The 56,105-nt window shown below is 45.6% G+C and overlaps 3 protein-coding genes and 1 long non-coding RNA gene across 4 annotated transcripts in view; 2 read left to right on the forward strand and 2 right to left on the reverse strand.

The window, feature by feature from the left end:
• Positions 1-1,098, forward strand: part of LOC118077424 (keratin, type II cuticular Hb5-like) — a 19,023-nt gene extending 17,925 nt beyond the window's left edge. The window contains exon 9 of the mRNA XM_035101045.3: positions 1-1,098. This exon is cut by the window's left edge and continues 505 nt beyond it. The gene's annotated coding sequence lies outside the window, so the exon portion shown is untranslated.
• A 4,721-nt stretch (positions 1,099-5,819) lies between these two features.
• Positions 5,820-15,999, forward strand: LOC118081546 (keratin, type II cuticular Hb5-like). The gene is made up of 9 exons (XM_035108040.3): positions 5,820-6,281; positions 8,084-8,292; positions 9,396-9,456; positions 9,610-9,705; positions 10,685-10,849; positions 11,534-11,659; positions 12,428-12,648; positions 14,030-14,061; positions 15,510-15,999. Exons 1-9 carry the CDS (start codon positions 5,820-5,822, stop codon positions 15,800-15,802), a joined length of 1,665 nt encoding a protein of 554 aa, XP_034963931.3. The 3' UTR covers positions 15,803-15,999.
• Positions 16,000-21,685: 5,686 nt separating this feature from the next.
• On the reverse strand, positions 21,686-44,184 carry LOC118077412 (keratin, type II cytoskeletal cochleal). Its single transcript, XM_035101036.3, has 9 exons — positions 43,634-44,184; positions 41,969-42,177; positions 33,100-33,160; positions 30,820-30,915; positions 28,600-28,764; positions 27,701-27,826; positions 25,045-25,265; positions 24,094-24,128; positions 21,686-22,858 (listed from the first exon to the last, which is right to left on the reverse strand). The coding sequence occupies exons 1-9, from the start codon at positions 44,039-44,041 to the stop codon at positions 22,668-22,670; spliced, it is 1,512 nt and encodes a 503-aa protein (XP_034956927.3). The 5' UTR covers positions 44,042-44,184; the 3' UTR covers positions 21,686-22,667.
• Positions 44,185-49,631: 5,447 nt separating this feature from the next.
• On the reverse strand, positions 49,632-50,964 carry LOC148686710 (uncharacterized). Its single transcript, XR_015947928.1, has 3 exons — positions 50,828-50,964; positions 50,613-50,738; positions 49,632-50,038 (listed from the first exon to the last, which is right to left on the reverse strand). It is a non-coding gene; the product is annotated as an uncharacterized LOC148686710 (long non-coding RNA).
• Positions 50,965-56,105: the final 5,141 nt, after the last annotated feature.

Raw genomic sequence — 56,105 nt, forward strand, 5'->3', positions numbered from 1 at the left:
GGAGCCCCCATGAGCTTTCCTCCAGCTCCAGTTAAACCCCTTGATCACCTAAAACACTGATTTTAAGAGGATGTTGTCATTTCAGGGTAACTGATTACGAAAGCAAGTTCCAATGGCTACAGTGAAAGGGAAGGTTTATTTCATTTGGTAATGCTGTGTATTCTGATGATTAAAAAAAATAAGTACATAGCTTCCTGCTGAAAATGTTGTGTTAAAAGTCTATTTCTTACCTGCAAATACCCAGACTTTTGTGCCCTTTCTTGCTTCTCTCCTTCGGTTTTGTCCTGGGAAATTGCTTGTTTAGACAAACTTTGGGTGCTTCCAGACAGGGACTTAATACTGTAAATGATCATATATATGTATCTCAAATGGGTCATAGGTTAGCTTTTTTAAAAAAACTTGCTGTATTTTCCCTGGAAGGGAGGTGGGGATATGGACTGATATTTTGATTCCAGCAATGCCTTGTTGATGCTACAAAACATTTTATGGCCCTTCCTTATTGCTTGTCCAGCAGTAGTTAAATACATACTGCACCTGCAGTTTGATGCCATGGTTAATAGCCAGAGACATCTATCTTCTAGGAATTTCTCTCGGGCTGCACTTCCTCTACACACTTACCTTGGCAGGGACTGGGAGTAAGCCTCAAATAATTCAGTGGGGCTTGATTCTGAGTAGACATGCACAGAATTGCATTGCCAGCCCTTTTTAAATGCCTGATCTAGGCACTGGATTGCACAAAGCTGTGTGTCCACGCAAGCCAAGAATGTGTAACCAAAACCGGTTTGCAAAAGAAGACAAAGTGCTTTCTGTGAATGATAGAGGTGAAGGTATTCAGACAGCCTAAATAAAGATGAATACACCAGTCTTTGGTGAATGAGAAAGGGGTTGCTTTTCAGCTGCTTGTGTATCTGCCAAATTATATCTCAGTGACGGAGCTTTAGCACTGCATGACTGCTAGCAGAGAATAGCCAACAAGAAAGTGGAAGCTGTTTCAGGCTGGGGCATGCCTTTTACCCTCTGGTGGGTTGCTTTTTAAAAAATGTGAACCTCTGCTTTTGTGTGTGTGTGCATGTGAACTTCTGTTTTAAATAAATCAATTCAGCTAAGCAATGACTCCAGTCTGACTAGCTTTAACCATGCAGCAGAGAATGAATGCTATGGTTGAGCTACATTATGGGTAGCATTTTTCAGTTTTAAGACTGTTTGATAATCTACGGGCAGCTGGTTCCCATATGCACTTTTGTTATTTGATTGAATGATTATTTGCAAAAAGCATCATCTTAATGACATTGCTTTCTAGTGGACTTTGTTTATGGCTCCACTGCCAAGCATCATGCTGGGTAATTCCAAGATGCACACATGCATATATTATCCAAGCTTGTGATGACCCTGGTCTACTCTCTCCATGTCCATTCCAATGTGGTGTTCCTCATTCATTGATTGGGTTCATCCCTCCCTCACTTGTGTCCTCTGTTTGCGCCATCCACCCCACCACTCCCTGGTGATGGAAACAGCTTGGCACTGATACTGAGAAGGGTGTGTTTTTATCTCTGAACTGCAGGGTCATCAAGATGGGAAGGCTTTACAACCATTCAAATGCTATCCTATACATAGCTTCAGGGCCACCCAGGAGGTAACGAGAGGTGACCACCTCAGGTGGCCAGATCCATAGGTCCTGATGTAGATCTGCATTCCCCTCTTGTTCCTGATGTAGATCTTCACTTACCCTTTCTTCTTTGGGGGAGGTGGGGGGGTGTCATTTTGTACCAAAATGTTTTGGGCCAGCCCTGCATAGCTAAAACTTATCCCACAGCCTACAGCCATGTACATAATGTAAAATATTAGGTTGGTATACTCAGCAAGTGGACAACATTGCATCATGTCATTCCAACTAGGGTAGCTTCAGTTACCACCTCTTCAGATGGCCCATCCCCACAGTGGAATCACTACTACTTTGAAACCAACCCCCAAACATGACCCAGTTTCAAATGACTTGTGTTGCATGTGTAACAACAGCAGAGCTAATCAAACTTCCTCTCCATCTTCCTGGGACAATCCTGAACAACCTTGGGACCATGGGGATGGATTGGGGAGGAGAAGATTAGTTTTTTTCCCCTCTCCCTGCCATGGTCCTGATAAAAATCACTTTTCAGAAGCTCTTCTCTGTAATTCAAGGGAAGCTCCTATTGGTCTCAAAGGACTAGGAAATGTCCCTTGGAATGCAAACTGTACCCTTGGATTGGCTATTCTTGTCAGAATTGTAGAAGAAAGAAAGTTAACTCTTCCCCTTCTCCATCCCCACCAACCATAGCCTGCTCAGACTTTCCCGAGGTTGCTTGCTGTTTACGTAACAAAAAGTGAACTCCTTATTTGCATTCACACACTGAATGTCATGTCTTGTTTGGCTGGCCCCTTGACCCTTCGTTGCTACTGCTTGTGTCCTCATTAGGCTAGATTGTAAGGAGATGCAATTGCACAGGCAAACACAAGGGTGAATTCATGCAATCTCACATGCATGTCCTAAGCGCTAGGTCCAGCTTTTTACATGAGTAATAGCAATCTGGAGTGAAGATAGAGCAAAGGTAGCAGATGGGTATGGCTGCTGGTGCCATCTATGCCTGGAGTAGCTAATATGATGTCCTTCGGTATGTGTGACTCCTGTCAGCCCCAGGCAGCCTGGCCATTGGTCAAGGATGATGGGAGCTGCAGACTGGCAACCTCTGAAGTGCTCCATGTGCACTACATTAGGCCATGTCCCATGTAGTGGGACCCAGGTGGCGCTGTGGATAAACCACTGAGCCTAGGGCTTGCTGATGAGAAGGTCGGCGGTTCGAATCCCTGTGACGGGGTGAGCTCCCATTGCTTGGTCCCAGCTCCTGCCAACCTAGCAGTTCGAAAGCACGTCAAAATGCAAGTAGATAAATAGGTACCGCTCCAGCGGGAAGGTAAACGGCGTTTCCATGTGCTGCTCTGGTTTGCCAGAAGCGGCTTTGTCATGCTGGCCACATGACCTGGAAGCTATACGCTGGCTCCCTCGGCCAATAATGCGAGATGAGCGCGCAACCCCAGAGTCGGTCACGACTGGACCTAATGGTCAGGGGTCCCTTTACCTTTTAATGTGATGCCAGCAGCAGCCATATGTACCATATATTTGGGGGAAATTGCAAGTGAAACAGCTGGAAAGAATCCCAACCAGCCTGGCCAAGGTTCAAATAATTATTCTTCAGAAACATCTTGAGGACCAGATATTCCCATCCCTGAGCCAAAGAGGTGGGGTGGGGAGCTTGTATACTCCTCCCTAGTAACCATTGCATTTTTCGAGTAAAAAGGTAAAGGGGCCCCTGACCATCAGGTCCAGTCGTGTCCGACTCTGGGGTTGCGGTGCTCATCTCGCTCTATAGGCTGAGGGAGCCGGCATTTGTCCGCAGACAGCTTCCAGGTCATGTGGAAACGCCGTTTACCTTCCCGCCAGAGCGGTCCCTATTTATCTACTTGCACTTTGATGTGCTTTCGAACTGCTAGGTGGACAGGAGCTGGGACCGAGCAACGGGAGCTCACCCCGTTGCCGGGATTCGAACCGCCAACCTTCTGATCAGCAAGCCCTAGACTCTGTGGTTTAACCCACAGTGCCACCTGGGTCCCTATTTTTCAAGTACACGCACACACACACAAAAATCTAACAGAAACCCAATTCTGATTGTGTGGGCACCTTTGGGCTGCCCTGAGAAGTAAATCATAGGCTATATAGATTTTTATGGTGAACGTGTCATATCACAATTGCACTTCAATGGGAGAAGTTAATGTCTTGAAATTGTGCAAGTATCCTTGCAAAACATTAAGTAGGGCAGTATCATTTGCAACATCTACACCTCTAGCCATCATTAGCAACTTGCTTGCTAGCCCAGCAGTACTAAATATCCGTGATGTATGAAGCATTCAGAGAAGCGCAGCTTCACAATACTGTCCTCCAAGATCGAGAAAAAACAATGGAAACTAAGAGGGTTTGCTCAAGATCACATGCATTAATAGTTAGGAGAGAGGTGCTACTATTATGCTTACGACTACATTAAAAATATAGGCACACAAGACCCCTATAAATTTTGCTGATGTTTAGGGATGGGAGACAGATTTGATTTTGTTTGCATTTTGATGAAAGACTACCCTATTCATGCTTCTCAAACCAATACACGAACCGAAACACAGATACCCATCGAAATACACACTTCTCTGAGTTTTACAATGCAGTTCTCCAATGAAACAATGTGCATATATGTTAAGGAAAAGTGCATGCAAACATTTATGTAATTAGTGAAAATAGCATACAAAAATGCATTGCATTAGGGAAATTGCTTGCAAAAATACGTGGATTCGGAGAAATGTGCTCGAAAGTGATGCAAATTTTTCACGAGGATTAAAATAAATCAATCCAAAGATTACTGTGGAAACAGAGAGAAGCAGAGAGCATTTAAGATTGGAAAAGGGAGAAACAGACATAAAGAGAAATTGACAAATCCATCTGTCCCTAATAATGTTTCTTCCTTTGCCTTGAAATCCCTGCAAAGCTTTCATGTGCTTGAGTTTTGCTTTAGCTGAAATTCAACGGCAATATTATTGAATCATTTTAAAGCTTTTTTGGAATTTCCCGTGGATGCCTTACTTTCTCAAATTGCCCATTACATGAAATTCACAGGCATCTTTAGCCCCTTGACCAATGATAGCCATAGATGCAGTCCACGCACAGAGCAAAGAATGGGAATGTTGCACTAACCCTACCCCTGATGCCACATAGCTGGCTAAGCCTCAGTACCTGGCCTCTGTGCACTATGCATGTACAATTACTCATGTAGAGGGGATTCACACTATCAGTAGGGCTATGCAAATAGGGGGTTCCGACCACAGAAACGTGTGAAGGAGGCTTCTCTTCACAACTAATCTAGAGATCTCTGAGACAGTTCTACCCCACATCACCCTTTAGCCTGGGAAGGAGTAACTCCAAGAACTGGGCTTGGAGCCCACATGCTAGAGACCTATACCCCTTTCTGAAAGGGGAGTCCCCCTCACAGCTTTCAGGGAGACTGTGTGAAACCCATGCCTGCCATTGGATTCCCAATTCTGTTTCCACTTCACAAAGACTCTGCTTCTTCAGCAGCTTGGAGAGATTTTGCAAAAGGTCCCATTATGTTGCGCAGCAATGACTTTGCTACATCAAAGCCACCTTTCATCTCCAGGCAGCACATCTGATAATTAAGCCTCTCAACATTTTTGGGTGTGTGTGTGTGTGGAGATCATAGAATCTTAGAGTTGGAAGGGACCCAAGGGTCATCTAGTCCAACCCCCTCATTATCTTTGCTAAGAGGTCTATAAACTGAGATGCAGAGGTCACACAGCCAACTGCCGACAAAACCAGGAAGGGGTGTCAACTTCAAAGCCCAAGTTCTTGATATCTGTGTCATAATTACAAGTCTAGTTTCCTCCATGTATAAAAAGGGGAAGGTGGAATCAGCCCTTTAATACAGCATTGTAGGTGCTGTAAAAAAAAAGGGCCTTTGTGAAATCCCTGAAACTCTTTTTCATCTACCAGGTGATCAGCCATCAAACAGTGTGGATGAGCACATGGGGAGTTGCTTCCCTAAATGTCCCAAGCTAATAAATGTCAGAGAAGTTGCTTTCTCTTCCATTTCAATGCTGCCCAAACCCAGCTGTCCCAAACAGATATAAAGGGAGAGTTTCCCCGCAGTTAACCACACTACCTCTGCCTCTTTTGCTCTGCTGTTTCGCTTCCCCCTTTCCTCTTCCAACTTCTGCTCTCCTGCGAAACCATGTCTTGCCACTCAAACTCTGCATGTGGCCCCAGGAATTTCAGCTCTTCCTCAGCTGTCCTGCATCCTGCAGGCCATGCTTCCCGGGTGAGCACTTCCTGCTCTGCTAAGGTCACTGAGATCAGCTATGGAGGAGAGGGTCACTTTAGTAGCAGGAGCCTGGGTGGCGCTGGTTCATGTGGCCCCAGGATTGCTGCCAACAGTTGCCTGCCTCCGCGGTGTGGATATAGCTGTCATGGTGTGGGCACTGGATATGGCTATTGTGGCACTGGATACGGCTATGGTTTCAGGCGCTCTGGAGTCTGCCCACCCTGTTCACCTGGCATCACCCCTGTCACTTGCAACGAGACGCTGCTTCAACCTCTCAACCTGGGGATCGATGCCACAGCCCAAGCAGCGAAATGCCAAGAGAAGAATGAACTCCAGTTCCTCAACAGCAAGTTTGCCTGTTTCATTGACAAGGTGAGTCATGGAAGGGCTACAGTTCAGTGGTAGAGCATCTGCTTTGCATGCAGAAGGTCTGTCCTAACTTAAATCCCTGGCATATCCACATGGGACAGGAATGCCCATTGCCTTGGAGAGAGACACTGCAATACTGAACTAGCTGTACCCATGGTCTGGCTCTGCATAAGGCGGGTATGTTCCAAAGAGTTTGGCAGGGAATGTATGCAGAATGCTTACAGCTGAGATTGGAAGGTCAAGCACCACTCTTTGGATATATTTCAGAAGAAGCCAAAGTCACATCATAGATGATCTGAATCTAAGCTGGCATGTTACATGTGGCTGGGTAGAGGAGGCAGGTGGCATCTCATCAGCTTCCTCTGTGTATTGTGAAGACAGTGCCACAAAATCCATTGTTGGAGATGGATCAATATGTCTTTTCCAAAGGAGGAGAGAAAATAGAGTGCTGTTGCACTCATGCAGGTTTCCCAGAAACATCCACTGGGGAAAAAAGATGCTGGACCAAATATCATCCAACATGGCACTTCTGACATTCTTCTGCCTACAGTAGGGCTGGAGAGCCTGATGTCCTCCAGATGTTGGACTACAGTTCCCATCATCCCTGACTATTGAGCAGGCTGGCTGGAGCTGATAGGAGCTGGAGTACAACAACATCTGGAGGGCTACAGGCTCCCCATTCCTGATACAGTACAGAGGATAAAGGTAAAGGGTAAAGGGGCCCCTGACCATCAGGTCCAGTCATGTTCAACTCTGGGGTTGCGGCGCTCATCTCGCTCTATAGGCCGAGGGAGCCAGCGTTTGTCCGCTGACAGCTTCCCGGTCATGTGGCCAGCATGACAAAGCTGCTACTGGTAAACCAGAGCAGCGCACGGAAACGCCTTTTACCTTCCCACCGGAGCTGTCCCTATTTATCTACTATTTGATGTGCTTTCGAACTGCTAGGTGGGCAGGAGCTGGGACCAAGCAACGGGAGCTCACCCCATTGCAGGGATTCAAACTGCCGACCTTCTGATAAGCAAGCCCTAGGCTCTGTGGTTTAACCCACAGCGCCACCTGGGTCCCATACAGAGGATAAAAGGTAAAGGTAAAGGGACCCCTGACCATTAGGTCCAGTCGTGACCGACTCTGGGGTTGCGCGCTCATCTCGCATTATTGGCCGAGGGAGCCAGCGTATAGCTTCCAGGTCATGTGGCCAGCATGACAAAGCTGCTTCTGGCAAACCAGAGCAGCACATGGAAACGCCGTTTACCTTCCCGCTGTATTTACCTTCCCGCTGTATTTATCTACTTGCATTTTTGACGTGCTTTCGAACTGCTATAATGGTAGCTAAATTAATCCTAATAGATTAGACAGGCCTTTGATCTGACCCATGTTGCTCTTCAATAATTGGCTCTTCAAGAAGCTGCGCACAGTCTTCTTCTCTATGGGAAGACCCATTGTATTGCTACTAAAATGATAGTCATTGTTTCTCAGTTTGCATCTATACCTAAAACTCAGCAAATGCACATTTTATGCAAATGGGTGTCCCTTATTTAGTGGCGCATTTCTTCTTGTTTGGCAACGAGCATGTAGTCATTCTGCACTAGTAGGGCTTTTCTTATGCTTTCAATGGTGTCTGCAATTGAATGTGTGCAATTTTACAGTTCTGCAAAACCCACCGAGCTTAGCGGGACTCAGGCATGCACCTGGACCCCTGGAATGGCCCTCTCTTTGCCTTTCATACTGGAATCAGTTCTTATTCAACTCTGTAATTAAACACTCCTGTCCTGGTGGGGGGGATTATTGTTTCCTTTGATTGACAGGTCCGATTCTTGGAGCAGCAGAATCTGATGCTGAAGACCAAATGGGACTTCTTGCAAGAGAGGAAGTGCTGCAAAAGTAACATGGAGCCCATGTTTAATGAGTACATTGCCAACCTGAAGAAAGAGCTGGAGTGCTTGGAATGTGAGAGGGCACAGCTGCAGGCAGAAATGAAAAACTGGAGCAACACCCTGGAGTGCAACAGGAAAAAGTGAGTGAGATCCGTCACCCCAGCCTGCTAGCAGAGGGACATGCTGAAATGCAGAGCCCAAACCAGACCTGCACAGTTCAAATGCAGTCATAAGCTATCTATGGTGGCCCACCAGCAGATCAGTAAATGGTGGCTACATCAGGTCGTGCCTCTTCTGGCCTTGTGTGAAATCTTCTGTGACAGCTCCATATCTGGAGTCCTGTTCATTACAGAAGACATGGAGGGGATGGAAGGCAGAATGGGCAAGAGAAGCCACAACTCTGCCTCATGTTCTGGGACAGAGATAGGGCTCTCCAGATGTTGTTGGAATCCAACTCCCACCTATCCCAGTCAGGGATGATGGGAGCTGTAGCCCATCAGCATCTGCAGGGCGTTACATTGACTAACCTTATAGGCAGGCTGTCTTTTTTTGTGATTTGTGAAGCCTAGAGTTCACTCAGCATTAAGCAAAGTCAGTCTTCCAAGGTCATCCCAACATGAACGAGCAGAATAATTGTGGATGAAATACGCACAAGTACCTGATAAGCACCACCTAAAATAAAGTCCTCTACAGTGGAACCTCGGGTTGCGGACGTAATCTGTGATGGAGGCATGTCTGCAACCCGCAGCATTCGTAACCTGTAGCGCCGCATCTGCTAACGTGCATGACGTGGTTTGGGGCTTCTGTGCATGTGCAAAGCACGATTTACTGCTTCTGCACATGCGTGAGCGGCGAAACCCAGAAGTAACCCTTTCCGCTACTTCTGGGTTTCCTATGGTCCACAACCTGAAAACGCGTAACCTGAAATGTTTGTAACCCGAGCTACCACTGTAATTACTTCGCTCTTTGCCTAGGTTTCCCCTTTACTTTTAAGATCTTGCTTCATATGCTCAAATCCCCTGGATTTTTGTTATTATTATTATTTTTGCATGCATCTACTTGTCTTCATGCTGCTATTTTATTGGTTTTCGGTTTTATTTTTGTTTAAATGACATTGCTTGTTTTATTTTATACCGTAAATGGTTTAGAGGTTTTTAAAATATCAAGCAGTCTATAAATGGTTTTATAATAAATAAAATAAAAATTCAGATGTGAGGCCAAACTGTTTCACTTACCTCATCAGGTTCGAAGAGGAGTGTCACCGCCGCACATGTGCTGAAAATGAGTATGTGACTATTAAAAAGGCAAGTGGCAAGTCTTCCAAAATACAGTATGGCATTTGTTTCTAGACCTGAGTGGGTTTTAGCACTCTTCTTGTCCTAGTACCTTGAATGGTAATTGTTAAGAGTCATGGCTTCTTATCAATATTTCCCCATTTCATTCTCATGTTCCTGTAGGAGGTGGATTGTGTTTTCATGGACAAGTCAGAAAAGGAGACGAAAGTGGACGCCTTGATGAAAGACATCTCCTTTTTCAGAGCTACCTTTGAGGAGGTAAGGCACTCTCCCATTCCCTACAGAGATGGAAAACCCATGGGGTTTTTGGACCACAGCTCCTATCCCTTGTGACAGGTTGTAGCCCAAAAGGCAAACACAAAGAAAATATTTTCGAATTGGGGGGAGAGCTGAGAAAGAAAACCATGTTAGAACTAGATCAGACAGAGATATTCTTGACCTCCCAGGCAGAAAGCAGAAGCTTTGGTGTGAGCCTCCATGTAGCTGAGAGAACATTTGGATTCTTTTTGATGCCAAGACCATCAACTGCCATCACTGCCCATGGTATTCAACCAGCTCACAACACAGCAGTCAGCTGAAGGCAAATCAAACATTTCTTCAGCTGTGCGGAGGCCCCAACTATTCAGATACAGCAGTGGATGATAACAGCATGGTGGGCGTGGATGACTTAGGCCAGGGTCACCGGTAGAGGTTCATGGGATAACTTCATGTACATCATCTTGGGTGGAATAAAATGTGATTGATTAGAGGAGACGATGAGGTAAAGAGGAGCAGGAGCAGAAGCAGAAGGGGGCATTCTAGACTGGGTTGAGCTCATGACATTAAGGGCATTTTAGTGCAAATCCCCCACACCTTAAATCATGCTCACAGAATAATAGGAAGGTAGTATGGGTGGTTGACCCTTACCACAATAGGCTCCCATCAACACTTATCAGGGCAGCTGAAGATTCAAAACCAGCCTAGTTCTGGCCAGTTGTTCTTGACCTCCGATCATCCCTGGCCTTGCTAACTAGGGCTGAGTCCAGCAACATCTGGAAGGTGGTGGCTACCTCTCTTCCAAACAGGCCATCAAAGGCAGCCTCCCACATAGGCTAGAGAACATGGAGTGGGGTGTGGAGTCAGGTATATTCAAAGGAATTCTTCCATCTTCTCTGAAAAGTGCAGGCCAAATCTGGAGGGGATTTCATGAAAGTAAAACTCCGTAGTATTGACAGGCCGTGTTCTGTCCCTCTGGCAGGAAATCCGCGAGCTGCAATCCTGCATTTCGGACACCTGTGTCACAGTGCAGATGGACAACAGCCGAGGACTGAATATGGACTGTGTCATTGAGGAATTCCGGCGTCGGTATGAAGATATTGCCTCTCGGAGCCGGGCTGAGGCGGAAGCTTGGTGCCATTGCCAGGTGAACCCTGTGGTGGAAATATCTAGCATCCCTTAAGGCAGGATTGGGAAACCTCTCTCATTCCATACAGTGGACATACAGCTTCCACATTTCTGCCTTCAGTAGTGGAGAGTTGTTTGCTGGGTTTAAGACAGAACTGTGTTTCCCACATGCAAGGATGTGTACAGCGTCAATGTACTGGAGGAGGAGGGGGAGGGAGGACAACTGGTGGCTGGGAGGAATCACTGGGCATTGGGACCTGGCAGAATGAGGCACTGCAGGGAGAGCAGATTCTCCTGTGGATGGGAAGCACAAGATAAGACAAGGGAAATGAATGATTGTATAAATAGAAGTGGCTCATGGTATGGGAAACAATATAGAGAAGGGAGTTCCCTCGAGGATGGGTGGATGTCAAAGGATGCTATGGGGGTGCTGTTCAGTTTCCATTGTTTTGAAGTATCTTCTCCCTTTGCTGAAGCCATTTGCCCTGATAGTCATTCACATCCTCCTCTCAAGATTGCTCTGGGTTGGGGCCCTTCCATCCACTTCTCCTTGGCCTCTATCTTTTTCCCACTGAGGCCACATACATTGACTAGAGCTGCACAATAAGAGCTGGGCTTCTGAAGGGAAACAGGGGTGGTGATTGTGTGGCTTCCCCACCACACCCAGCTTTCAGTGGTTCCAACATCTTCTCTTTCACCTTAGTATCAAGAGTTGAAAACAACTGCGGCCAAACATTGTGACAACCTGCGTAGCGTCAAGGAAGAACTTAGTGAGCTGACACGGGTGGTCCACAGGCTGGAGGCAGAAGTTTCAAGTGTCAAAGCCCAGGTAAGACAGGACAATGTCGATTTTTGGAAGTCACAATTGTGAGGTTAGCTGCAGATTAGAAACGTGCAATTGAAGTATCACAGCTGCTTACCAAGGAACCAAGTGACTTCAAGTTCAGTCAAGCAGGAATCTTCTTTGATCGCAAAATATCACTACTGGGTAAGGAGTTCAGCATGCTGAACAAATGCTACTCTCATCTCTCTCTTTTTCTTATTTAAAAAGTTCCAATTTTTTAGTCCTTAATACCGCTTAAAAACAGTTCCAGGTAAATTTGTAGGAGATCTGATGTGAATAAATAGTACGGGAGTAGGGGTGGGAATTCTCTTAAATGAAACTAAGAGTGTTAAGCTTTTAGTTAGGAAACATAGATCTGAATTAAACCATTGTTCTTTGATTGGAGGCAGAGCAAGGGATGGGAGATTTTTTGAGTTTTTATGCATACCAGAGAATATGACATTAGAATAGATGGACCAGTGGCCTGATCCAGCAAAGCCCCTTATGTTTAACCATTTTGAAACGGAATGATCACAGTGTGGGAAAGAATATATGAAGCAATAATGAACCTATCACTTCATCAGCTCACAAAATCTCCAGGGGAACTCCTGAATTGTTGTGGAATATGCAGATAAATTCCTGGAAAACCACTCCTCCTAGTTCTTTAGAGTTTGCAGCAAATAAGGCATTACATTAACTAGGCAAACCACAGTCCAGGGACCAATATAGCTGAGTTCATGTGCTGTTATGATGCTGTTGCCTTTGCCACCACAGAGGGCAAAACTGGAAGAGGAGGTGGCTGCAGCTGAGGAGCGTGGGGAGATAGCTGTGAAAGATGCCAAATGCAAGTTGGCTGAGCTGGAAGATGCCTTGCACAAGGCCAAGCAGGATATGGCCTGCCAGCTGCGAGAGTACCAGGAGCTGATGAACGTCAAGCTGGCCCTGGATATTGAGATCGCCACCTACAGGAAGCTGCTGGAAGGAGAGGAATACAGGTGAGCACCGTAGGAGTGGGTGAATTAGCACACCTGCTGCACTGCAGCACAGTCTAGAGGTCATCAAGGTTTACCTCGCCTGGGTCGGTTCACTCCAGTGGAGATCCCGCTGTGGGCTGGATCGTGTGTGTGCATGAGTGCGCCGGCCCGTGATTTCTGGCGTCTTCACAGGCGTTATTTCCAGTGTCTGCGTCTGCGCAGGCGTGATTCACGGCACTGTGCTGCACCAGGTGGCTCGGTTCAGGGGTGGCTCGTGGGCCAGTTAAACGACCCCCATGGGCCGCTTGTGGCCCATGGGCCTTAGGTTGCTGACCCCTGTTCTAGAGCCCTCCAAGCAAAAAGTAGCACACTAGCTATCTATTGTGTACATGAGGCTGGATAAATGCATTGTGTTCTGTTTTGTTTTTGTGCCCGCCCACAACTGCAAAAATAAGAGGATATCAAGCACCTAGAAGAGCGTAATATGTGGTGCTCAGAGAGCATATGTTATTCGGCAATTGATATAAGTACAGTAAATAAATAAATATCATCAATAAAGAATAGTTGTTTTCTTTATTGATGCTTGACTTAATGGGTCAGAAGTCGTTCAATATCACTGTTAAGTCTCCATAGGAGAAGGAAACAGATGAAATCACAAAACCATTATTGAATCCTTGTGGATTTGTCTAAATAGTTGCAGGCTTTTAAAAGTTGTTTTAGTTCCTTTAACAGCAATCTGCAATGCAGAAGTACAGCAGGCTATGTTTTCCTATCAGTTCACTTGCCAAAATCGTGTCCAGTGGAGGCTGGTCCTTTAGGGTAACTTCAACCTTGTAGAGATGGATTTAGACACCAGGAGAAGATACATTGTTTAGTTATTATCCTTCCTTGCCAGTGATACCAGCAAGAAAGAGTGACAGTGGCACTTAGCAGCTGCCTTATACCAGATCAGACTGTTTGTCTGCTCAAGTCTAGCATTGCCTACTCTGACTGGCAGCAGCTCTTGAGAGCCTCAGGAGGAGGATGTCTTCCCCATTATCTGCTTCCCCATTATTATTTTTTAAAAAAGAAAGAAAAAGAAAGGCAAGCTGGAGATGACAGGATTCGAACCTGGGGCCTTCTGCAAACAAAGCAGGTGCTCCGCCATTGAGCTACAACACTCCCTTGCTCTGCCCCATGGTGCCTTGGAGGGTATAGGAAGAAGCTTTGGGTGAATCATTGGTGGCCATTGTCAGAAAGCCCCAGAGAGAGGTCATGAGATGAGAAACAAGCTGGCAGTTCCATTCTACATCCTTCATGTGTGATATCAGGCCAAGATGTTTTGGTGAATGATGCATAGCAGTGATGGTGATTTCCTAGCAAAGAACCCATTTATTTACCATTTATTTATTTGCTTTTTTAGGTTGGGTGAGGGAGAATGTGCTGTGAACATCTGTAAGTATTCTGATGACCCCCTTCTTGGGTGGCATTGGGGGTGGTGGTTATTAGAGAAGTGAGATATGGTCATGTTTTCATCAAGAGTATTGGGGTGGGGGCAAGGATAAGGAAATAGCGGCCCAAGCTATGCGAAAATGACTTTTGTGAGGCCAGAGAGTTGAAGGCCAGACAGTGGTACAATTAGATAAGTTTAGACTCTGGAATAGTGGTCTTATGGAGGGCTCTTTAGTTGGTATTTAGGAGGACTCCCCTCATTAGGGGAAATGTGTACATATATATATACTTACTGTCATTATGACATTTCTGTGTCCCACTTCATAAGAAAACCCTAGAGCGGTTCAGAAATATGAAGATACAAAATACACACCCTTAAATATCAAATTCATTAGATGTTACTCCAAAATGTGGAGGCCCTGACCTCTGCCCTAACGTCTCCTCCCCCTGGTCTCCTAGAACCAGTAGAGGCCTGAAGAGGGCAGAGCAAACACAGGCAAGGCTACAAAGTCTCAGATTGCTTAGGAAGCACCTAGGGGAGCAGGAGGCTTAAGGAACTGTAGGAAGGTGGGGACCTTCAGTCCTCACAACTGCCCCATTGGGGTAAGATCTACCAGAAAAGAGTTGCTCAGCTCACTGGGCCTGGTCTCTCGAGCGGTCTTGTTTCTTTGAATACAGAATTAACTTCACTGACGCTGTGTGATTTATTGCTGACCTGCTCCTGACAGTTTTGTGAGTTCACACAGTTATGGAACTCACTCCACGGAAGAGAGGAACGGCTTAGGGAGCTGGGCATGTTCGGCCTGGAGAAGAGAAGGTTAAGGGGTGATATGATAGCCATGTTCAAATATATTAAAGGATGCCATATAGAGGAGGGAGAAAGGTTGTTTTCTGCTGCTCCAGAGAAGCGGACACGGAGCAAACTACAAGAAAGAAGATTCCACCTAAACATTAGGAAGAACTTCCTGACAGTAAGAGCTGTTCGACAGTGGAATTTGCTGCCAAGGAGTGTGGTGGAGTCTCCTTCTTTGGAGGTCTTTAAGCAGAGGCTTGACAGCCATCTGTCAGGAATGCTTTGATGGTGTTTCCTGCTTGGCAGGGGGTTGGACTGGATGGCCCTTGTGGTCTCTTCCAACTCTATGATTCTATGACACCAACTTGGATGGCTTCAAAGGAAGATTGGACAAATTCATAGAGGATATGGCTATCAATGGCTACTAGCTAGGGGGGTTGTGCCTCCACAATTGAAGGCAGTAATGTTTCTGAATACCAATAGCTTGAAGCCAAAGGAGGGGAGAGGGCTCTTGTGCTCAGATCCTGCTTGAGGTCAGGCCACTGTGAGAACAGGATTCTGCCTAGATGGGCCATCGGCCTGATCCAGCAGGCTATTCTGATGTTCTGATGAGTTGACCTCTAACCACCATGTTGCTTTTCTCCCTCTTCCACACCAGCTGTGCGAAGGAGTCAGGGTGCAGTTGTGTGCGACACCGACCCACGACCTGTGTGCGGGCCCCGCGGCAAGATCACAACAACCTGTGGCCCTCGAGTGACAACCTGCGGGCCAGGCAGAGATCCGTGTGCGGATGCCATGCATCCTTGCAGGGATGGGGTGGCGTGCGTCCCTCCCTGTGGCCCACCTTGCAGAGAACCATGTCCCCCTCCGCAGGGTTTCAGTTGTGGGAGTGGCAGGGGCTCCAATGTCAAGTTTGTAGCACCCGCTGGCTACTGCGGACGAAGATACTAGGAAGGTCAATAGGCAGCTGGCACGTGGAATACCAATAACGACAACCTCCCCCTATTACTGCCTACCAATAGCAAATACTCAAAACCGCAGAGTTGCCAAACAAACCAACAAACCCCTTTGCAGATGTTACAAATGCCCTCCTGTCAATCTGATATTTATTCAGAAATACTAAAGTGATGGCTCCCACCATACATTTCTACAAGCTATATGAACTACCAATTTCGCTTAATGACTTGGCTGTTGCAGCACAAATGTGTCTTCTTGGTAGCTATAGTAAATTGGCTTAGGTCCAAACATAGCTGCCAAGTCTCCCGTATTCTCTGGGAAATCCCTGTTTTTCCAGCTGTTCTTAGCTGAAAAAACGGATTTTTTTGTTCCCCCCCGATTTATTCTGGCGCGGTGGCCATTTTGGAACTGGGCGGAGCATGCTCAGAAGCAACTTTTGATGCTGCTCTGCCCAGTTCCAAAATGGCTGCAGTGCGACTTCTGGCGCGGCGGCCATTTTGGAACTGGGCAAAGCAGCACCAAAAGTCACTTCTGAGCATGCTCTGCCCAGTTCCAAAATGGCGGCAGCGCTACTTCCGGTCTGCTACTTCCGGCCCGGTCCCTTATTTCTCGGACAGCAACTTGACAGGTATGGGTCCAAAGAACACAGCTGTACCATCTATGGATACTGGGAGCTACTTTGCAATTTCAACCCTCTTCTCTTACTGTTGGAGGCAGTGTCTCCCTCCGTTAACCTGTCACTACGGCTGTGTTGTTTCAGCCTCTGCACTCCTACCAGCCAAGATAATCACTTGAAGCCCAGACCTGATCAAAGAGCTTGTCTTCCCAGGACATAATACTTGTGATTAAGTACAAAGATGGCCAGAAACTCCTGTGTGGGTGAAAACGTACATGTTCTTTTCTAAGTATTCCAACTGGCATTAACATAGAAGAATGATCAATTTTCATTCCCTATACCAAGGATGGATAAACTTATGGCCTTCCAGATGTTGCTGGACTACAGCTCCCATTGTCTTTGCCCGCTGGGGCTGATGGGAATTGGAGTCCAATAACAATTCGAGGGCTACAGGTTCTCCATCTCTGCCCTCCAATGTGCATAAGGAGACTAGTGTGCCATTCTACCTCCAACTGACTGCCCTAAGCGCTTCTGTATAATACATTTCTGCCTGCATTTTGTTTTCCATCCTGTTTTGGAATTCTGTTTCTAATAAATGGATTGTGCTGAGCAAAAAAATAAAAATAAAAAATAAAAAATGGTTTGAGGGATTCCATGTTTCCCCCCTCTTCATTATTGCCAGACTATTGTCCCTATAAAGAGAAGGATAAAGCATTTGAGAGTGAGAGAGAGAGAGAGAGAGAGAGAGAGTGTGTGTATGATTTGTTTAGAAAAAAAGATGACCAAAGACCCTAAGGTATGCTTGCAGACCTGATAAAAAGCACTGCCAAAAACTCTTATGACATTCTTTTTTTGGCTTGGGGTTTTACTAGCAAGCAGGCATGGATTTCTGCATGAGTAGAGTGATACCTTGAAGCTACGAACATGAGTTTGACCAAACTGCGGGAGGCAGTGGAAGACAGGAGTGCCTGGCGTGCTCTGGTCCATGGGGTCACGAAGAGTCGGACACGACTAAACGACTAAACAACAAAGAGTGTGATACAATGAGGATTTTGGTACAATTGCAGAGGGAAGAAATAATGCAAAGAAAATATGACGGCCAGATACAAAATGCAATGGTTATGTAAGCTACATCTGCTGAAATACCCTCCATTCTACAGCTATTGATGGTGCAGAATCCCACCTGAGAAGCAAGCAAACATTGCAGCAAACCACAGTGTGCATACACACGAAGGCTCACACCAGCGACAAACTTAGTTGGTCTCTAAGGTGTTGCTGGAAGGATTTTTTGTTTTGTTCTTTTGTTTCGACTACGCCAGACCAACACGGCTACCTACCTGTAACTACACACATGCATCAGTTCCTGAATCATTTTAAGAATTCTTCCTGGTTAAATCTGAATTCACAGGACGAAGTGGAGAATTCAAGAAAGAATGAAAAGCAGAATAGAGGAAAATCTAATCCAAAGTTGTAAAACATGGACCTCCACATGTGATTGAAATTGAGATCCCATCAGCCCCTGCCAACATAGCTTAAGAATCAGGGATGAGGGAGTTGTAGCCCAGGAAGATCTGGGAAGCTACAGGCTCCCTGGACCCTTGCTAACCCCTCTTCTTTAGCAGTTCCTGAAATATGCTGGCCTTGAGCAAATAATAGTTTCACGAGACCTAATTGACCTCTCAGGGTTCTTGTGATGATGACTCCTATGTATTCTGCCTGACCTCACAGGAGAATAGATCAGATAGATGCAAATGGATACTGAATGCAATATTGTTGTTGTTGTTTAGTCGTGCCCGACTCCTCGTGACCCCATGGACCAGAGCACGCCAGGCACTCCTGTCTTGCACTGCCTCTCGCAGTTTGGTCAGACTCATATTCGTAGCTTCGAGAGCACTGTCCAACCATCTCATCCTCTGTCGTCCCCTTCTTTCCCAACATCAGGGTCTTTTCCAGGAAGGCAATATATCCTTTTCTAAATATTGTACATGGTTTTATGTTCTGGAGCCGATCCAGAGCAGTTTGTCCTGGGAGCAAAATATTTCATGACTGTCAGAGGAAATATCTGGGTGTTTTTTTTTAATCCCTTGTCAAAATGAGATTCTAGGGCAGCCACCATTTTATCAGACACTGGCTGAAATCTGCAGATGAAATATCACAAAACACCTGTGTGTTCTGAAGCCTGGCCAAATTTAGAGGTGTGACCTCTAGTGGTTGTACTAGAGTGGAGCAACAGGAGGGGTAGCCCCTAACATGTAAATAAAATGATACACCCCCAAGACACCACAATCTCCTTTGACTTTCATTCCAAGGAAACGGAACCCTGGGTAAAAGCTTGAACCCCTGGAGCTTTTCATCGCTTGGAGACTGCGATGTGTGGAACAATTTGTTGCGTACAATATCTACCAGTCCTGGACTCAAAATACCAAAGCCAAAATGACTGGCTGAGTCAGGGGTCAGCAAACATTTTCAGCAGGGGGCCGGTCCACCGTCCCTCAGACCTTGTGGGGGGCCGGACTATATTTTGGAAAAAAATGTAAATGAATTCCTATGCCCCACAAATAACCCCGAGATGCATTTTAAATAAAAGGACCCATTCTACTCATGTAAAAACACCAGGTGGGCCCCACAAATAACCCAGAGATGCATTTTAAATAAAAGGACACATTCTACTCATGTAAAAACATGCTGATTCCCGGACTGTCCGCAGGCCAGATTGAGAAGGCGATTGGGCCGCAGCCGCCCCCCGGGCCCAAGTTTGGGGACATCTGGGCTGAGTGATAGTTAATTTGTAAACATTTCTAATTACACAGTTGAATGAAATCAGGATCTCTTATGCTAAAATCATGGGAATGAAACTGAGAGGAAGAAGAACACGTCTGGTCTCGGAAGCAACTTTCCAAGGGATTTTCTTTTGACTCTGTGCCTTGCAGATTTTCTTGGCAGGAATACAAAGGAAACAAGTAGGGACAAAGCTAGGGTGCTACGTTATGCTGGCACATAGAGCAATTGGGAACTTTTCTCACCCAAATCTCTCACACAGTCTTGGAACAGAGATTGTCATATATGGGTGGGAAAGGAGATCTCCTGGAGGCAAGCACAGAACAAGTAGAGTTAACACAAAGAAGGCGGCAGGTTCTAGACCAGGCATCCCCAAACTTCGGCCCTCCAGATGTTTTGGGCTACAATTCCCATCATCCCTGACCACTGGTCCTCTTAGCCTAGGGATCATGGGAGTTGTAGGCCAAAATATCTGGAGGGCCGCAGTTTCGGTGTGCCTGTTCTAGACATAAGAGCCCTGCTAATAGGATCAAAGACACACCAGGCCCTAAAAATTATCTTTCAGCAACTCCTGAAACTGCTGCAGCCTATGATCCATGCTATCTCTCCTGGGTTCCCTCCCCAAGTCCAGAGACGCCAAAGCAATTAGCAGTTCGCTGCTAAATCATAGTTGGGTGAGACTTAGCCAGTCCTCTGATGGGCATTTACAGTGGTTATACAACCAGTGGCGGAGCAACATGCTGCAGCCCCCAGAGCAGAGAACAGGCGGGGGTTTGGCTGGCACGCCTCCCGGGGGCATGTTGCGTCACCTGCAGGGGTGTGGCAAGCGGTGCAGGGGCGTGGTGTGACACCCGCGGGGGTGTGGCACACATCCGGGGTTGCACGGGGCACGTCCCGGGGTGGGGCAGCATGGGGCATGCATCCTGGGGGGGAGCGACTGCAATGGCACCCTTTCCCCAAATGGTGCCTGGGGTGGTGCGCTCCCCCGCCCCTCTTCATACACCAGTGCATACAACAAGGACTGGACAGGGGAAGGGGCAACACAGCCCCTCCTCTTGCCCAGTTCTTGTTGTATCACCACTGTAAATAGGCCCAATTGGGACTTCCGGTTTGCTGCAGCCATCAGAAAGAAGCGTGGAATAGCCCTCCGGGGAATTTCGTGCTGTGCGGGGCTTCTAGAGGTCACACAAAGGCTCTGCATATCTCAAAACCTCAGGGAGGGTTGCCCTGAGGGTCGTGGCACCCAGTGCTGCCCTGCGTGCTCTCCTGCTTCCATCAGCCCCAGATGGCATGGCCAGAGCAGACCTACCCGCGAGACAGACTGAAGCAACAATTTTGCTTCTCTAGCCTCTCTCTGTGAATATCAAATAAAAAAGGATGGTAAGAAACCTTCCCTTGTCTTTATACTTTCCTGGACAACCAGCCAGGAGTTGCTGGCAGCATCCTGGCATACAGCTGTGGTTAGTGTTGGGGCTACCTCTGCTTCCATATGTGCCACCAGCACTAGTGGTACAGCAGTAAAACTTCTAGCACATTTGCAAAGCTAAGCAGCGTCCAGTATGGGGAACTGTGTGTTTGGATGGGGTTGGACTAGATGACCCCTGGGGTCCCTTCCATCTCTGTGATTCTATGATCATTCTATGATTATCCAAGAAGGGTGTGGAGGCAGCAGAAGTAGGATGACAACAAAAATTATCTCATTTGCCTTTCCCAGCTTTCCCACAAATTTTAAATGTGATAATTGCATCGCCATTAGTATCAACACGATTCCCCACACACCCCCAGGCCCCCCAGGTAGAGGCAAGAAGCATAGGTAAGGATGGTGAAGTGATCCTAGCATGTTAGAGCCTGCAAAACAAAGTTCTAAATTTACAAGTTTAACATACATAATAGCTGGTGTGCTCCAGCCTGAAATCCTTCTCACACCATGTAGCAAGTTTGATATTACAGTGATGCCTTGGTACCCTATGCTGTGTGAATCATCTTGTAATGAATTTCAGAAACAGACCTTTTTGTTGTTTTCTCAGCGAAGTCATTGCTCCAGCTCTCAAATCCTAGATTTCTGAATAAGGTACCATATTTTTCCATCTATAATAAACCCCCATGTATAAGATGCCCCCCCTATTTTGGGAGACTGAAATTTAAGAAAATGGGGGGGGGAGATGGCCCAGAGTATAAGATGCCCCCTAATATTTGACATTATTTTTAAGGGGGGAAACCTAGTCTTATACATGGAAAAATACGGTAATTGATTGCTCACTTACCCCTCTCCCACTGCAAGCACCCACTAAAGTTATAGCTCAACTGTGTGATTCATATAAAGGGTTAAAATGGTGTCTTGAAAACCACGTGTGTGTGTGTGTGTGTTTTTTTTTAAAAAAAGCAGAATGTGAGAACATGTGGCACCATGTGAGAACTGGATACTTTTAAGTGGTTTGTGACTACAATGTGGAGTAGGAGGAAAAAGCCACCATGAAACAGAATATCATTCGGAGAAGAATTTTATTTTTTGTGACTTCCACATCCCCCCCACCCCCCCAAGAAAATTGGGAGGGGGTGGTAATCTATTTCTGCATCCAAAACAGAGGACATGGAAATTGCCTGGATAGTTTGGAATTTCATTTTCCAATTATACTTTGCTCTCAGTTAAACTAACAGCGAAACTCCCCTTGATCTCAATGGGAGCAGCACCACAATTTAAGCAAGAGATGGGGAACCTGTGGAGTCACCCCATAACAGACAGTGCACTATAAGTATACCTGTTTCAAAAGTGCAGGAATGGGGAACTCTCTAGAATTCTTTGGCTATACTTGCTGGGGCTGATGGGAAATGTAGTCCACAACACCTAGAGGACTGGAGAACCATTTTGGTTCAACAGGCCAGATCTTTATCTCCCACCATCCTGCAGGCCAACTTTGACAGGTGGGTGTTCCCTGTCAAAGTTCATCCGTGGAACTGGGGGTAAGATAGCAACAGAGCAGGATTGAACTCCCCGCACATCAGCTGATGAGCGGCCAATTCAGTCCTGCTTCATGCAGGGTTCAGGTGTCCAAGAGAGTTACGGGGAGTTCAATCCTGCTTTCTGCAAGGACAGGCTGCATGAGCAGCTGAGCCAGCCAAACCTGACATCATGAGCAGCTGACCTGCGCCAAACCTGACATCACATATGATGTCTGACGTAGGGCAGGTGGACATGGTTTGGGGGAAAGGACCTCATGGGCCAAATCTGGCTGGAGGTTCCCCATCCCTGATTTAGGCTGTTGATGTGGGAGGAGGGAGAATGCACTTGCAGAACGTGGCATCATCATTTCATTCATGACTGCTGGATTTTGCAGCCAGCTTGGTTCTGGGGTGATAATGATCTCATATTCCCTGTCTCTTCTTTACTTTATCTACCTCTGTTCTGGGGAAAGGGGGAAAGGGATGGAGATGTGTTCAGGCAGTGATGACCTTGGTTTTCTCAGCTTAGTTTCTGACACTTCTTCTGGATGAGCTTGTTGTCACGCTGTATGTTGATTTCACGGCACCTGAGCCACCTCCAGAAGAGAAACTGAGGCCTCCGCCGCTGCCCATTCCACTCCCAAAGCCGATTCCTCCTCCGTAGCCATAGCCACCTCCGCTGCCATAGGAGCCACCAGAACTGGAGTTGAGCACAGCTGTAGCACACCAGGGAAACCGTGTATTAAGCTTTGATACAGTAACAGTGTGGCCTCTTTGGGTGGGAAATGCATTTCCAACAACAAGGGGCTGTTTCCAATAACATGGAATGGGTTTATTACCTAGGGCTCAGCAGAAACTGCCCATTACCTTTTTCTATGAGCTTTTGGGCACTCTTTGCAAAAAACCTTTCAATTGCTCTATCTTCCTCCCACATTCAGCTAATATTCCTTTTTCTGAGAGATGACATCATCTTGCCAAATCTGACTGGCTACATAGTGCTGCAGTTGTTATCCAACTCGCTGGGTGATCCCTGATGGGCTAGGATTACCCATGCAACCAATCCAAGAAGCAGCCACCAAGCGAAAAACACTTCTGATTTTGACCATACGCTATTCATTTCAACAGCAATCCAGCCCCCAACTGGCACACCTAAGGTAAAGGGTAAAGGGACCCCTGACCATTAGGTCCAGTCACAGACGACTCTGGGGTTGCGGTGCTCATCTCACTTTACTGGCCGAGGGAGTCAGTGTACAGCTTCCGGGTCATGTGGCCAGCATGACTAAGCTGCTTCTGGCGAACCAGAGCAGCGCACAAAAACGCTGTTTACCTTCCCGCCAGAGCAGTACCTATTTATCTACTTGCACTTTGACGTGCTTCCGAATTGCTAGGTTGGCAGGAGCTGGGACTGAGCAACGGGAGCTCACTCCGTTGTGGGGATTCAAAACGCCGACCTTCTGATCAGCAAGCCTTAGGCTCTGTGGTTTAGACCACAGCGCCACCCGTGTCCCGTACAGCAAAAAAAGCGGATCTCCCCCACAACTGCAGAACCTCTAATGATGGAGGAGGAATCTATTTTAAATAATTTTATAGACAGAATTTGGTGGTTCTGACCAATCAAGCTTTGCTCACATCAGGTCAATTCTTAGATTGAGCAACCACTTATGTCCCAACAGCTTGTGAATTTTTGGTTTGGTTTGCCCAACTTAATTATAAACAAAAAAATTATATGGTTATATGTATGAAAGAGTTAGAGCTGATGCTGTATTATATTTCCCACAGCATATTCATATTAACACACACACATTGCATATGTATTAACATTCTACCTCTTCTCCATCTGCTAAGCAGTGCTTACATTAGGCTGTGCTTGCCAAATAGTCTGGATGTATTATGAACAGTTCTTGTAGAAGGGGAACTGAAGGGAGAGAGGAGGTGGGAAAAACAAACTTACTCATGCTCATAGAACCAACTCCATCACCAGCCAGGCTATTGAGAAAAGAAATAAAGAGCTCCTGTTAGTTCTTAACTTTTAATGCCTGAAGGATTATAGATCTTGGCAACAGAAAGGGAACACAAAATAAATTGTTGTCTATATAAAATATTCAGAAGAGACAGCTGTGTGCCTGTAAATAGTGACTGATAATGAATGGACACGTTCCAGTCCTGGGGGGAACCATTTGGAACCGCCCTGCTGGACCAGGCTACAAGTCCACTTAGCCCTCCAATCTTCTCTTTCCAGTGCCAACCAGCTTGGGCAAATGGCCTGCAAGTGGAAAGGCAAAATTGAAGTAATAACGAACCAGGCCTGCCCTGTTTGGAAACAGATTCCACAGGCCTTTCCAACCAATGTCACTTAGTGGCATATGAACTGTGTCAGTACAGTGGGTAAAGAACAGTCCTGTCTCAAATCAAGAGATCTCAGCTAGGCAACCTTGCAATTTTTCGTGGCTCAATTGATCAGTCACATTTGTGTGAATTTGCAAATGGGTAAAGCCAGCAGTTTGAACGCAAGAAGCAAAGTTTGCTTTTGGATGATGTGTGGATGCACTAGAGCAGACAGCAGCTTAGACATTGAAAATAGGGTGATGCCCCTCCTAAGATCTTACAGGGCACACCACCTGCACTGCTTTTAAAGTACATGTTTGAAAAAATTGCTGCTTGGCAACACCTCTTTAGTTTATTGCTTTTAAAATAAACAATGGCTTTTATCCCATAACAGTAATACCCAGAGGAGACACATTAACATGAATGGCCGTGACTAACTGAGATACATTCATTTGAATGGGTCTGCTGAGCAGGACCTAGCTGGATGCAGCCCAATTGAGGCTAACCAATTGATGGATCAAACATTGCAGCCCTATTGAAGAGGCTGGATGATGTGAGCATGGCATCTGGCACTCACCGGCTCTCCTCTCCTTCCAGCAGCTTCCTGTAGGTGGCAATCTCAATATCCAGGGCCAGCTTGACGTTCATCAGCTCCTGGTACTCCCTCAGCTGGCGCGCCATCTCTTGTTTGGCTTTGTTGAGAGCAGCCTCCAGCTCTGCTTGCTTGGCCCTGGCATCTTTGATAGCCATCTCCCCGCGTTCCTCTGCCTCAGCAATGGCAGCATCGAGCTTAGCACGCTGGTGGGGAAAACCAAGGCATAAGATTTTTCAGAGGTTCTGCCTCTCCATCTCTCTGCCCCAAAGGAGAAAGAGCAGCTCAAATGGGAGAGGGTGTGAATTGCATGCAGAAGGTTCCAGGTTCAACCCCCAGTGACATCTCCAGTCAAAATGGTCTGTAATCAGGTAACCGGAAGGACCCTCTGCCTGAGACCCTGGAGAACCTCTGCCAGTAGGGTGGGTTCACAAGCCTCTGCATAGAGAGAGGAGAAAAGAGGGCATGGATTGGCATAACCTTTGCATGCGCTAATTTGTATGATCGGCTGCATTCCTAGCAGTACGTTAAATGGAATTGTGATGCAGCTCACCATTGCAGGGACGACTGTGGCTGGGTTACCAGTCTGTGCCTGCTCAGCCTGCTGTCCTGGCACTAACTGTGAGCGAGCAGCTTCATGTCCCCTCCCTGCTCAGGGCTCTTTCTCTTTGAACTTGACTTGGATTGTACAGTTCTCCAAACACAAGACTGTCTGCTGCAGACACTGGGCGCTTTCTCTGCTCCTGCCCTCCGTTTGTCATATCACTCCTAACACTCACACCAATCCACAGGGCCGGATTTAGGTTTGATGAGGCCCTAAGCCAGGCATAGGCAAACTCGGCCCTCCAGGTGTTTTGGGATTACAACTCCCATCATTCCTAGCTAACAGGACCAGTGGTCAGGGATGATGGGAATTGTAGTCTCAAAACAAGGCCAAGTTTGCCTATGCCTGCCCTAAGCTACTGAAGGTAATGGGCCCCTTTATATGTCCAGCTGTCCTTTGTCAACAACAAATTGCCGCTGTTTTTTGTGTTGAATAGATGTTATATGGACCTAATAGATATCTAAAGCCATTTGCACATAACAAAATATGTACATTATAGGAGCCTACACAACACAAAACACTGTTGCTGTATGTAGGTTTTCTTTCATTTGTTTTTTATCTTATATTTTGGAAATGTACTTCCAGTTTTTTTCCCTTTAATTTTTTTGGGGGCCCCAAGAGAGTGGGGCCCTAAGCTATAGCTTGTTTAGTTTATAAGTAAATCTGGCACTGCCAATCCACATTGCTCTTGGCTTTATCTGTGGAGTGAAAGGGGGTCCCACCTATTGTTGCCTGCTAAAATTTCCCCTTGTTGTGCTAATGGCTCATTACCCCAGGCTAACACCTCACACAGTCCTGACTTAATTGACTTTTGATACTTGGATACTGTGCTTGGTTCAGTATCCAATGTCCATGCTTCAACAACTGCTTACAGCCAGATTGCCGCTTGTAGGAGGCAAAGATGACTGAGACAAAGATGACAAGCCATTTGCATTGCTGCCAATGACTCATTTATTTCTTGTGCTCCCATTGCTCTGTTATCAGTACTAGACTCTCCTGTAATGCAATGTTAAGCGGGCAAGCAAATATAAAGGAGAGGAAGGGCGTATTGCTGAGCATCTGGGCTTCCATTCTTTATTCAGAGGTGGTGAATTGGGTCTCACTGTTTGCTTCGGTGGGGATGTTTGCTGGAGCTGCCCTGCCCCAAAGCCAAACAAACACTATGGGGAGTGATTTACAATGACTTATCTCCCCAGCTTTTGTGCAAGCAAGCTTTCTGGTTAATTCATCATGAAATATCAGCACAATTACTTTTAAAACACACACACACACACACACACACACACACACACACACACACACAACCCCACCCATGTCATTCACTCATCGAACTGCCAATGATTGCCAGAAGACAGAAGGAAACAGTAGTAAACTTCCTGGCCAGAACTGTCACGGAGCCAACATTCATAGGAGACCTGCAGAACCAGGCCAAAAGGATACCTTATCACAGTGGCTAATGCAATGCCTGTTAATGAGAAATCCACAAATTTAAACCGAAATTATAGTTTTTGAGCAGGGGTAGGCAAAAAAAGGCCCGGGGGCCGGATTTGGCCCAATCGCCTTCTAAATCTGGCCCACGAACGGTACGGGAATCAGCATGTTTATACATGAGAAGAATGTGTCCTTTTATTTAAAATGGATCTCTGGGTTATTTTGGGGGCATAGGAATTTGTTCATCCCCCCCAAAAAAAATATATAGTCCCCCCCCCCAGGTCTGAGGGACTGAGCCCCCAGCTGAAAAAGTTTGCTGACCCCTGTTTTTGAGGGTCAAAACAAATATGACACAGCAGATCAGCTGGGAGGGGGCAACAGTTTCTTCCAGGGGTGAAGGAAAGGGGTCTCTCTCTCTGTCTGTCTCTCTCTCACACACACACATACACACAAAAGTTGGCAATTATAGAAGCACAAAGTCACAAGAGGTGTGGGAAGTGGGGCCTGTTTGGCCTATGCAGAGACATCCCCATAATTCATTTAAGTCAGTGTGTGTGTGTGTTGTATCATGGAAAACCCCATGAGGTTTTCTTTCCAGCTACTCACCTGATTTTTCACATTATCAATCTCAGCCTGCAGTCTCAGGATTATGCGGTTAATCTCAGCAATCTCGTTCTTTGTGCTCTGCAGGTCATCACCATGCTTCCCAGCGCTGGCTTGCAGGGCTTCATACTGAGATTAACAGAGAGGAGAGATGCTGTTGAAGGTGCAGGTGGGATTTGTTATGGCAAAACAGTCTCCCTTCCTCACCACAGGCTCTTCTTTCTGGTGACGGGGCCAGTGCTTATAGGGCGGCATTTAACTAAATAATGTGCTAGTCCAAGAGGATTTCTCCCGGCACCATTGTCAAGTCTAGGGGAAGGAGAGGGAGAGAGCATTCTGTTGCACAAGGAGAAATCTTTGCACTGGTTGAAAATTTTGCTGATTACTGCACTGAATGCAACCCATTGTATGCACTCAGGAAGAGTTAGTGTGCTTGTGGAAAGTGAGTACAGGAAGAGATTACAAAAATGACGTTACCCTTTCATTGTTACAAACATCAGCTCATCTGTCTCTTTGATGATTTGTGTGAATTATTCTGAGCGAATTAGCCAACAGGCATCACACAATAACACAATGCAGAGGAGGAGGAGGAACAATTGGTTAAACTGGAAATTATGACATCACAAAGGGCAGATCAGAGAGCTCGGAACTATGCACTCCCATTATAGAAGTCCTGGAAGCTTTAAAAGGTAGGTGTGATCCTCGTGGGTGGGGTGGGGGTCTCCTCTGCGGATAACACAGCTCCTCAACAAGATCAAATCAGAGAATGCAGCAAATATGAAATGTCACTGACTTCTCATTAGTCAAGACTGTAATTGGTAACCAGGTCATTATGGGAGGATATTATTCATATCTCCAACCAGCTGTTTCCTTATGAGTTCATCTTTGCCGCCATGGCTCACCTTGCTTTGATACCAACTTTCTGCCTCAAGCCTACTCTTATTGGCAATCTCCTCATATTGAGCTTTGACTTCAGCAATGATGCTATCCAAGTCCAGGTTTCGGTTGTTGTCCATCTGAAGCACCACAGAAGTATCCGAGATCTGGTTCTGCAGCTCACGCAGTTCCTGGGAAATTAAAGAGATGTGCATTCATTGTCTGTTATCCTTCTTAACATCCTGCCTTTCCTCCAGATCAGGGACCGTTAGGGTTTATGAGTAACAAAATTCAAGTCTGGCGGGGAGAGGGAGGGACACACCCACCCCAGGCAATTTCAGCAGGCATGCAGTGGGAGGGGGGAGCAGAAGACCTTACACAAGGCTTCTGCTGACAGGACTTGTTAAGGGAATCCCATCCTCTATCATTTTCATCTCCGCTGGCTTATTTTCAATTTGCATTTAAGGTCTTACGGGTATTTCTTCTTAGTAGCAGTATTGAAAGGGTGGGAGGGCAGCTACTACATTTTCCTTGCCCCTGAAAATCACTGAATAGTTCCCCACTTTTGCCAGAACCAATGGTCATGTGAAAATGTGTGCCAATTTAACCCAGGTTTCATTGACACAGAATGATATCAGGAGCAGATTTGGAGCCCACCATATTTCAGGGTAATCCTGATTCCACTTGGGGGAGAATCTGGAATTAACTCTTAAAGTACAGGTGGGTCCTCCAAATGTTGCTGGGCTACAGCTCCCATCATCCTTGACCATTAGCCATGCTGACTGAGGTTGATGGGAGTTGAACAACACCATGAACACCCTCTCATTCAAATTATAACTCAAAATGAATATAACTCGCAGTGCCAATTTCAACACACCAACTTTAACTTTCCTTTTGGGGGGTACTTGTGGTGGTAACTGACTCATCCATCCATCCAGTTCACCACAAGGTTAACACAGCTGCTTGCACGCAGCATTTTTAAGTTGCTGCAAAATGGTGGACATAATATCCAGATAAACCATTATTGTATCTTTATTGGTTATGTGGCTTACCATGCACAGAGAATAATGGGGACAAACATCCCACTGAAGCCCAGACACCAGTTTCAATTATCAGCTGGTACATGCTCAGAGGAATTACCTGCCCCTGTTCCTGCAATGTGGCCTATAGTGAGTTCATCCTGCCACACAAATATCAATATTAACTCATTAAACCAACAACACCTGCAAACTCCTTTTGACTTTCATCTGCTGCAGATGAAAAACACGTGAGGAAACCAACTGGATATGCTAAACATGGGCTGATGTACTTTTGTGAGTACAACAAATAGTAAATACAGATGACAAGAATGATATACCTTCAATGTTTGTTGCTTTCATCATAGATAACAAATAACCATCATTTGCATTCAGTGACTTATATAGCAACATATATTGCACCTGGATTTTCCAATCTAAATTTCTTTAGACTTGATCATTCTCATTTTGAACAAAGTACTGCTGATCACAAAAGCCTTTTAATCCTAACCCTTCATGTGTCTTTCCATGCAGCCCCATGCAAATGGCACGTTGTTCCTCCTATCTAAATGGTGGGATTAACCATGATCCTGCGGAATATGGCCCCCTAACCACAAGTCTAAAAGAGTTTTCTGCTGTTTGAAGAACAAGCAAAGCTTCTGCTGAAAAATTCTACCCACCCACCTGCGGCATTTAGGTTTTACCTTCATGGTTCAAAAAGCAAACAATGTCTACTTGTTACATTTGCATTTGGCCTTTAAGAACATTGATCTTCTTCATCATTAAAGTCTTCAAACGTTCTTTCATGCCTTATTGATGGGTGTATTTAGTTCTTTGAAAGGACACATGCAAACATAACCATGTTCTTTTCTTTTTCCTAACCAATGTTAGAATATTTAAGTCAGGGGTGAGCAAAAATATTCCCTCCCATTTTAAGAGCTCAATTTGGGAAGGCAACACCTGCTTGATCTGCAGAAGCTTCCAGTGTTCAATGCATTGTATCTCCAGGTAGGGCTAGGAAATGCTACTGTGTGAAACTCTGGAGAACTGCAGAGACCTTCACCATCCTAGTGCCCTCCAGCTATTTTGATCTACAACTCCTGTCACCCCTGACCATTGACCATGCTAGCTACGAGGCTGATGCGAGTTGGAATCCAACAACATCTGGAGGGCACCAGATTGGAAAAGGATATCCTAACTGGTGGAATGGGCATAGAGAAGTTTACTTACATTTTCATAGAGTGCCCTCAGGAAGTTTATCTCATCAGTCATTCCATCCACCCTGGCCTCCAACTCCACCTTGTTCATGTAGGATGCATCAACATCCTAAAACACACAATCAGAAAACCAAGTTTGATAACATAAAGGCACATATTTACATGTATGGTGGGAGTGTCACCCATTGGCAGTTTTGGGAGTGATGGTGTTCCTAGCAATTAATCTAATAACAAAACAAGAATTGATACCAACCCCTTTCTTAGCATTACTGGGGATATGCGATGGGGCCAAATGAAGGTGGTTAGAATAAAGAATTGATTCTCTAATTACTGTTTGCTGTCAGGATTGTTATTGCAAGAAAATATTTAGAGGGATTAAATAAGGATTTATGGTACAGTCAAATCTGGTCCATAGCTATTGCTGAAAAATAGGAATTCCTGTAGTAACTTTTCAGTTTTAAGTGAAACTGCCATAAAAATCAAGGAAAATATCCTGATATTTATAAATAAAATAATAATGATTTCCCCCAGCGACTGTGAATAAAATTACCCATATATATGTTCTTCTTTAAATAAATAAAAGAAAGAAAGTAAACCAAGAACACTGAATGAGATTTCACTGGATGATAATGAAGAGAAAACTATTGTCACCTTGTTGCAACTGATGGAGAATTGATACACCTCCATGTATCAAGAGTTAATCACCCTCAGACTGAAAACCATTGTACCCTGCTCTTAATATGAACTGTCCTAGTCCAGGGGCTACCAACCTTTTTTGGGCCTGTAGGTACATTTCCAAACTGGAGAAATTCTCCTAGGCACCAAACCACACACCAACCAAGCACACACAGCCATCTATTCTTTTGGTTACAACAGTTACCGTAATATCAAGAGTAACTTCAGTGGGAGGATGTCAGGCGTGTTCATTCTCAGAGTGAAAGCGAGGAATCAGAGGAGTTAGGAGGAGGGTAGGCAGGAAGAGATGGAGGCTTGTTTTATTCACAGGCAGAGGGGGAAGCAAGCCCCTCCCTCCCTGGAATGCATATTGTTAATTCACAGGGAGATGCAAGGCAGGAAGAACAGACACAGCTTTCAGGGGAGGAGGGGGAAGCTGGACAGTCGTTCTCAAAGATGGGGCAGACTGCAAGCTTGGCGTCAAGCCCACAAGAAGGGGAGGAATCAATGGCGTATTTCCTGCTTACGCAGAGCCCGCTCTTTAGTGGGCTCAGCTGGAATCTGATGACGATTGAACTGTGAGTGATGATGATTGAACTTTGTGCTCTGATTGAGGTTCTATGAAAAACCATAAAACCGCCAGCCTACTGTCTCTTGGTGTGAGAGGGTGACCCTAAATCCTAACAGAGGAGGAGACACTGTGGGCTCCAGGAAGGCTCTGGGGGGCACATGTGTGCCCACAGTGACCATGTTAGCTGCCTTTGCCCTAGATTTTTTACAACATTGCCAATGTCCTGTTTGACTTTGGGTAAGTCACCTTCCCTCTTTGTGTGTCTTTTATTATTCTCCTTGTCTATCTTGTCTGTTTGATTTGTAAACAAAGGAAAGAGAAAGGCCGTGTCTACACAATGGAAAATGTGCTTTGGGTGTCCAGCCCAAATAATAAGGAAGCGTGTGCAATATTCAGTGGGATTCATTGCATCAGAGGTGCCCAAGAATTATTTCTTTACTGAAAATGATCTTCAAAGGTGTTAGAGCATCTTCCCCCCCCCCAGTAGAAGTAGAAGTCTGCAGCACACTGATCACTCTGAGAAATGATTCTCAGGCCTTCCCATCTCACCCACCTTCCATAAACGTAAGCCTGATCTTTGTTAAGGTTGTTTTTTCCAGAATCTTTGCTGCATTCAGTTGTAGCTCCTACAAAGAGCAAGTGGAGTGCTGATACAAGAACTGTACCACATATTGCAGGTGGGGATAACATCACTGAATGCTTCTCATGGGGCAAGGGGAAGTCCCTATGTATGGGGAACTAGCACATCAGGGAGAAGGCAAGTCTATGTGCATTGTGGGTTTTTCCAATATGGACCAACATTCAGCTACGTGACCCCTCATCTCCACTTTGTAGTGCACTGTCTCAAAACTGTTTTGTCACCTCCTTCACTTTAGCAGATCTCAATTCATAGAGAGCTGCAGAAATACTACTGGAAAAACTTACTCACAGCATTAGCATCTTGAGTGTGGCTATCAAGACACACAACCAGCCAGCCATAGGTTTTGAGTCAGAACACATATGATTACCAATGACACTGTGACTAAAAAAACAGTTAGGGCTTCTCACCTTCTTGAGCACAACAAAGTCGTTTTCTGCTGTTGTGCGCTTGTTGATTTCATCTTCGTATCTGTTAGAAAAAGGGAATAAAAATACATCATTTAAAGGTACATGTAGGTTAGTAGAATCATAGAACTGTAGAGTTGGAAGGGACACTGAGGGTCATCTAGTCCAACCCCCTGCAATACAGGAATATGCAGCTCTTGCATACATGGATCGAAACTGCAACCTTGGCGTTATCAGCACCATGGTCTAACCAACTGACCTAACAAGGCAAAAATCATAGCACACAAACTCCCGAGTGCAGTTCTGTTCTCAAGCAAATCAAGACAATTAACCATATTTCATCCCACTTCCCTTTCAATGACAAGCAACTTTCTCTCTTTCCCTCTCCTCCCTTTGCAGAAAAACAAGTGTACCTTGTGAAATATTCCTTCGCCCCAGATTCTCAAGTCCCGAAAGCTACTAATTAAGCTGGGCTGCAGAGTTTAAAGGGTGCAATCCTGTGGCCCCTGGAAGGGCATTCCAGGGACGAAGGAAAGAGCTTCCTTTTCAACCTTGGAGATGGAGTGCTAAATGCTTGATCCAGCCTCCCTGCCACCAGGGAAACTGGCAACAACCTGGCCCAAACAAACGTAAGTTTTCTGACATTGGTGTGGCCAAAATGGATGTGTGCTAGGTGTGGTTCAGGGATGTGTTGGGGGGGGGATTTGGAAACAGCTTGGTTGTTCCCACTGAGTTGGTCCAAATCTCTCTTGGAAATTTCCCTCCTGTTCCCAATGATATAAAAAAGAAAAGAAGACCCCTGAGAAATAGATTGAGAATTGCAGGAGCACTTCCAGCCTGCTTGTGAGATTCCAGCAAGGCTTAGGGAGAAACTACTTTTGAATTTCTCCTCCTACCAGTCTTAGCACTTTGTCCTTAAATCAAATAAATGTATATATGCTAGGCACCAATTACCAATATGCAACATGAATATGGCATTCTGGTTTAGCCTTTGCTACTTGGCTGTCAAAATCATTCACTGGAGCCTCTATTTTCTCTGGTTCTACAATTTGAGCAAACTTGCCAAATACGAACACAACAAACATCTGTACTTTTCATTTTCAGGAGCAAAACTGATCTGTTCATAATTGCAAAGGTGTGTCCTAAATCTAGGAAGCTAGTTATTTTGGATTTGGAGAGTTGTGGGGGGGGGGACTGGGGGAGAGAAAGATACTGCTCTAAGAAACATTTTTGCATTGCTAGACCAATTTCACAGCATGGGTGGAAATGCAAAAGATGGGAGAGCAAGATGGAATGGGAAAAGTGTGATGATGAACAATAAAAAACCACCTTTGTGAAAATTAGATACCCTAAGTTTCCTGACATGGGCAAAAAATAATCAGGCAACCATCCCGTTGAGAAGCATCTAAGGATTAGAGTTGACCTTCAACTATGTAAGAGTCAAGAATGTGGCACTGTTTCAAAGAAAGAGGAAGAAACAGTCATCCCCTCCCTTCTCTCCACTCTTGAAGATGGATAACTGGTTTGGCAATGGCCCTTAAGCATAAATACCAGAGGACTGGAATGAATTTCAGTTTCCATAATTGGTCAATACTGTTGCAAAACCCCAAAGGCAAAAGAGAGAACAATAATATTCTCTGCCCCTTCAGTGGTGCCAGAGCTGCATTTGTGGGGCTGTTCCTATTTGCATCGCATTTCAGATGTCTGCCAGTGTCTTTTCATGAGGTTATTGGAGAGAGAGAGAGAGAGAGAGAGAGAGAGAGAGAGAGAGAGAGAGAGAGAGAGAGAGAGAGAGAGAGAGAGAGAGAGAGAGAGAGAGAGAGAGAGAGAGAGAGAGAGAGAGAGAGAGAGTTCAAAAGGCTGTGTGCAAAGATAGTGTAGTTAAGGCCAGGCCTTCCTCTGTGCCATTTACAGCATTCATGTAAATGGACTTTGCTTTTATTCCACAGCCATCATGACCTCAAAGTACAGTACTTCACATCCCCCTCTCTATTGTCTTGTTGGTGCTTGTTGAACACTTTCCTCTTTCAACAAGCTTTCTCAGTGGAGTTTGTTATCCTATTTGGCCTCTTTCTTGGATTTTAAATGGATTTTATGTATGCAATTCTCATTGTCATCCTTTTGATTCTTGCAAATAACTGATTTTATATACTGTATGCAATATTTTAACTTTTTATATGTATGTAATTGCCTTATATATGTTTTTAGTGTATTGTAAGTCACTTTGAGATGCCCCACAGAAAACAATTCATAAATTGCTGCTACTACTACTACTTTTGTTTTTTGGCAATTTCCCCCTACAATAGATATAGATATAGATTAGATATAGAATAGATATAGAATAGATATAGATTAGATATAGATAGATATATAATATCAAATCTAACCTAGAACCCTTGGCTATTGAGCCAGCATAGATCACATAGATTTCTTTTTTCCCTCCCCTTTGATTTTAAAACACCTTGCCCTTCCCTGAAAGAGCTTGGGGGGCACATATTAGTCTCAATAACAACTCTTCAACATTACTTACCGTGTTTCTCATATTATAAGACATGTCTTATATTCATTTTTTCCTCAAAAAAACCCACTATGACTTATTTTCAAGGGATGTCTTATTTTTTTCCTCCTCCTCCTGCCGCGGCCGGCATTGCTGCTGCGCCTATCACTATGTCTTATTTTCGGGGTATGGCTTATATTCCTTGAATGCTTAAAATCTTGCTATGGCTTATTTTATGGGTATGTCTTAAAATATGAGAAACAGGGTAGAATGTAAAAGGAGCTTCAGACTGAAGGCCCTTCTCGTGCCTTGGTGTAACAGTGACCAACTATGGTAGATGTCTATGGGAAGTTCACGAGAGGCACATGATCACAACTCCTCTCTCCCCACTGGTGCTCCTCAGCAACTGGTATTCAGAGGCAAAGGGTCTCTGGTGGTGGAGGAAGAAGAACACAGGCAGCATGGCTAGTAGTCTTCTCCATGAATTGGTCTGACCCCACTTTAAAACTATCCAAGATGGTGGCTATCACTGGAAGAACAGCCTCTTGGGCCACAGGCTGTCAGGTGCTGCATGCACACAAGTGATCTAGTGAACAGGATTTCTTTGAAATAGGAAGCAGCACTTTCACAACTAAATGTTCTTCCATGGGGTCACTGATCAGCTGAGCACAGGTCCTGCTCAGGTATCAAAATTTGGCAACCCTTATATGCATTCTGTGAATAAGACTTGAATGGAGTTCAGAGATCAAGGGTGGGATTGGGAGGGGCCAGAAAATAGATTAGGGGCTCACTGGTAGATCTCTGAGTGATTTCCAGCAGATCACTAAGGGTTTCTACTACCAACTGTTTAAACAATAGCAACTCCTTCTCTCTCTGAATTAGGCTGCTGAAATGAAGAAAGCTTAAGGGGAAAACCAGGAGTGGATTTGTGAGTCAGCAGGCTGTACACCCAGTTCTGGCCCTGAAAACACATTCCTGGATGGATCATGTGCTTAGGGGCACCCTGTTCTTTAATTCTATGTTTGCTCCTTATCCCTCTAGCAAATAACAAAGTGGATCCCACAATCTTGAACTCTGCCCACCCCTGACCTGGGGCATATAGTAAAGAAAGTCTACCCTGAGCAACAACAAGGTGTGATAAAATTGTACTAAAATAAATGGATTGAATCTTGGCTTCACTCTCAGTGGAAGCAGCAGCCCCTGAGTTCTGCTCAGGGCACATCCCACCGGTGAATAGGATACGGTGATTTTTGTGTATTCCTCCTTCCCCACACCATATGGGCAAAAGTGCTGAATGCTGCAGGGGAGAGGAAGAGCAAAAGGCACCTCCCTTTGAAAAACCTGGGTCTCCCACATCTACAGATGGACAAATCTGTCAATTTTGGTTTCTCCACATTTCCAAAGAAAGTATTCACGAAAACTCATCAGCATTTCCATGAGAATTTCTCCAAAGAGGCACATTTCTGCAGAGCAGTTTTCCCAAATGCAAGACATTTCTGTATGTTATTTTCATTTTTATGCACACTAGTATTCACATTTTTGAACATGTAACTTGGCAGGGGAACAACATTGCCAAATTTGGAGAAGTGTGAATTTTGTATTTCGGTCTGCATTGTATTTCGTAAACAACACATATGGGAAGTTCATCTTAAACTGATTCAAATTGCTTCCCTCTCTTTTTAGATATCACCCATGTCTATGTTTCCTCAAGAATATTGTTGGCAGCCTGAGCACAGTTGGTCTTTGAATCATCTTTGTTTGAAATCACAAGGCAAGAAATAAGAGACTGTTTCAAATTCACTTATTAGGAAAAAAAACTACTCCATAAATCTATATCACTTTTATAGAATTCTCATTGTCATGGCTCCCTCTGCCTTCCCCCAAAACATTGTGGGAACTGTAGTTTTGCTGAAGCTGCTGAGAATTCTATGCACTGAATATCTTTAAGTGCACCCTTCTCACATAACTATGTATCCCAGGGCTGACTGTTGAAAAAGAATGACTTTTATACCAGTTTAAATATGCATTATAGATATGCCCTTGGTTCAGGAAAACGCCCTTTGATTGTAAAGCATTGGCAGCTGTTTCAAAGGGGTAATTCAGGTGATTAATAATATAGCAACCCTAACCAAGCCCTACCCAGGGTCACTGTCTCTCTGCGTCCCCCACCAGTTATCCCAGCTATGCATATTACGGCTGCACCTGGGGAAGGATTACTAGTTATTGACTTTTCTCTTCTGTGGGTCACACCCTGGGGGTTTATCAGTACTGTTTGCTTTCCGTTCCGGTCTGAGCCAGTTTGCCAACTCATATATATTTTAAAGCACTATAGGTGGGGAGGGAGGTAGGGTGGGGAGTTGGTTCCCATTGAGACTTCCTCTAGGAGCATGAAGGACCTCTTGTACAAGATGAAACCGCCAACCTTTGCTCCTCTCGTCTCCATGGAACTCTTTTTAATAACACCAGGTGTGTTCCTTTGTGAACCGCAAAGTTTGTCGACAGATACAATACAACGTTTAAACTCCCCCCCCCCCACACACACGCACCTTGTAGCAATTCTTTGCCAAGGGAGAGCGAAAGCCAGGGAGGGGGGGGGTAGCTGCGTTTCACTCACTCGAATTTTTCCTCTTTGAATTAATTGCACAATGCAGCTAATCTCGATTGTTAGAGGACACGAAATGCGCACACATTGCTTTTAAAGTGTGTGGCCGTGCATGAACCCAGCATATGGGTACATAGTGAAAGCGTAACAGCTGAAACTTGATTCACTAAACACTGGATATGTGATAGAGCAGGAGCTTGGTTGAAGTTCTGGAGATTCAGGATGTGGCATAGTAGTTAAGAGGGCTGGGGCTTGGTCTGGGGACAGCTGAGTCAAAATCCTCACTCAGCCTTGAAGCTGGCTGGGCAACCTGGGGCCAGTTACTCTCTCTTGGCTTAGCCCACCTTGAGGGGACAAATAATGGGCGTGGCTACAAATGGAATAAACCATCTGAGCTGGAATGGCAGGGGCAAAAAGCCATCCGATCCAATCCTGTGTTGTGATTGTGCGGGGAAACCTTTTGATCCACAACCTCACAGATGACACCTGACCCTCCTAATCCAAACTAGGGAGGGGAGGAGGGATAGGGAGAGAGAGAGAGCACACCTGTGACAACAGCCCCAGATGAGTCGTGCAACTAATCCAAAGGCATATAATGCAAAAGGAAGTAAAACATCATCGCAACAACCACCACCACACACATAACAATCTAAAGACCACAACTGAATCCAGTAGCCACCTTGTTAAAATTGCTGCTTGACATGAGCAAGCTTTTAACATTAAGGTCACTGCACCTCTCTAATAAGTTATGTATACCAGGAAATTATTAGAAGATGGAGTTGTTTAAGCCCATAAACCTGCTAGAAATTCCTTCTCCAGCCATATGCCAAAAAGATCAGAGAAGGTGGCTTTAGCCTAGCCCAGCAGGACTGCTTTTCATGCGCGGAGAGCTACAGGTGTAGGCGTATGGGCGAGGGCAGCATTCAGACATGTGCTTTCCCCTCCGCAGCCTGAAATGTTGAAGTCCATAGTGGGCTGTGCCACGCCCAGGTACTATTTTGGCATGAAGAAATCAGCCCTAAGGCATGATATTTAAAAGGCAAATCAGAAGGGCTTAATGATGTCTCATGTGACATACATGCAAGCCCATTTGGATTAAACCATATATTCTTTCTACATTTTTGACACACACTCACACCATTTCCACTGCTGTTTAATGTTCTTGCACTTTAACAAAACATCCTGAATCTGAAGTCTCTCCTCTAATATCACAAATATGTTTTTATCAGCACAGTCCTGCTGCCCATCCCAGATCGACCCCAGAAGATTTCCACGACTAGCTTCCAGCAAGGTAAAAGCCTGCTTTTTTAAACCAACCAATACCTGCTATACCACAGATGGGGAGCCTGTGACCTTCTAGATGCAATTGGACTCCCAACTCAGCAACATCATCCCCAGGAAGTATAGCCATTGGCCAATGATTAGGTATGATGGGAGTTGTAGTCCAGCAATACTTGAATGATTGCAGATTTCCTATCCATGTGTTATACAGCCCAGGTGTTTTCCTTGTACTTTTTGTGGTATTTGCCAATGTATTACATTACTGCATTCTAATACTTTTCTTTTTTTTAAAAAAAATATATTACTGTTGTAAACTGCTTTGATGCATTTTGGTGGTAGAGTGGTATGTAAGTATTTTTATAGTAAAAAAATAAACAAAATTCAACTAGGTTAGCGACAAGTTTGTTCAATCATTCTTCCTTGAACTAATGTAGATAAAAACTGTGAATGCCGCCTCCATGGATTCCCATGAGCAGTCCTGCAAGTACCCAACACAGGCTGAAGCAAAGTCATTCTGCTTCCATACCTTTAAGTATATGACGTTTATTTAACATTTATTATACATCCTTATTAGGGACGCGGTTATGGCGCTGTGGGTTAAACCACTGAGCCTAGGGCTTGTCGATCAGAAGGTTGGTGGTTTGAATCCCTGCAACGCGGTAAGCTCCCGTTGCTCGGTCACAGCTCCTGCCAACCTAGCAGTTCGAAAGCACATCAAAGTGCAAGTAGATAAATAGGTACCGCTCTGGCGGGAAGGTAAACGGCGTTTCCGTGTGCTGCTCTGGTTCGCCAGAAGCGGCTTTGTCATGCTGGCCACATGACCTGGAAGCTGTACGCCGGCGCCCTCGGCCAATGATGCAGGATGAGTGCCACAACCCCAGGGTCGGTCACGACTGGACCTAATGGTCAGGGGTCCCTTTACCTTTACTATACACCCTTAAGCAAAATATTTGTCCACATGAATGCACTCTGAGGTCCTGCTCCAAGGATGGGGAGCAGGAGCAGGTACAATAATGGACCATGAAGTGTGTGGCTTCCAATGAGAATAGTCTAACAACCTTACAATCAAACCATTGCGTCAGTTTGGGACACTCAATGTGAGGCAGGCCGGCTTCTGGCATCTATGCAGGAAGGAGGGGCATCACAATGAGATATATTCAGACACTAAAGGGCTACCAGATCTTGGATGCTTTCAATCAAGGGTGGGGAACCTGTGGCCCTCCAGATGTTGCAGGACTCCAGCTCCCATCAGCCCCAGCCAGCATGGCCAATAGACAGGGATTATGGGAGCTGTAGTCCAGGAACATCTGACAGGCCAAAGGTTCCCCACACCTGCACTTACCCGCGCCCTTGAAAATACTCCAAGATTATGTTTGTCTGATGTTGCCTGTGCTGTTTATTGGATACCCAATGCAGTTTATTAAAAAGTTGATGCGTCTTTTGCATGCTTTGGAAGATGCAGCAGACCCTCATACTGAGGTTGCAATTCTACACTCATTTATCTGGGAGGAAGTCCCATTGAACTCAATAGTTGGTAGTTTTGAGCAGACACTTGCATGCTCGCACTGCGAACAGCGTGAGAGTCATCTCAGGGTACCTCTGCATACACCTGCTTAGACGTAACCTCTACCAAACTCAGTGGGGCTTGCAGCAGCCAGGGGGGAAAGGGGACAGGGCTCTTACACATTTGCAGGTTGCATTAGGCCACATCCACACCACAGCTATAATGGACATTTAATGCATGTGGCTTCCTCCAGGGAATCCTGGGAACTGTGGTTTGTTAAGAGTGATGGGAACTGTAGCTCTGTGGGATAAATTACAGTTCCCAGGATTCTCTGGGGAAAGCCATGTGCTTTAAATGTATGTTGTGTATGTGCCCTTAGAATAGGGGGATTCAACAGCTGCAGCTTGCCATGCCAGCTAAATCTGCCGGAATTCTTTCTTTGGCATTAACTATGAAAAGTGCCTGTTGTCAGATCGTGAAGCTGAGGCTCCAATACTTTGGCCACCTCATGAGAAGAGAAGAATCCTTGGAAAAGACCCTGATGTTGGGAAAGATTGAGGGCACTAGGAGAAGGGGACGTCAGAGGACAAGATGGTTGGACAGTGTTCTCGAAGCTACGAACATGAGTTTGACCAAACTGCGGGAGGCAGTGGAAGACAGGAGTGCGTGGCGTGCTATGGTCCATGGGGTCACGAAGAGTCGGACACGACTAAACGACTAAACAACAACAACATGAAAAGTGCAGGAATCCTGACCTCTATTTTTGCACCTGACAAGCCTAGTGGAACTTACTTTGGAGTATACATGCAGAGGCTCCCAGTGCACAATTACAGTTGCTTGGGAGTTGGCCCCCACTGAAACCAATGGGATTTGCTCTCAAAAAGAAATGTGCATAGGATTGAAGCTTTACGATTAGAGCAAGGTGATGCTTTGTGAATGGGCCACCTGAACCTGCTCATCTCTGCAAAAACCGTTATGAATACATTACTTGTTCTTGAAATCCTCGACAAGATCCTGCATGTTCTTCAGCTCTCCCTCCAGGCGTCCCTTGTCATTCACCAGGGTATCCAGCTGCCTCCGCAGGTTGCTGATGTATGCTTCAAAGAAGGAAGGGATGTTGCTCCGCGTGGTCTTCTGCTCCTGCAGGAGGTTCCACTTGGTCTCCAACATCTTGTTTTGCTGCTCAAGGAATCGGACCTGAAAGGAGCCCCCAAGGCAAATTCCATAAAGCCTGTCATTCTGCCAGCATGACTTGAAATACCATAAAACAGTAGAAGATTATGACCCTTCATGGCTCTCAGCTCTTAGATGTGGGGGTAGATGGGGCTGGGGGAAGGAGTCCTCTGAGGAATGTAGATAGATGAGGGTGTGGGAGGAAGGAGATTCACTGATTATTTGTGGGAGAGGAACAGCTAAAACTGCAACACTCTGCATAAAACTATTCCGAAAATGGAGCTTTTTTAATATCAAGTATTTGGATTTAGCAGGTGAGCAAGAACCAGATACAGAGCAGAGTGTAAATAATAGAAGCTTGGATTCAGGTAAAAGTTTTGCAGAACTTTTGGACTTCTGGTATTTATTTAGATTTCTTTTGATCTACATCAAGATTGATTAACTATACCTTTTACTGCATTACCCCCTCAAAACAACCCAGTTAAGGCTGTGACTGATCAGTGATTCCACCCCCTAAACTCATGCCTAAACTCACAGCCTGCTGACTGCATCACACTTGTGATGGGGGAGGGATGTGAATACACAAAGTTACTGGGGCTCATTGTGTGTGTGTGTGTGTGTGTGTGGACATAATACTTCACAGGAAGTCAGCGTGGGCTGACTATCAAACTCAACACATTTCTTCTTGGGTAAGTGATGCAAACTCTATTGCAATGTGCCATGAGGATTACGGGTAATGAATGCATGTGATATACCACAGGGTAACAAATAAGATACTCCCAGGTATCTGAGAGAACTTTTTTTAAAAAAAGTGGCCCAGGAGCTAGAAGCAGGTGTAATAAAACTTTTATTAAAAATAAATAAATGGATGATAGACTACGGTATATCTCCATGGGGTTGCAATCTGCCCTCTTTTGCCTTATAAAGTGTGGTGCACTTTAACAGGCATTTGTTGATCAATCATTAAAAGAGGTGAAGCTTCAGATTCATATATATATCTATCACCTATCAAATCCTTTAACCATCTTAATTTCAGATGTTAGGTTCAGAGAACTGAAGCTGCAGCAAGCAAAAGCTCACTGTAAGTATGTTTTGCTTTGGGTCCCCTTCCCACTCCCCTTCCCCCAGTGTGTGGTGTGCTGGTGACCGTCTTCACAACATGAGGGGATAAAAGCGACTGTGTTGAAGCTGCGACACCAGCACACCCTGCTTTTAACCAGGCAGTTAATAAGGCAGGCCACCAAGAAAGCAATGGCAGGGTCATGTTGGTCACCGAGTTACGAATCAAAAGCAGAGAACAAAGGCCAGGTGCTGCTTCAAATAAAACATCTAGCAGAGCCGCGGGCTGTTTTTGAGCTTACAACAAAAGACCACTCTTCTAAGCAAAGCACAGCCATGAGACCCCATGAGGCCTATAGAGAAGCTCCTATCGATTGCTGGGACGTTAGAGAAGGCTCAGAATAAGCTATGTATAACTCACCTTATCGATGAAGGTTGCAAACTTGTTGTTGAGGGTCTTGATCTGTTCCTTCTCCTCCTTGCGCACCTTCTGGATGGTGGGGTCGATTTCCAGGTTGAGGGGGGACAAGAGGTTCTGGTTGATGGTGACCTCTTGAATCCCTGCAGGTGAAAACCCTCCAGCAAACATCCCTCCATGTCTGCTGGAACCAAGGCCACCGTAGGAAGACTGGACACTGTAGGAGCTGGCGGGGGCAATCCTCCGGACGCCAGAACCCAAGTTATAGAGGCTGGAGCTGCCAAAGCCCCCCGGCTTGCTGAAACTGCCGCCCCCTCCAATTCCACGAGACGACGAGACAGAGCTGACTCTGACCTGGGTGAACCCGCCGGACCCAGCCGCTGAGCGGGAGCTGTAACCAAATTTCGACATGGCCTATTCAAGCAGAATTTTTCCTTATTTCGAAGAGAGAAGGGGGGGAAATGTACGGGGTGGGAGGAAACAGCAAGTGAGGCTCGGAGGAGTTAAAGAGAGAAGAGTCCCTCTGAACCTGCGGGCTGGCACTTCCTCTCCTTTTATCCGTTAGAAAGAGCTTGGGGGCAGAGCAGGGATCGTTTTACTGCCTGGACTGGGTGTGTCTGGCGGCCGTCCCACTGCTTGCCTTCAACCTGCTGAGCATACAGTGGAGCAGGAGAAACACAGCCACAGAAACCCTATCGGCTCCACTCCCTGCACCTTGCACTCGCCCCACCTTTGCTCAGAGCTGGCTCTCGCCCTTTGTTGCTGCACAGAGAGAGCAGGTTGCACTCTGAATACTTCCATAGCCTTAAGACATTCTCCCTTCCCTCCTCGATTTGTCCATGTTTGTGTGGGAATCGGGGAAAAGTGCTGCAGTTAACACACCTTTTTTTCAACCTCTTGCTGCGAGCAAAAGGATTAAAAAGCAGACAAAGCCAGGGTGGGCAAGGGAGACTAAAAAAACAGATGAACAAAATGGGATGGGAGAGTTGTATTTCATTGTTGTTACGGGCAGGGGAAGCCTCACATTTGACGTTTGCCATTTCACTTATGTGCTATTCTTGTGAGGCATTATTATTATTATTTATTTATTTATTTATTTATTTATTTATTTATTTATTTTAAAAGATGATTTACTTATCTTGTAGAGTTCATATTAGGGTTACCATTCCAAGCACAATTACCAGGAAATAAGAGGCAATGGCCACACTGAAGCAGAAGGCTGCAGGGTGTGGGAGGGCGTGGGGAATTCTGGAATGTCCCTCTTTGGCCGGCAAGTAGGGGGAGCGTATCTTTCTGAATGCCTCCTCCCACTAGAAACAAGCAAGCCTCTCTACAGGTAGAAAATCAGCAAATCGGGGAGAATTTCTCTCTCTCTCTGCTGCCTCCCTGCTGCTTTATTTTTCTAATCACAAGGAATCCATTGTTTGCTTGTTTTCATGTTGGGGAACATCCAGGGAATGCAAATTCTTATCTCTTCGCTGACATGATAAAACCTTCCACCTTTGGATTTTTATCACCTTGTTCTGTTGCCTGGCTCAGACATGCTGAACAACCCCACTCAGGGGTACACCCTATTGTGTTCAATAAAGGTAAAGGGACCCCTGACCATTAGGTCCAGTCGTGACCGACTCTGGGGTTGCGCACTCATCTCGCATTCTTGGCTGAGGGAGCCAGCGTATAGCTTCCAGGTCATGTGCCAGCATGACAAAGCCGCTTCTGGCAAACCAGAGCAGCACACGGAAACGCCGTTTACCTTCCCGCTGTAGCGGTTCCTATTTATCTACTTGCATTTTGACATGCTTTCTAACTGCTAGGTTGGCAGGAGCTGGAACCAAGCAACGGAAGCTCACCCCGTCACAGGGATTCGAACTGCCAACCTTCTGATCAGCAAGCCCTAGGCTCAGTGGTTTAACCCACAGCGCCACCTGGGTCCCATTGTGTTCAATAGGGCTCAGCAAATCACCTTAGAATTTCAGACTTAGTGCCATTGAACTTATTGGGCTCTGCTTCTAAGCAGGGCCGATCCAAGACATTTTGCTGCCTGAGGAAGAGCAGCCAACTGCACCCTGAGCCAAGACAAGGTGCTAACAGTACCTTCTCTAGCTGGGAATATTAGAAAGCAGCCAAGTAAAAATTAAGTGATGATTTGCATACATGGGTGCGGCGATAGGTGCAATCTGAGCACATGTGGCATAACAGCCAGGGTCGGTTTTCTTTAGCTCATCATTTATTTTAATAATAATAATAATAATAATAAATTTTATTTATACCCCGCCCTCCCCAGTCAAAACCGGGCTCAGGGCGGCTCACACCAATAAAATTACAATAAAACATAAAAAGCAATTGATTAGAATACAGATTAAAATACAGTATTGAAATTTAAAATGCAGGCTGATTTTAAGTAGTCCATAAATCCAAGCCATGAGGGAGGAAAACACAGGGGTCAGACTAAGTCCAACCCAAAGGCCAGGCGGAACAGCTCTGTCTTGCAGGCCCTGCGGAAAGATGACAAATCCCGCAGGGCCCTGGTCTCCTGTGAAAGAGCGTTCCACCAAGTTGGGGCCAGTACTGAAAAGGCCCTGGCCCTAGTAGAGGCCAATCTAGCCACCTTATGGCTCGGGATCTCCAGAATATTGTTGTTTGTGGACCTTAAGGTCCTCCGCGGGGCATACCAGGAGAGGCGGTCCCGTAGGTACGAGGGTCCCAAGCCGCATAGGGCTTTAAAGGTCAAAACCAGCACCTTAAACCTGATCCTGTACTCCACCGGGAGCCAGTGCAGCTGGTAAAGCACTGGATGAATGTGATCCTGTGGCCAGGACCCCATAAGGAGCCTCGCCGCGGCATTCTGCACCCGCTGGAGTTTCTGGGTCAGCTTCAAGGGCAGCCCCGCGTAGAGCGAGTTACAATAATCAAGCCTGGAGGTGACCGTCGCATGGATCACTGTGGCCAGATCAGGGCGAGAGAGGTAAGGGACCAACTGCTTGATACGGCGGAGATGGAAAAATGCCACCTTTGCTGTGGCTGCAACCTGCGCCTCCATGGAAAGGGAGGCGTCGAAGGTTACACCCAAACTCTTGACAGAAGGTGCAGGCACTAATTGAGCCCCTGCAAGAGATCTACCACCTTCACAGTTTGGATGTTGTTACTGCTATATCCCATGGGCAGGTGTCACTATGTCTTTATTTCATTTTGCTCGCTGCAGGCTAGGCTGAGAGATTTTCACTTTTCCACAGCCACCAAGTCAGACTGGAACTTAGATCCCCAAATGTAAACACCCGGTCTACTACAGTACACTGGATGCGAGAGCCAACATGAACAATGAAGCTCTTTGTATCTGATCTACGCTGAGACAGAAGGAACAGGCAAACTGCTCTAGCGCAGCTAGCTGGGGGCCTTGCATCCTTTCATGTCTGGGCTTTCAATTTGCAGGAGGCTTTCTGAGGCTTACATCCCAGAAATGTGTCCCAGATCTCCCATTTGCAACATGTAAATAAGTGCACCAACCTCCAATCTGTATTTTAAGCACTGTGCCAGGAAGAGCAAAGGAATTACTGGCCACATTCTGTTCTCATTTAAACCTAATGTTTGCAAATGATCACTCTAATAATACAGTAATCACCACCATGTGCTCAAACTTCTCACCTTGTGTTATTAGGGCAGATTCATGCCATACCTTTGAAGGACATCCAATACACATGTAAAGCATGTGGCTTTCCCCAAAGATTCCAATCTTTAGTGTTTAATCAGAAAAAAAACAGCAAGTGGGTTTTCTGTGGATTGTCGTTTGTTCCGATGTAGCACTAAAGAACAGATTTTTGGGGGGAGAAAGCAGTGGAGCAAAGGCAGAACTGCTTGGACCCACAGCTAGAAAGCACAGGTCAAGTGGGAAAGCGCTTGGACTCATGATTTCTAGGCACAAGATAAGCGAAAGTATGGATGAGTCTTCAGACTGCAAAAATGGGACAAAGGGGGAATTGTGATGCACTTAGGGTTACCAGCATCTTTTGATACAAGTCTTTGTTTCTGTGCTTTTAAGCAAAGGAGTTGTGGGACCATGTTTAACCCTGCCCCTCATTTTGAAGAGCTCCTTTCCCACCCCCTTGTGTGCCAAGGGGCATCATTCATTATATGCTACACTAGAAGTTATATGAAATTCCAAGGGCAAACTGTTTAAAGAAAATCCTAGAGCTGACTGATTTGACGAAGAAAGCTCAGTTGTTTGGAGCGTGGTGCTGATAGTGCCAAGGTTGCATGTTTGATCCCCATAAAGGACAGCTGCATATTCCTGCATTGCACGAGGTTGGACTACATGAGCCTCAGTGCCCCTTCCAACTCTAGGATTCTATGGTTTGATTTCATTTATTATATTTTCATGCCGGCTAACAGATTGAGATTGAATCCTGACAAGACAGAGGTACTGTTTGTGGGGGACAGGAGGACCAGGTGTGCAGCCTGGGAGTCATTTTGGACTCACAGCTGTCCATGGAGGCACAGGTCAATTCTGTGTCCAGGGCAGCTGTTTATCAGCTCCATCTGGTACGCAGGTTGAGTCCCTACCTGCCCGCGGACTGTCTCGCCAGAGTGGTGCATGCTCTAGTTATCTCTCGCTTGGACTACTGCAATGCGCTCTACGTGGGGCTACCTTTGAAGGTGACCCAGAAACTACAACTAACCCAGAATGCGGCAGCTAGACTGGTGACTGGGAGTGGCCGCCGAGACCACATAACACCGGTCCTGAAAGACCTACATTGGCTCCCAGTACGTTTCCGAGCACAATTCAAAGTGTTGGTGTTGACCTTTAAAGCCCTAAATGGCCTCGGTCCAGTATACCTGAAGGAGCGTCTCCACCCCCATCGTTCTGCCCGGACACTGAGGTCCAGCGCCAAGGGTCTTCTGGCGGTTCCCTCGCTATGAGAATCTAAGTTACAGGGAACCAGGCAGAGGGCCTTCTCAGTAGTGGCATCCACCCTGTGAAATGCCCTCCCACCAGAGGTCAAAGAGAACAACAATTACCAGACCTTTAGAAGGCATCTCAAGGCAGCCCTGTTTAGGGAAGCTTTTGATTTCTGTATTTTAATGTTTTGTTGGAAGCCGCCCAGAGTGGCTGGGGGAACCCAGCCAGATGGGCGGGGTATTGTTGTTGTTGTTGTTGTTGTTTAGTCGTTTAGTCGTGTCTGACTCTTCGTGACCCCACGGACCATAGCACGCCAGGCACTCCTGTCTTGCACTGCCTCCCGCAGTTTGGTCAAACTCATGTTCGTAGCTTCGAGAACACTGTCCAACCATCTCGTCCTCTGTTGTCCCCTTCTCCTAGTGCCCTCCATCTCTCCCAACATCAGGGTCTTTTCCAAGGATTCTTCTCTTCTCATGAGGTGGCCAGCGGGGTATAAATAATAATAATAATAATAATAATAATAATAATAATAATAATAATAATAATGCCCCTTGTCATTCAAGTGAATCCTAAAGCAGCTTACAAACAATAAATAATGGCAACACGATAGAATGTAACGGAACATCACAAACATCACAAATACAGCATAAATCATATAGAATAATTAACAAATCATCAGTGAAACAATGGCAGTCTATGAAACACTGCTAACAAAGCAACAACTAAGAAATAAGTTAAACATCACAACTAAGTTTGTGGTAAATCTTATGCAAGAAATAATAAAAAATAATGACAGCTGCCCAGCTCAAGAAGCCTATAAGTGTAGCCTTGTGACCTGAAATATATACCATGTGTTAATACAGGCAGGTGTCACCCCCCCCCCCTCAGCGAAGACACCTGGGGCGGTCCACCCCCACCGCACCCCCCTTCCTCCGCCTCTGCCTCCAGATGATCTTGATATACTTGACCACTGCATAGGCGGAGATGAGATTATACCTGGTCCTTATTGTGCATCCATTCTGATTTGTTTCTGGGGAGGTTATATGACAATGAGTATTTGTCTGCATTCATCCCAAATGCTTTTGCGCAGAAATTCACAAGCCTTCCTGTTTGTAATTGGTTTATTCCATACTTTTCAATGCATTTTCCTGTCACTTTCCAAACCGCAAAAAAATAGCTGCTCTTTTCAATTGAGCCCTTTAATCTATTTTAACTGTGCAAACCTAGATTTCAACGTATGTGCTTGAATCCCACCCACAAAATAGTAACCACCAGGAGACAGGTTGAGCTGATGTGGGCCTGCTTTAGGTGGAATGTGGTAGCAATCCATTCCTCTCATAAATCAAGCCGGTCTCACTTGGGTAGATTAAAAAAATCAGACAGGAATTTGCCCTGGGAATTCTCAGGCTAATACCATTATCAGAAGCAATGTTTCTCTCTGTTGTTTAGAAGCCATGGTAACTCTTCTGTGTGGTAGAGCACCCCACAGACGTGACCTTGCAGGCCTCTTCCTCCTGCAAGACAAAGAGTAATGCTTACTTAGATAAGATATCAAAGCTACAGGAACAGCTTTTTGAACGTCTTTTGCAAAGGTGTGCTTTGTGTGGTATCTTCATATATAACCGAGCAGCAGCACAGTCTCCTAGGGGCCAAGTCCTTTTGCTCCCTCCTCTATATTTTTGGGAGAGGGGCCAGTAGCCCCCAATGTTCTAAAAGCACAGAGCTTTTAGTGTGGAGCCAAGCTCGGCATGCTTCCAGTGGCTGCCGGCCATTGAGCCATGTGGCCGTCACGTTTAGCCCCACTCCGAGCTCCTCCTGGTGTCCTGATATCATGTGCATGGCGTTGGGACGTTGCAACATCACACGTACAAAGTCATCTCCCCCAATCAGCCTGGTGCCTCTGTAGTCCTGGTTCCTTCCTAGGGACGCAGGTGGTTCTATGGTCTAAATCACTGAGCCTCTTGGGCTTGTCAATCGGAAGGTCGGCGGTTCGAATCCCCATGACGGGGTGAGCCCCCGTTGCTCTGCCCCAGCTCCTGCCAACCTAGCAGTTTGAAAGCACACCAGTGCAAGTAGATAAATAGGTACCGTTGTGGTGGGAAGGTAAATGGTGTTTCCGTGCGCTCTGGTTTCCGTCACAGTGTTCCATTGTGCCAGAAGCAGTTTAGTCATGACCCAGAAAGCTGTCTGTGGACAAACGCTGGCTCTCTTCGCCTGAAAGTGAGATGAGCACCGTAAACCCATAGTCGCCTTTGACTGGACTTAACTGTCCAGGAGTCCTTTACCTTTACCTTTACCTTTACCTGGTTCCTTCCATGCACATAAGGGTTTGGGAGGAGAGGATGGAAGAAAACAGGAACTCTCTCTGAGACAATACAACCTTGGCTGAAGCAAACACCAAGGCATGCAAGCTGAAGTCTGGGCCCTGCAGATCTCTGCATTAACACAGCCCAGTGCAAGACAGCCCAATTTTTGTTATGCTCCACTGCAAAACGGGAGTTTTATCTGGGGGCAAAATCTGGTTAGACAGTAGGTGTAGCCCTTTGGAATGCACTAAATCCCTAAGCTTCTTTGCACACCTGCTTTGTTGTATTGTGTTTTCCCTAAGAAAGGTAGTGTAAGGTATTGAGAACAAAGAAAGGAAGGTGCCTGAGCAAAAACTGTTGGTAGTAAATCAATGTCCAACAGTGAAACAGCCAAGCGTCATCTGCAACAGTGCTTAAAGTTTACAACATTGTAAAAACAAAGCGTATTGCATGGCCCTTGGTTTACGACAGAAAGTCACTGAATATTTTCTGTTGGCCATACCTGCGCAAACACTCCTGAGATACTCCTGTGATTAACCAGTATCAAGGCCTTTAGCTAGAGAAATTCCCCTGTCTCAGAACCACACCTCTTATGGGGAACTCTGAAAGCTTATCAGATGTGGACCAGGGTTCCTCAATGAGAAGCCCAGTAATGGCAGATCTCTAGATAGATAAATTTTCCATACTGTGATGTAACCCTCTGAAATACAGATGCTCCAAATGTCCCTATTTTCCAGGGACATTTCTGATTTAGAGAAGCCTTCCTGGTTTCTGATTTGATCCCTGAATGCCCCACTTTTCCTTAGGCTTAGGATGCCCCTATTTTCAGTGGAGAAATGTTGGAGGGTATGGAGTTATCTGGCCCCCGAGTCATCAGAAGGCGAGCCTGTATAGGAATGTTTTTTTAAAAAATAAGTTTAATGTTTTAGTATGTTTTTATATGTGCTGGAAGCTGCCCAGAGTGGCTGGGACAACCCAGTCTGATGTAGGGTATAAATAGTAAAAATATCATTATGGATTGGGATGTCCCTATTTTCACTGGAGAAATGCTGGGCGGTATGGAAATGGGGAAAAGGTGTGCCTGAGACCTTGCTTTCACTTCACATGGATCGCTTGTGAAGCCCCACATGCCTAGTCCGTGCCAGGCACACACTGTGTACCCTAAAATATGTCCCAGAATCCTCTGTAACACTGACAGGTTCAACAGCAGACACCGAAAGGTTATGGGCAGACCAGTTGGTGTAGAAAATGTTCCCCGAAGGCGCCAAACGTTGTAAATGACTGTTCTATGCAATTTTCATTTATGACTCAGGCAACACTACCCGGGATTCGTACCAAATAGGCACAGTCTCTTTCAAAACCATTTATTTCCTTTGTCACACCCACAACATACATTTAAAGCACTCTTATAGAACATAAACAGTCATGGCTAACACTAAAGAATTCTGGGAACTGTAGTTTGTTATGCATGCTGAGGTGTATTAGAAGACACCCCCCCCCAAAAAAACTGCAGTCCCCAGCATTCTTCACAGACTACTTCCCAGGATTCTTTGAGGCAAATGTATGGTGTAGGCGTGACACACCTCCGTCTCTTTCATCTTTAGCACTAGGGCAAGACTAGAGAGTAAAGATTCAGTGCCCATGCAACCTGGAGCATCCATCTTAGGCCAGCTTCTCCCCTAACTGCCCCCAAAATACCCCACCACCACCACCACAGCACAACAGGAGTCGCACGTGAGGAACTGAGTGCTCTGGCTGCCCAACATTTTAGGTTTTAAAATTATCTTACCCCAAAGTGAGAGTGACAGTGAACTAAGCCAATATGACTCTAGTTTGGAGATCACAGAACCAATGAAAGAAGTTAGGGTGTGGTCTGAGGGGAAATGGCCTTTCCCTTGTTACAGTCGTACCTCGGTTTACGACCACCTCGGGTTGCGAACAATTCGGGTTACGAACTGCGCAAACCCGGAAGTATTTTCGCCGCGCGCGCAGAAGCAGCACATGCACAAAGCGCAAAAATAACGCTTTGCGCATGCGCAAAATGGCGGTTCGGGTCGCGTTCGGGTTACGAACTGTGACCCGGAACAGATCGTGTTCGTAACCCGAGGTATTACTGTATTTGAATTGCCTTATTGACCCTGCAAGTTCCAAGCTGGTGTCTGTAGAACCTCGGAAGTTGAATGCCTTGAAACTGGTATATTTTGGCTCCCAAACGATCAAAAACTTCCTCACTGCGAGAAGTGAGGTTACAGGGAACCAGGCAGAGGGCCTTCTCCAGGCAAAATTCAGTGGAAACTCGAACATTTACAATCCCTGCCAAACATCTATTCAAACTTGTGTACATAAAGTGATAAACGATATGTTGGATGTGGTTAAGAAATACATGCCCGGAAATGCTAGAGCATGCTGCTCCTCTGTTTCCAAGCTTCCCTCCACATCTATAACAACAAATGTTTTCCTTTTGAAATGAAAGCCAAGACTTTAACATGAACTTAAAAGCCAAAGATGACTAGCAGATATGTGACCCCAGAGTGCTGTGGAAAACGGATGGGGAAAATACAATACGTTAGATAAGTTATCTTGGATAGCAGCCAGTCTTAGGGTTTGGGAATCCTTTCTAACATGATTTGCTTTAAAAAGGAATAAAAGAAAAAAGATAGTAGATTTAAAAAAAAAACGAACTGGAAATAAATGGGAATGGGAAAGGAATGAAGATGAAGTAATAAATAATTTATTTAGGCTGTAATTTTGCATTCTGAATAAGCAGAGTCTTTTCAGGTCTCCCATGGACCTGGAGGTGACAACCATTTTGGGGTGCATTTTGAGTCTCCCATTTTGGAGACACTGTTTCCTAGCCATTGCAGGTTCTTGTTCGATATGCATACCAAATTCCAGGTATCTAGGTGACGTGCAAATACCCTAACATTGTCTATTTATGGCCCCGGTGAGCCTACCTCCTTGGCTGTGTTCAGTGGCAAACTTTGTCCTTTCAGTTTTGTGATGCCTGTAGGTGGAGTTGCAGTGTCTCGATGCTATGGCAGGGGAACCTGAAGATCACACCTGAGCACTGCTGCTATGGAGTACTGACTGCAGAGACTAAGTATAAGATGTTGCAAGACTGTTCTAGACTGCATTATAACCGGCTTCACAGTGATGGTACTATATATACTGTTGAGTGGGTGCTGTGCTGCAGTTAGGGATGCCAACCTTTTGGGCACATACCTGCCAAGTCTCTCGTGAAGAAATTTGGGATCAGCAGCCGCACGACACCGGACGTTGCGTAGACGCAACGTCCGGTGTCGCTTTGCCCATCTAGGGGCACCAGAAAATGGCCGGTGCTGGCACCGGGAGTCGTGTCTACGCATGTCCGGAAGTACGTAGGCGCAACTTTCGGCAGCGCTTTGCCCATCTATGGGCACCTAAAATGGCCGGCACCGGAAGTCACGTCTACGCATGTCTAGAAGTGCGTAGGCACACTTCCGGTACCGGCGCCGGCCATTGCCCATAGATGGGCAAAGTGGCACCAAAAAAAATGGCAGCCGACAGGAGCCAAAATAAGGGAGATTAACGGGAGAGGAGCTCAAACGGGAGACCAGCGGGAAAGGGTAAGAAAAAACGGGGGTTTCCAGGGAAAAACGGGGTACTTGGCAGCTATGTTTGGGCACTATGTCTCTGAATGCTCCTCTTACCCCTTTTCAGGGTCAATCCCCCCCCCCATTCTCAATAGGCAAAGTGCACATATGTCCGTGCATGCATACACACAGAGAGAGAGAGCACCATTATTTGCCTTTCCAAAGGGCCTGGGTGTCAGGAACGTCGCTTCCCAAAGTGACAGCAAAGACTCTGGAGAAGAAGGGAAGCAGGCTGAGGGGAGTAGAGGGTTGATTCCTTCCCACATTGAGAGTGATGCCAGCCTCTTCCATTAGGGAATGCAGACTATAAATCCTCAAAACAGCACAGAACAGGCAGAGCCTGCTTCAGGGGAAGGAAATAAGAAGCAAGAACTCGGGAAATTAGTAAATCATAAAGGTTTATTTTGTAATTGTGATGGATCAACTGTACAAATGTATAATTATTTAATAAAGAGATGCTGAAGTAAAAAAAAAAGAGGAGGAGGAGGAGGAGGAGGAGGAGGAGGAGGAGGAGGAGGAGGAGGAGGAGGGGAATCTTGCCCCTGAGTCTCTTCGTAGTAGGCAGAAGAGTAGAGTATAGCCACAATGCCAGCCTAGAAGGAAGTGGGGCAACTGGTGTGGAGTATATCCTGCTGGCGGCGGCAATGTCAGCCAGTGGGTCCAAACTGCCTCATCAGGGAAGGAATCTGGCATTCACTGGTATACTGCTTATAAATAAAGAGATTGCATTAAATATAATGGATAGTTGCTGATGATAGCCCTGTCTTCTGCAACTTTCTCAAACACTTTTCTAACCACTTGAGATCATGGTCATTATCTCCATATCCGTTGCAGAAGTCTATTAGCTAATTACATGTCATGGGGAAAATCTGGTCTGGTGTCTATCCAGAGCAATTTGTGAGATTATCCAGGTGGAGCCTTCAGGATTCTTCACAGGAATGACATTTCTCCCTGGACAAGGTGGGTGTGATAGTCCTCCACACAAGGTGAACTATAGTTGAGAAGGAAACACTGTGTGTGTGGTTAATATTAAAATAGCAAGGGCAGTAATTAGAGATAATTGATTCTAATATATGGATGTACAGGCCTCCGGGACTCTAGATGTCTCAACTAAGTTGAAAACCATCATTACCTGTGCAGCAAATTCTGAAAACAGAAGCTAATGACACCCACAGAGGAAACTCCCCTCCCAGAAGGATATCCAGAGATGGGCAACAAAATGGAGTCTTCCTTGCTTGAAAGGGAACCGCAGATGGTTAGACAATAATATATGTGGTATAGCGTTGTCATTCTACTTTGACCATCTCTGAAGATGTTTCTCTGCCTCACAAGCAGAAAAAGATGACTAATCTCAAATAATATTTATTAGTTTTCAGACATTTTTAACACAAAAAGAAAAACAAAAAAGCAAAAATAAAACATAATCAAAAAAGAAAATAGAAAGAAGAAAAAAGCAAAAACATATCAATTCATTACATTAACTTGACATTGTGGACTTCCTCAATTCCCCCCACACTGGGTCCATTTATTAAATCTAAATTAAGCAATTTTCTTTTGTCATCTTAAATCATTCTGACACAATTTTTCCATTATTTCCCAACCAATTCTAATCTACTCAAAAAAAACAAAAAAATCTCGACTAC

The sequence above is a fragment of the Zootoca vivipara genome, chromosome 2 (assembly GCF_965207765.1).
Source record: "Zootoca vivipara chromosome 2, rZooViv2.hap1.1, whole genome shotgun sequence".
Classification (NCBI taxonomy): domain Eukaryota; kingdom Metazoa; phylum Chordata; class Lepidosauria; order Squamata; family Lacertidae; genus Zootoca; species Zootoca vivipara.

Bases quoted from the DNA above. Each gene is read 5' to 3' on its own strand.
- LOC118077412 (XM_035101036.3), bottom strand. From the start codon at position 44,041: ATGTCGAAATTTGGTTACAGCTCCCGCTCAGCGGCTGGGTCCGGCGGG. The intron at 42,178-43,633 runs GTGAGTTATACA...GGCTCCTTTCAG, and splicing joins TTGCAACCTTCATCGATAAG to GTCCGATTCCTTGAGCAGCA. The intron at 22,859-24,093 runs GTAAGTTTGTTT...GGTGTGCTACAG, and splicing joins AGTTGGTTCTATGAGCATGA to CTGTGCTCAACTCCAGTTCT.
- LOC118081546 (XM_035108040.3), top strand. From the start codon at position 5,820: ATGTCTTGCCACTCAAACTCTGCATGTGGCCCCAGGAATTTCAGCTCT. The intron at 6,282-8,083 runs GTGAGTCATGGA...TTTGATTGACAG, and splicing joins TTGCCTGTTTCATTGACAAG to GTCCGATTCTTGGAGCAGCA. The intron at 9,457-9,609 runs GCAAGTGGCAAG...ATGTTCCTGTAG, and splicing joins AGTATGTGACTATTAAAAAG to GAGGTGGATTGTGTTTTCAT.